This window comes from Hyaena hyaena, unplaced genomic scaffold (assembly GCF_003009895.1).
Source record: "Hyaena hyaena isolate Hyena2069 unplaced genomic scaffold, ASM300989v1 scaffold_897, whole genome shotgun sequence".
In the NCBI taxonomy this organism is placed as follows: domain Eukaryota; kingdom Metazoa; phylum Chordata; class Mammalia; order Carnivora; family Hyaenidae; genus Hyaena; species Hyaena hyaena.
Genome location: NW_024081531.1, coordinates 288,506 through 360,594, shown reverse-complemented (window position 1 = coordinate 360,594; position 72,089 = coordinate 288,506).

The following is a 72,089-nucleotide window of genomic DNA, read 5'->3' as shown; positions in this document are numbered from 1 at the left end:
AGATTCCTGAATGCTGAGAACTGAGGACTGATGGGTATGGGGGAGGGGAATGGGTTGATGGGCATGGAGGAGGGCACTTGTGGGGATGGGCACTGGGTGGTATATGGAAACCAACTTGACAATAAACTATTTTTTAAAAAAAGAACATGAAATGGTCTAAAATCTTTGGGTTATAGCAAAAGCTGTTCTACGAGGGGAGTTTATATCAATACAGGCCTACCTCAAAAATCTCAAGCAATCTAACTGTACACAGAAAGGAACTAGTAATTGAAGAAAAACAAAACCCAAAACCAGTAGAAGGAAGGAAATAACAAACACTAGAGCATAAATAAGTGAAACAGAAACTAAAAAAATAATAGAAAAGATTTATAAACCTTTAGACAGGCTCAACAAAACAAAACTAAAAGAGGATTCAAAGTCAGATATGAAAGAGCAGAAATAACTGTTAGCACAAAAATACAAACAGTTATAAGAGAATATTATGAAAATTATGTGGCAACAAATTGACAAAACAAAAAAAAGGGGGAAATTTCTAGAAACATATAACCGTGCAAATATGTATCAGGAAGAAATAGAAATGTACCAATAATGAAAGGAAATCATTAATTAGAAAACTCCCAAAAATAAAAATTCCAGGGACAGATGTCTTCAATGAGAATTTTGGTAAACATTTAAAGAGTTAATACCTATTCTTTTCAAACTTTTCCAAAAGCTAGGTTTTATGAGGCCTGCATTACCCTTATGCCAATATCTCTGATGAACATAGATGCAAAAATGTTCAACAAAATATTAGCAAACTGAATCCAACAATACATTTAAAAAACCATTCACCATGATCAAGTGGAATTTATTCCCAGGATGCAATTTGTGATTCAATATTCACAAATCAATGTGATACATCATATAAACAAGAGAAAGGATAAGAACCATATGATCATTTCAATAGATGATGCAGAAGAAGCATTTGACAAAATACAACATCCGTACATGATAAAAACCCTCAACAAATTACTTTTAGAAGGCACATACTGCAACATAATAAAGGCCATATATGACAAACCTACAAATGGCATCATACTCAACGGGGAAAAATTGAGAGCTTTCTCCCTAAGATCAGAAACAAAACAAAGATGTGCACTCTCACCACTTTTATGTAACATAGTTCTGAAAGTCCTAGCCATAGCAATCAGATAATAAAAAGGAATAAAAATCATCCAAATTAATAAGGAAGAAGTAACACTGTCACTATTTACAGATAACATGATGTTATATATAGAAAACCCCAAAGAATCTACCAGAAACTATTAGTACTGATAAATGAATTCCATAAATTTGCAGGATACAAAATGAATGTAGAGAAATCCATTGCATTTCTATACACTAATAATGAAAACAACAGAAAAAGAAATTAAGAAAGCAATCCCATTTATAAATGCACCAAAAATATTAATATACCTAGTAATAAGCTTAATTAAGGGTGGGGGTGATGGCAAAAGACCTGTATCCTGAAAACTACAAAACACTGATGAAAGAAATTGAAGATAACATGAAAAAATGGAAAAATATTCAATGTTCATTGTTTGGAAGATCAAATATTCTTAAAATGTCTATATTACCCAAAGCAATCTACAGATTTAATGCAATCCTTATCAAAATACCAACCCACCAATTTTTGCACAACTGGAACAAAAAATCCTAAAATTTGTATGGAACCACAAAAAATATCAAATAGCCAAAGCAATATTAAAAAAGAGAAAAAAGCAGGAGGTATCACAATTCCAGATTTCAAGTTATACTACAAAGCTGTAGTAATCAAAGCAGTATGGTACTGGCATCAAAACAGACACATAGATCAACAGAACAGAATAGAAAGTTCAGAAACAAACTCATGATTATATGGCCAATTAAAGTTTGACAGTCTTTCTGAAAAACTTTCTTACGCCATACACAAAAATAAATTCAAAATGGATTAAAGACCTAAATAAGATCAGAAACCGTAAAAATCCTATAAGAGAGCACAATCAGTAATTTCTCTGGTATCTACCATAATACCTTTTTTCTAGATATGTCTCCTAAGGCAAAGGAATAAAAGCAAACATAAACTGTTGGGACTATATCAAAATAAAAAGTTTCTGCACAATGAAAGAATCAAGAAAACTAAAAGGCAAACTATGAAATGGGAGAAGATATTTACAAATGATATATATAATAAAGGGTTACTATTCAAAATACATAAAGGTGTTATACAACTCAACACCCCAAAACAAAACAATCCAATTAAAAAATGGGCAGAAGACATGAACAGACATTTCTCCAAAGAAGACATCCAAGTGACCAACACATACATGAAAATAAACTCTACATCATTCATCACCAGGGAAATGTAAATCATAATTACAATGAGGCATCATCTCATATCTGTCAGAATCAACAAAATAAAAAACACAAGAAAAAATAGGTGCTGGTGAAGTTGTGGAGAAAAAGGAACCCTCTTGCACTGTTGGTTGGAGTACAAAGTGGTGTAGCCGTTATAGAAAACAGTATGGAGTTTCCTCAACAATTAAAAAGAGAACTACCTTATGATCTAGTAATTGCACTACTGGGTATTTACCTGAAGAATACAAAAACACTAACTCAAAAGGATATATGGACCCCTATGTTTATTGCAGTATTACTTACAATAGCCAAACTATGGAAGCAGTCTAGGTATCCATTGATAGACGAATGGATAAAGAAGATGTGATGTGATGTGATGTGATATGATGTGATGTGATGTGGTGTGTGTGTGTGTGTGTATACAATGGAATATTATTTAGCCATAAAAATAATGAAAGCTTGCCATGTGCAACAAGATAGATGGAGCTAGAGAATACAATGCTAAGCAAAATAAGAGAAACACAGTACGATATGATTTCACTCACTTGTAGAATTTAATGAACAAATGAAAAAAAATTGACACAAGCAAAAAAAATAGACTCTTAACTCTAGAGAATAAACTGATAGTTACCAGACAGGAGGTGGGTGGGGAGATGAGTGAGATAGATGGAGGAGATTAAAGAATACACTTACCATGATGAGCACTAAGTGATACACAGAATTGTTGAATCACTATATTGTACACCTGAAGCTAATATAACACTGTAGGTTAACTATACTGTAATAAAAATAAAAAACGAACATAAACAAATAATATTCTATCAACTTAGTTGAAAAAGCAGTCATAGGGTTTGAAAGGGTTGACTCCAATTTCAAAAGAAGTCCTCCTGTGGGTAAAATGCTACTAAACAGAGTCACATACTGCAGAGAAATTGTTTGGGAAAGGTGGTATTGATCAATGCAGTATACTTAATTATTGTCTCATTTTAAGAAATTGCCACAGCCACCCCAATCTTGAACAACCGCCACCCTGGTCAGCAGCCATCAACATCAATGCAAGACCCTCCACCAGCGGAAAGATTATGACTCAGTGATTAAGCTTTATTGAAAGCAGAGATTATGGTTAGCATTTTTTAGCAATAAAGTATTTTAATTAATGCATATACATTGTTTCTGTATAAAAATGTGTTTGTACATTTAATACACTACAGTATAATATAAACATAATTTTCATATGCACTGGGAAACCTAAAAATTAATGTGATTTGCTTTATTGCAATAGTCACTTTATTGCAGTGGTCTATAACTCAATTTGTAATATCACTTGAGGCATGCCTATATTTTCCTTTCATTTGGGATTATAATCTAATACTGTATATTCTTGGTCAAGTTCATTCCACTTTGCCCATTGAAAGCTCTTTCAGTTGACTTCTGTGTCCCTTTGACATATTCTAAATTGATTTGTGTTTTTAGTCTTTGAACACTTTCTTTCTTTTTTGGCATTACAAAGCACTCCAGACTCATCTTGTATATTGTCTGTCTCAGGCCTTAAAATCAACTATTTATCCAAGAAACTATGAGTCCTATTGGATCATAGGAATCCATTGGATGCTCATTGCTACTTGAGTTTTGTTGCTTCTAGATGCTCTCAGGTGACAGAGCAAGGAAATATATGTGTGTATGCTAACTTGTGAATACATACAGCTCTAGAAACATTTCTATATGTAATGGTATGTATTTATATTAAGCTAGATATTAGTTCAAACTGATGCATCCAGCTCTAATTTAATCCATCACCACATGGATAATTCTAGCCTCCCCCTTGCTTATCTGTAAAGTCCCACCCCTTCAGTGACAAACGTGGCTCCTCCATCATCTGCCCTCCATTTATTTAATCTTTCAATTCCAGTTTATGTGTATGATAATATGAAAATTGTTAATCCATAACTCCAGTCAGGCACAACTTGATCAACTAGAGTACAGTCGTTACATGTGGTTCTTTTTGGTTTTAGACTTACAGACTCAATTCATTTCCTAAGTTACTTAGGTTGGTGCCTTTTTGCAAAATTCTCTTAAGTGAGGTGGTTTTGTGCATTTATAGAAGAATTAGATTCTCTTGTCAAAGTCTGCTTTCCTTCCTGGGATCTCTGAATATCCTAAATGATTTTTTAAATTTACATATGTTAATGGTTCATTCTTTTATGCTGTAAAGTTCTTTGGGGTTTGACAGATGCAAAATGTCATGTATCCACAATTATAGTATCATACAGAACATTTTCGCTGCTCTAAAAAAATTCCCTATTTCACCTATTCAACTCTGCCACATCCTCCTGTAACCTTAGCGACCACTGATTTATCTCTATAGTTCTGTCTTTTCCAGAATGTCATTAATTGGAATCAGAGTATATGTTCTTTTCACGTGGTTTCTTCTTTTAGCAATATGCATTTAAGGTTCCTCCTTGTCTTTTTGTGGCTTAATAGCTCATGTCTTTTTATCATTCCAGTGTATGGATGTAGCATGGTTTGTTTATCCATTCACCAACTAAAGAATATGTCGGTTGCTTCCATTTACTGGTAATTATAAATAAACCTGCTTTAAGTATCAGTAACAAGGATTGTGATTATATTCAGCTTTGAAAGAATATGACAAACTATCTTTGCAAGTGGATAAACCATTTTGCATTCCCACCAGAAATGAATGAGAGTCCCCATTGTTCTAGGTCTTTATCAGCATTCATATCGACATTTAAAAAAAATGTTCGGGGTGGCCCAGTCGGTTAAGCTTCGTGTTGGGATCTGTGCAGACAGCTCAGAGCCTGGAGTCTGCTTCGGTTTCTGTCTCCCTCTTTCTCTTCCCTCCCCTGCTCTCATTCTCTCTCTGTCTCAAAAATAAATAAATGTTAATTTTTTAAAAATTTTACTCGTTTTAATAGATGTGTAGTGTTATTTCATTGTTGATTTAATCTCTTTATATTTTTATGTTCTTCCTCACATTAGGAAAAATTATTCCCTTACCATGTTATTTGTCCAAGCCCTTGCCATTTACTCCATAAAGTACCTCTCAAAACATTCACCTTGTCTACCAAAAATAAAGCCCTCTTCCTTTCTTAAATTTCTAACATTCTTTCTCATTACAATAATTTAATATTGGAGAGAGCAAAAAAAAAAAACCATATTACCTTCCACATAAAAGTCAGAATTTTAGGATTAAAATATTTTTCAATACTTTAGATGCTTACTGATAGCTATTGTATAAATGTCAGTGAATAGAAAGCAACAAAGCCACATTGAGATGGAGGTATTGGGAAGGCAGTTTGGCTCATTTACCAGTGATGTGATTCATTTTCACATACCAGTCTTAACCCGTAGGGAATTCAATCATCTCACATTCCATCATGCCATGGGCCACTGCGGTAACTTTTGAATTGTTGAAATCATGAATATTAACTCTGTGAATGCAGAGAGTCTACAGAACCTTTTCTGGACACCTTTTTTTTTTTTTTTAAATCAGTATGTTTTGCTCATGTCTTATTTTCCTCCTAGATTGTTAGAACTTCAGGATAAATTATGTTTCTAATTAGTCTCAAATTCAGTAAATATCAAATTAATAAATATGAACACTAGTTCTATAGAGTTTAAAAAGGAAAATATTACTTTCTTACAAAAGAATTTTCTTCAATTTAAGAGATTCCTTGACATTTCAAAAAGCCTGGAAGAGAAAAAGACAACAGACTACAAATTTAGGCACCTTGTAAAGAAAGCAGCCACTGCATTAACACCAAAGCCCTCAGGAGGGACAAGTGTTCCCCTTGTTCTATTAAGGCTGTGGCTGTAGAGTAGGTGATGGTGTCTAAGTGATCAGCTTGATCGTTGCCATGGCAATTTAGCTACACTTGCTGCAGTTAAGTCTTCCAGCTCTGTCCCTGTAGACTGGAAAAGCTCACCTGTTCTTTCTCTGTTTTTACCTGGCATGCTGCCTTGTAAACACCAGGCAGGCTTGGGAACTTTTGTCTATGCTCTGACTCTGAATCAAGTGCCAGAATATAGGTAAGCATAAAAGGATGGCTTGGGAAAAGGGAGACTGATAACCTCAAAAAATTTGGGGAGATTTTCTCTGCCATACAGCTAGGGATCCCACAGCTCCTTTCGTTGAAGGAGTAAGGCATTTGCAAAGGAACAGTTTTTAAGGAAATCCTCCAGTATCTCAAAATTGTAGCTTTATTTTGGGTTTCCAGAAGACAAGTCCAGAGCACATGTGACCCCAGTGGCCCAGGACAGTGTAAAGCAGTAGGTTGGTGCTCAGTAAAGAGGGGTCTTGAGTCAGTGAACTCAGTGTACCTGGAGGTCTTTGATGCTTTGCATATTCAGGACTAGTTCTGGGGATAAGAGTAAAAGTGAACAAACCTCAGGTGGCAGTTGAGGGGCTAGTAAGTCATCTGCCAGCTATCAGAGAGATAGCATTTCCTTTTCCTCCTTGACAGTATTTTTTAACATCTAATCTATGTTGGGCACTGGGGACAGAACAAAAATCAATACACTTCCTGTCCCTCATAATTTAAGTAGATCTTTAAATTCCCATTACTGGCTGTTTGTTTGGTTGCTTTATTATGTGTTACCTTTAGAAAGCATCTATTACAATTCAAATATTTCTTGGAAATAATTATTAACAGTATTATCAATAATTCTAGTAACAAAACCTCTATATACTTATAGTACTTTATGGTTTTCATAAAATTTACAGTCTCTTAAAGCAACCATGTGAAGTAGGTCAGGATGAACTTTGCAGTTAAGGAAACAAGGTTCAGAAAGTGTAGCTAACTTGTCCAAGTCAAAACACTAATATTTCAAGGTGTCATCTGAGGACCACCCGCAATAGACCCAAGATCTATTGGATCACAATCAGTGGGGACAGGCTCAGGAAATTTCACTTTTTGATAGTCCTCACTCTCCACTAACTAAACATTGCTATATACTTTAGTTGATTCAGGATTTTAACTCCGGTCATCTTTTACTCTTTCTATTACATTGTAGTGACAGCATGACCTGGGAAAATCACTGCTTTGTGGTAACCTGGGGATGGTTTGAGATTTTATGTATCTTTCTCAGCCCTCCTCTTGCTGAATGTTTCTGTGGAAAGAGAAAGGAAGCCTTCAGAAGGCTGATTTCAATTTTCTCTATACCCCTATACCCCTTAAAGGCTGAACCCTCAGAGCATAGAGCTGCCATGAAGTTCTTGGATCACCAAGAGCTTCTTGTATCTTTGCTGATGACAGCATTTTGTCCGTAGTGATTTCTATTTTGGCAGCTTATCAGGAGAGCTGCTGGTAGGTGGCAAGAATCTCACTCTTCAATTATGGCTTAGATGTCACCAGAGTATGCAAAGGAGGAGAAGGAAGAGACTCAGCTGCAGGCAGTTAAAATAAAGGAGCTTGAACAAGCAGATCAGCAACCCTCTTGAAGTCAGGGGCCTCCCACGGTTTCAAGCATGGTGCAGCCATGCAGTGGGTACACCTCTATTTTCAAGGTCCCTATTTCTTGATTTACATGTATTGCTCTTTATAAATTATTAAGTGTTCTACCAAGGTAAGGAATTGTCAATTTCAAAGATATTTCATGGGTATCCACTCTGCTATGGACTATGGCTGAACCACAGAGACAAGGTCCTAGCAGCACAGCACACAATTAGTAGGGACTACAGATTTAAAACAAGCAATTAAAAGAGCAATGGTTTCCATGGATAAGTTAACAAATGCATTCTGATGTCAGATAGCAAGAGAAGATAACGTCATCCAGGGCTTCTCAAAGTGTGGTCTAAAAGCTACCTAGTCAGTAACCCCTGGGAATGTTTATTAGTAATAATAATAAAAATGTCTGTATCTACCCCCAAGATAGTCTGGGGATGGGCTTTGTCAAGCTACATTTTTTTTTTAACAAACTCATTAGATTGTATTTTTGCACACTGAAGTTGAGAATCATTGGTGTGTGTATGTGTGTGGTGACAGTGGGAGAGGGGTGTCAAGAAAGGCCAATGTGAAGAAATGGTATGTGTGTAAGATGAAGGTCAAAGATTAAGGCTTAAGGTAAGCATACTCGCACAAGAACTTCTAAGGTAAAATAATAGCACATGTGAAATTCCAAGGAGGCAAACAGTTCTCTGTGGCTGGAGATAACGGAGAAATATGGGGAGAGGTAGATGCAAGGCCAGAACCTCAGATGAAAGGGCATGCCAGTATGGTTATGGATTCGCCATGAAGCGATTAGGGTCTTTAGAGAGGGATGTTGGGCTATGAGGAGAAAGCTGTGACAATAATTTGGTGAGAAATAATATTACTTTGTATTTGGTTGTTGGCAATAAGCAGTGGAGAAATGGATGCCACAGATACTAAGTGCCATCATGACTTACGTTAACTCATCCTTCACTTTTGAGAATAGCAGTGGGTTGAGCTACTAGTGCAATGATGCTCTTTCAAAAGGCCTCTGCCATCAGTGTCCTTTGTGGCAAAGGATATGTTTCGGTCTAGATAAGAAAAGGCTGACTGGGGTGAATTCAGAACACTTTTGGTTTGTTCCACACTTTGCCACTAAACCTCTTTGGCCCAATCAGAGACTCATGTTTCCCATATTTAAGTGATGCCCTTTTTATATATTCTTACTGCATTCTGTACTTTTCCTCCACGGCACTGATCACAACTTACATTCAAGTGAGAAACAGTTTCAATGATTTTTTAAATATCTGTCTCATTTCTTAAACTGTAAATCCTGATGGCTAGTAGTCAGTGGGTCTGGTTCATTGTTATTTCCAGCTATAAGACTAACAGTTACTGAGAATACATGAAAGAGCTAGGATTCCTGCCCTATAGGATTCACTCTTTGGAAAATGGGTAGATGAATATGATATATAGGAGGTAAAAGTAGCAGAATCCAGGGGCTGTTTAGATGTGAAAGAGGAGGATAAAGAGGAAGGAAAAGTCTAGAAGGGTTCCTGTGTTTCTATCTTGGGTACATATATAGTTACCACTGACTGAGGTAAAAAATAAAAATCTATAGGAGAAACAAAGGTCTTAAATGTAATACAAATTCAATTCAAAGAATCCAAACTATAATACAAGACATGCAGGTGGATATAGAGTTTGGTGGGCAGTGGGCTATAGAGTTTTAAAGCTTTGGTAAGAAGAAGTCTTAGTCAGATGTGTTGCATGTTCTTTGGAAAAGTAGTATCAACTTTTTTCTTAAATGACATATGAATGAACAAAATCCAATTTATACTAGCTGTGATGTATAGGTAAGTTCTCAGTGCTTTGACTTATTTAATCCTCATATGAATTCCACAGAGTAGATAGGATTCCCATTTCAAAGGTGAGGACGCTCATGCGTAGTAAGTTCAATCCCTTGCCAAGGTTACACAGGCAGTAAGTGGAGGGACTGCCTTCCAAATTCAGCAGTTAGGATTCACTCCCTTTGCTCTCATAACGATACTCTTCATTTGTCACACATAGCAGCCAGGCCATCCCCCATCAGATTCACATAACAACTGTGTACCATCTGTTTCCTTCCAGAGCATATGAATGTTTTAGCTAGAGATTCCACCTTATTAGTCTTTTATTCATCACTTTACAAAAGAAGAAACTGAGGCACAGAGTAGTAAAATAAGTTCCCTATGGTAACATAGTCAGGGGGTGGATGAGCTAGTATTTGAACTTAGCTACTTTTGGGACTAATACATTTAACTGCTAAATAATATACAACCCTGTGTTTTTGGATGCAACTTTTTTTGATTACTAGAGGTGGGAAAATGAAGGCTGAACACTGATCTGGGAAGGAGGTAAAGTAAAATCTTGTCTAAGAATTGCTATTTGTGGTTTCTAAAAAGTATCACTTGGCTCTTCAGATCTTTAGGGGGAAATACTTAGCTTAATTAACACAGCAAGCTCTAGGGTTTAACATTTTATTTTATTTTATTTTTTTATTTTTTTACAAATAGTTTATTGTCAAATTAGTTTCCACATAACACTCAGTGCTCATCCCCAAAGTGCCCTCCTTCATGCCCATTCCCCCCTCCCCCCCACATCCATCAGTCCTCAGTTTTTGTCAGCATTCAAGAGTCTCTCATGGTTTGCCTCTCTCCCTTTCCCCCACCATTTCCGCCCTTCTTCTCCCCCTTGTTCCTCCGTCAAGTTCCTCCTAATCCTCCTATACGTGCAAACATATGATATTTGTCCTTCTCTGCCTGACTTATTTCGCTCAGCATAACACCCTCAAGGTCCATCCATGTTGCTACACATGGCCAGATTTCATTGTTTCTCATTGCCATGTAGTATTCCATGGTATAGATAAACCACATCTTCTTGATCCATTCATCTGTTGATGGACACTTAGGCTCTTTCCATGTTTTAGCTATTGTGGAGAGTGCTGCTATGAACATTGGGGTACATGTGCTCCTATGCCTCAGCATTTCTGTATCCCTTGGGTAAATTCCTAGCAGTGCTATTGCTGGGTCATAAGGGAGTTCTATTGTTAGTTTCCTGAGGAACCTCCACACTGTTTTCCAGAGGGGCTGTACCAGTTTACATTCCCACCAACAGTGTAGGAGGGTGCCCGTTTCTCCACATCCTCGCCAGCATCTAGAGTTCTCTGATTTGCTCATTTTAGCCACTCTGACTGGCGTGAGGTGGTATCTCAGTGTGGTTTTGATTTGTATTTCCCTGATGAGGAGGGATGCTGAGCATCGTTTCATGTGTCTGTTGGCCATCTGGATGTCCTCTTTGGAGAAGTGTCTGTTCATGTCTTCTGCCCATTTCTTCACTGGGTTGTTTGTTTTTCGGGCGTGTAGTTTGGTGAGTTCCTTATAGATTCTGGATATTAACCCTTTATCTGATATGTCATTTGCAACTATCTTTTCCCATTCCGTTGGTTGCCTATTAATTTTCTGGGTTGTTTCCTTGGCTGTGCAGAAGCTTTTAATCTTGATGAGGTCCCAACAGTTTATTTTTGCTCTTGATTCCCTTGCTTTTGGGGATGTGTCAAGTAAGAAGTTGCTGCGGTGGAGGTCAAGGAGGTTGTTTCCTGCTTTCTCCTCTAGGGTGTTGATAGTTTCCTGTCTCACGTTCAGGTCCTTTATCCATTTTGAGTTGATTTTTGTGCATGGTGTGAGAAAATGATCTAGTTTCATTCTTCTGCATGTTGCTGTCCAGTTCTCCCAACACCATCTGTTAAAAAGGCTGTCTTTTTTCCATTGGATATTCTTTCCTGCTTTGTCAAAGATCAGTTGGCTGTATACTTTTGGGTCCACTTCTGAGTTCTCAATTCTGTTCCATTGGTCTATGTGTCTGTTTTTGTGCCAATACCATACTGTCTTGAGGATGACAGCTTTGTAGTAGAGGCTGAAGTCTGGGATGGTGATACCTCCCGTTTTGGTTTTATTTTTCAGTATTACTTTGGCTATTCGGGGTCTTTTGTGGTTCCATACAAATTTTTGGATAGTTTGTTCTAGTTTTGAGAAGTATGCTGGTGCAATTTTGATTGGAATTGCATTGAATGTGTAGAGTGCTTTAGGTAGTAATGACATCTTAACTATATTTATTCTTCCTATCCATGAGCATGGAATGTTTTTCCATTTCTTTGTGTCTTCTTCAATTTCCTTCATAAGTTTTCTATAGTTTTCATCATACAGATCTCTTGTATCCTTGGTTAGGTTTATTCCGAGGTATTTTATGGTTTTTTGTGCAATTGTGAATGGGATCAGTTTCTTGATTTCTCTTTCTGTTGCTTCATTATTGGTGTATAAAAATGCAACCGATTTCTGTACGTTGATTTTGTACCCTGCAACTTGGCTGAATTCTTGGATCAGTTCTAGTAGGCTTCTGGTGGAGTCTGTCGGGTTTTCTATGTAGAGTATCATGTCATCTGCGAAGAGTGAAAGTTTGACTTCCTCTTTGCCAATTCTGATGCCTTTGATTTCCTTTTGTTGTCTGATGGCTGATGCTAGGACTTCCAGCACTATGTTAAACAACAGTGGTGAGAGTGGACATCCCTGTCGTGTTCCTGATCTCAGGGGGAAAGCTCTCAGTTTTTCCCCGTTGAGGATGATGTTAGCTGAAGGCTTCTCATAGATGGCTTTGATGATGTTTAAGTAGGTTCCTTCTATCCCAACTTTCTCGAGAGTCTTTATTAAGAAGGGATGCTGTATTTTGTCAAATGCTTTTTCTGCATCTATTGACAGGATCATATGGTTTTTATCTTTTCTTTTATTGATATGATGTATCACATTGATTGATTTGCGAATGTTGAACCAGCCTTGTAACCCAGGAATGAATCCCACTTGATCTTGGTGGATGATTCTTTTGATATGCTGCTGGATTCGATTTGCAAGGATCTTGTGGAGAATTTTTGCATCCGTATTCATCAAGGATATTGGCCTATAGTTCTCTTTTTTTGCTGGATCTCTGTCTGGCTTGGGAATCAGAGTGTTGTAGGGTTTAACATTTTAAATAAGTTATTAGGGAGGAAACAAAGCTGAACCTCTTCAAAAGGCACCAAAGCCAACTTTAAAACATCAAATTGTTACTGGCATTGAACAGAGACTGCTTTAAATGCACAATCCTACTTGTTCCTCATAATCAGTCAATGAAGTTCCATTGGCATTAATTAGATATTGGCTAAAAACAAAACATGCTCCAAATGGAGTTACTTTTAATGAGCTCCATATCACCAAACTGAGATTTAGTGACTTATGGTTTTAGTTTTTCCAGAATCATTATGTTGAACCAGTCAATCAGCAATAGTTTGATCAGATTTAGGTGTTCTGCCTGATATATACCCCTCCCCCACCCCTTAAAGGAAACTAACCTTGCAATAACAAATTCACTCATTTTACTTAATGTGATTTCCTTATTTCTGCTCTCTTCTGCCGATAAATGTCTTCTATTTTGTACAGCTCATTGGAGCTCCTTTCTATCTGCTAGAGTGGATGCTGCCTGATTCATGAATCATTGAATATAAGATTTTTTAAATGTACTCAGTTGTATTTTGCTTTTTTAAATACCATCCTGCCTCCATCATTTCACAGAGGAGAGAACTGAACCTTAAGTAAACTAAATAAACTTCTCAAGGACACACAGCTAGTAAAGGACAGTACAGTTTTAAATCCAGGTTTGTTTCATGCTGAAGCCAAAACTCTCAAATACTGTATATTATTTCCCTTTCACTTACTGTGGAAATGATTCTGCTAAAATTGTGGTTTAATCAGGAAACAATTGGAAAGGCAATTTACTTTAGAAAACTGAAAAAGTAAGTGAATTAGGTATGTACCAGTGACAGCATCTTTTTCTTGCCTTAAAAACCAGGGTTATTCACAACTTTTAACTGTTCTATCCAAGTGTTCCAGTTTGCTCATGATGCTGGCAGAAAATACTACGGTATGTCTACTATATTGACTTCATGTTGGAGAGAAGGACAAAATTAATCATTTTACTTTCATTTAGACATTGGGATGAAAACAGGTGCTAGGAAATGAGTAATGCTGTGATTGGCAATAAGAAAGTTTATTGAAATTTATCTCTTAATATGGACTTACAAAAAGATCTTCCCTCCCATTCCTTCAATAAGTTTGTTTTTAATATTGGGTTCTTATATTTTAAAACGATCTTATATATCTTGTAGATTTTAGCATATGGTTGGTAGAATACCTAGTTGAACAATAAACAGAGTGAACACATTAATAAGGCCTGTAAAGAGTTAAGAGAGGTAGAGCCTATAGATGAAATGAGATTGCATATGCTGGTTGCCTGAAGTTTTTTGTTGCCTAAATTAAAGTGAGTCCTTCAGTTCCTCTGGTAGTTGTTCTTTGAAAATGCAAATGTGTCTGAAGCATCAAAGGGTGGTCATTCATAGCCTAGTATGAATTATCTTATGCAATTTGCTTCCTAACTGCCTAACTACTCCTGAACTTTAAGGCTGAATTAGGGGTGTCTGCAAGAATTACCTGATCCAGTTCCTCACAATAGAGCTAAGTTTTTAAGGCTAGGAGAGGGTAGTGGTTTGACCAGGAATTTAGAGCGGATTTCATAATTAGCTTTGGAGCCCACATAGGACAAATATCAGTACAGTGCTCTTTCCTTTAGTACCGTGCTGCTCCAGATGTTAAAGAAATGATGTTACAGGCACAGTATTATGTATACATATAGTGTTATAGTGACATATAGAGACAAATAGACAGGTCCTCCCCTTTCTAGTCCTGGGAACCTGGGAATGATTCTTATCTTCTCTAATCCCCCATTTGTTCTTCTGTGAAATGGAGATAAATATTATCTATCTCATTGTTATGTTATGAAAATTAAGTAGAATTTTGCATATAGTGTTCTTAGCAGAATTCCTGACATCTACTAACTAGTCAATACATGCTAACTCTTAAAAATGAACTACAATTAAATTATTCAACCTTAGAAATGGTTTGTTACAATCTAGGTAGATTAAGACCTTAGATGAAGATTTTGGTTAAAATGACTTTTCACTTTTTTTCTGGGTCTAAATCTTATATTAGATAAGGTTGGCAAATACCACTATAAAATGCCAAGGATATATACAGTGAACAATACTCCTCTTTGAAAATTCTCCTTCCTAACATCTCCATAAGTGCACCAGACAGGGAAAAAAAACTTGTATAATCCATAATTTTTTTGAGGTAGATGTTTGAGTTAATCTGGAAGGGCTGATCATTTTAATTAATCCTTGTGAATTTCTAGTTTACATGAAGCAGCTTTGGTCTCTAATTAAATCTCAAAATTGTCAGGTTATTAAGGTCTTAAACTAAAGATCAGAGAGAATTTTTGAAATGGAAAATTAAATTGGAATATCTTAAAACGTTGGAGGGACATTATGATCAGTGAAAAGGAGAATAGCAGCTGAGGACAGGATTTCTCCAGGAGATTTAGAACTCTATTATTTGTCAAAGCCTTGAGCATTAGGTAAGCAACAGATAAAATTTTACCAAGTTTTTTTAATACAACATTCAGTGAAGATTAAAATGAGATCAATTGCTTTTAGAGTCCTCAGTCATCAAACATGCAAAATAAGAAAAAATTCTAGTTGTTTCATTTGTGAAGATTGGACCCAGTTACTATTGAGAAACTTTAATCACATATAATTGGTTTTAATTAAGGAATTTATAATATTTCAGATTAAGATTACGTTACTTAGCAAAACCCTGAACATATGTTTAAGAAGTTAAAGTGGATTTCTGGCTTCCACTCAAGATGGCAACAGCTAGAAAATGTTGTTTTCATCTGAACAATAAGAAAAAATGAGGTAATTTATGAAGGCCTAATATTCATGATCCCATCAGGGAACTAAAATTGCAGGTTAACAAGCTAATTTGGAATCTAAGGAGATACAGGCACCTCCAAAGAATGTATGCACTGGCTTTCCTGGGGAAGAGTGCAGGAAGAAGACAGAACCATCATAAGAGCAGGGAGATTTGGGCTAAAATTTGAGCTAAGTGCTGAGGCTAAATGGACTATTGTTAGATTTAGAAGTCCCTAGAATGCAGGCACAAAGGTAATTCGTAGCCACTTACAGACTTTTATCCATGGACTTCCATAAGATGCTTAGGGGAAGAGCTTGAAGAAAGGCCCGCCCCATAGGGTGCAAGCCTCAAGGAAGAGAGTGGCCATCTCCTTTCTGATAAAACCCTGCCCGGAACTTTCTGTCCTGTAGGGAAAAAAGCCTTAACCACTGGGCAAAGAGCAGCAAAACACTCAGTAGGTCCATTATAGCTGAACGAAGAGGATGGTGGAGGGAAGCTCTACTTGGGGTGGGAGGCATAAAAGCTATCCAAGCCCAGACTTCTATAGGGGTAGGAGTAAGTTCACTGAAAAAGCACACCCTTAACATGTAGGGACTTAGTATGTGGCTAAGAACAAGAGAATCCCACCTCTGAATCCTGCCACCAAGCCATAATACGGTCAACTAACAAAAGTATACTTTGAAAGGGGCAAAAACCTGGAAAGATCTATTTTCTGAGGTGTAAATTCACAGAGAAAATCTAAAGCTGAGAGTTTAACAGGAATATTTAGAAAAGACTTATGATAATTTAACCCCTACCCCTACAAGTTAAGGCTAGAGGAATATGAAATAGATGATGTAACTATAGAGAGTAATTACAGCAACAACAAAACCCAAACCCATTTCAACTCCTAACAAGAGTGTCTGAATATCAGTCATCTAGCAAAAAAAGAAGCATATCTGTTTGGGGACATAAATACTATTTTCTTCAGCCTATTCTGTTCTACAGATGATTTCCAACAGACACACACAAAAGAAAAAAAATCCACTGTCAAGAAACAATCAATAAACTCCAGTTCAATAAATAAATAAATAACATCAAGTTCAAGTGAGAACCAAATGTTGAAACTATCAGGAAATATAAAATAAGTATAATTAACAACTTTAAGAATCTAGTGGAAAAGTTGGACAACAAACACAAACACAGGAAGATTTTTCAACAGTGAGATGGAAGCCATAGAAAAGAAAAAGAATTATTCCACTTCAAGAAGGCAATGTAGGAAGATCTTACACTCACCTCCTCCTAAGAACACACAGAATCTACAGCTACATATGGAACAATTTCCTATGAGAAAAAAAAATCTAAAAGCTATCTGAGCAACTCCTACACAAGGGGAAAATAAGAAAAAAGATCCTCATCAAAGTGGGAGGGAGAGGCTAAAACACAATCTTGCTGTCAACCCCACTCTTGACCTGGAGGTCCCCGAGAAGGAGAGAATTCAAAAATCCAGATCTTCTCCCTAGGAGGAAAGGATTTGAACTCACATGAAGCACTGCATCTGGGAGATGAGTTCCCCAAACACCTGGCTTTGAAGATCAATGGGGCTCATTATCCACAAGACCCAAGTGCTCTAACAAACACTGCCAATAGCTCTCAAAGGCTCACATGTGGACTCACTTTCCACAGGAGCCTGAGCAGAGGTGGCCAATGGAGAGGTGCCCAGACATCATATGAAAGAGGCTTATTTACCCATTTTAAAATATTGACTTGGGGGGCAGGCATGTAATTAAAAACACAGCTAAGGGCCCTCTATAAATCTTTCCAGAGACTTCAAGGGGCAGGTACTATCTTTGCATTCTACCTCTGCTGCCTCCAGAAAGCCAGTATTTTCTGAAGGGGAGCTTTTACACATGCCTGGTGCCCCCAGTTTTTTTGCAGTTGCTGCTGGGGAAATATCCCATGGCTGTCTGGCTCTGGTGGTCAACGGACTTGCATTGCTGTATCTCGGGATTGAAGCAATCAGTTCTCTGCCAGTTACCACCCCTCAGGGTACTAGACAGACAGCAGACTAAAACACACCCGTGGTATTCCCGTGAAAAAAGCCTATTTACAGCCTGAGGGGTAGTCTTCTGATCTGGCACACATCTAGGGACCTACTGAAATGTACTTCACAGATGAAGGTCAGTTGACATCATATTTGTACTCTCACTCTGGCTTGCTCTAGCTCACTAGTATTTCCCAAAAAGGAACTTATACCTTTGTCTGGTGCCTCCATTTTTGTGGCTGCCACCAAGGGACATTGCTAGATAGCCTGGCTCTGGTGACAAGTGGGATTATGCTCACAGGTCCCAGGGAAAAACAGTGCTTAAGTGGCTACCATCTCTCAGGCATATGAAGAGGCAACAGACATTAACTACCCAGTCTTTCTTACACAATGGAGGGCAGGTTTCAGAACAAATACATATCTAAAAGCCCACTGTAATTTTCTACACGAAGCTCAGAGGGTCATAACTGTCTTTGTCACAACTACCTTTGTACCTTCCCTCTGCTGCGCTCCAGAGTGAAGTATCTTCCAGAGAGAAGCTTGTGCACATATCTGGTGATCCAGGTTTTGTGGCTGTCACCCAGGGGATTCCCCTTATCATTTAGCTCTATTGGCCAGAAGGGCTTGTGTTCCCAGGTCCCATGAGACTGTAACCAAAGGAGAGACAGTTCTGGGCCAGCGACCACCCCTAGAAAACTTACTGAACCTCTCTCTTCATTTTTACATGAAAGAGGCTCATCTATTTGTCTTGAAGCTTAGGCCTAAAGGGAAGGCTTCTGGTTTGGCACACCACTATGGGCTTCCTGAGGTACCCTGTGGCCTGGTTTATTCCATTTTTGAACTCTCCCTCTGCCCCATTCCAGGTCACTGTTATCTCCAGGAAAGGGGATTGTACATAAGCCCGGCACCAGATTTTTGGCCCTCCCACCCAGCTGATGATTTTAGATTGGCTGTTATGGCCTGCATGATTTACAATAGTGGTCGCACAAGACTATATATACTGTAATATTTAAATACTGCTGCCCGTGGTTCTGACTTTCCAAGCAAGAAAAATCTCAAACAACCTAACTTTATACCTAAAGGAAGTAGAAGAACAAATAAAACACAAAGTTAGTAAAAGGAAGGAAATAACAAAGATCCAAATGGAAATAGAGACTAAAAAGACAGTAGAAAAGAACAATGACACTAAGTTCTTAAAGAACCAGCTCTTAAAAATTATAAACCTTTAGTGAGACTCATCAAGGAAAAGAGATAGGACTTAAAACCAGAAATGAAAGAGTAGACACTACAACTGCTACCACAAAGGATTGTAAGAGACTACTATGAATAATTACAGGTCAGTAAATTTCACAGTCTAGAAGAAACAAACAATGAAAATCAGAACAAACTGATAACTAGTAAGGAGACTGAACAAGTAATCAAAAACCTTCCAGCAGGGACACCTGGGTGGGTCAGTCATTTAAGTGTCTGACTCTTGATTTTGGCTCATTTCATGATCTCATTATTGATGGGATTGAGCTCTATGTCAGGCTCTATGCGGACAGTGTGGAGTCTGCTCAGTGTTCTCTCTCCTTCTCTCTCTCCCCTCTCCTCCTTGGTTTCTCTCTCTCTCTCTCTCAAATAAATAAACTTAAAAAACAAAACAACATTCCAGCAAACAAAAGTCCAGGACCAGACCATTCCACTGGTAAATTCTACCAAGCTTTCAAAGAAGTAATACCAATTCTCTCAAACTCTTCCAAAAAGTAGAAAAGGAGGAGAAACACTTCCAAAATTATTGTTATGAGGCCAGCATTACCCTGCTCACAAAACCAGATAAGGATGCTATTAGAAATTTATAGGCCTTTATCCCTTATGAACACAGAAACAAAAATGTTCAACAAAATATTAGCAAACCAAATTCAACTGTACATTAAAAAGACCATACTCTGTAATCAAGTAAGATTGCTTCCAGGAATGCAAGGATGGTTCAACATCTGCAAATCAACGTGATATTTTTAACAAAATCAGTAACACCTAAAACTATAAGATATTAATGAAAGGCATCGAAGAAGACACAAATAATGGAAAGATATTCTGTGGTCACAGCTTTGAAGAAAACTGTTATAATGTCCATACTACCCAAAGCAATCTACAGATTCAGTGCAATTCCTATCAAAATTCTAATGGCATTTTTCACAGATACAGAATAATCTTAAAATTTATATAGAACCACAAAAGACTCTGAATAGTCAAAGCATGCTTTAGAAGGACAAACAAAGCTTGAGACATCATATTCCCCTACTTCAAACTATATTACAGAGCTACAATAATCAAAGCAATATGATACTGGTATAAAAACAGACACATAGATCACTGAAACAGAACAGACATTCCAAAAATAAAGCCACACATATATGTTCAACTAATTTATGACAAAGGACCCAAGAATATCAGTGGGGAAAGAAAAGTCTCATTAATAAATGATGTTGAGAAAACTGGAGCACTATCTTACACAGTATGCAAAAATAAACTTGAAATAGATTAAAGACTTGAATGTAATACTTGAAACCATAAAACTCCTATAAGGAAACACACACAGTAAGCTCATCAAGGTTGGTCCTGGGGATTTTTTTTTGGGGGGGGGGATTTGAGACCAGAATAAATAAAAATGAAAATAAGCAAGTGGATATCAAACTGAAGCCTTCTTTATTTTTTTTAATTTTTTATTTATTTCTTAGAGAGAGAGAGACAGGATGAGCAGGGGAGAGTCAGAGAGAGAGGGAGACACAGAATCTGAAACAGGTTCCAGGCTCTGAGTTAGCTGTCAGCATAGAGCCCAATGTGGGGCTTGAACCCATGAACCGTGAGATCATGACCTGAGCCAAAGTCAGATGCTTAACCAACTGAGCCACAAAGGCACCCCTGAAAGCTTCTTTAGACACACACACACAAAACTTATTAACATAATGAAAAGAGTTATATACCAAATGAGAGAAAATATTTGCAAATCATATATCTGATAAAGGATTAGTATCCAAAATATATAAAGAATTCATACAACTCAATAGCAAAAAAACGAATCCATTTTATAAATGGGCAGAGGATCTGAATAGGTATTTTTTTTTAAGAAGACTACAGATGGCCAACAGGTATGTAAAAATGTGTTCAACACCAGTAATCATCAGGTAAATGCAAATCAAAACTACAAGCTATCACTTCATACCTGTTAGTATGGTTATTATTTTAAAAAATATATGGGGCACCTGGGTGGCTCAGTTGGTTAAGCATCTGATTGTGATTTCCATTCACTTCATGATCTCACAGTTCATGGGCTCAGCCCTGCATGGGGCTCTGTAATGACAGTGTAGAGCCTGCTTGAGATTCTCTATTTCTCTCTCTGCTCTGCCCCCATGCTCTCTCTCAAAAATAAACAAACATTTAAAAAAGAAAAGAAAGAAAAAAACCTGTTGGTGAGGATGTGAAGAAAAGGAAACCCTTGTGTACTTTTGGTGGGGATGTTAATTGGTGCTCCCACTATCGAAAATAGTATAGAGATGTCTCAAAAAAAAAATTCAAAGTAGAACTAACACATAATCCTGCAACTCTGCTTCTGGCTATTTATCTGAAGAAAACAAAAACATTAACTTGAAAAGATCTATGTATCCTTATGTTCACTGTAGTATTATTTACAATCACCAAGACATAGGAACAACCTAAGGGCCCCTCAATGGATGAATGTATTAAGAAAATGTGATATCACACACACACACACACACACACACACACACACACACACACACATTTATACAAGGGATATTATTCATCTATACAAAGAAAACAATCTGGACATTTACAACAACATAGATGGAAGTCAATGACATTATACTAAGTGAAATAAGTCAGAGAAAGACAACAAAGGGTATATAGCCACAGCCACTAGGTGAGGTAATCATTGTTTCTTATGATTTTCAAGGCAATATCCAAACACCCAAAGACCCCAACTTGACATCCCCAACTTTCAGCTCTTCTTGGCTTACATAAGACCCTGATACTAAAAAATGTCATTGCTTTTCTCTTGACAGTAAAATCAACCTTTTATATGGATCAAGAAATAGTTATTTCTTTCTTCTTCGCTCAAATTCCTATAGTATCACAGGAAATCCACTATACATTTCTATACTTACTGAAACATTTTTTTAATTCTAACCATTTTATAATTCCAGAAAGTTGGCATTGACATTAGCATTCCTATTTTAAGGAGGAGGAAGTCTCAAAGGTACACAGTCTATAGCACAGAGACTGTGAAAACCTGTCTGAAACACATGTTCTTACCTGCAACATTATATCATCCTAGTTCACCAGACAGTGAACCCTATAGCAATGTGTAGGATACCAGTACTAAGCCTGTTTTCTTGAAACAGTGGGTAATAATCAGAGTCTGATGGTGCTTGCAGGACTGGAATCAAGTTAAAATAACACCCCTTTAAACTTTTACTAAAACTTATTTTGAGAGCAATTAATCATCAACAGGTAGATACTGATCATCAACTTTATGCCTGACATTTGCCTTTACTGTTATAGTAATTATAAACACAACTCAGGAGTTTCTAGCTATATACCATGGCAGATTTTATTTCATCAATATTTTTCAAATTGTGGCTTATAGAGCATGTGTGTCAGAATGACATCGATGCTTAGTTAAAAATATGGATTCTAGGACCCAATGTGGACCACCTAAAATAGATTTGCTAATGAAGAGGCCCAGGAATCTGCATTTTAAAGAAGTTTCTAAGGATAATCTTTGCTTACACTAAAGTTTGAGAACCACCTTAATAAGTTCTGCTGATGAAATGATCTGCAATTTTGATAAATATTTTATTTGTTAAAAAAATGGTGGGGAGAGAAACAGTCTGGAAGACTAGCATTAATGTTCATGTTTTTACACCCACCAAAGGCTTCTCAACACATCTATTCAGGTTTTCTTTCATGTTATCATTAAGTAACTTTTCTTTCTTTCAGTTGAATGTCATAAATTTCACATCTCACTCCTGGTAGTACTAGCTCTGTGAGTGACATATTCTAGAAAGAAATGAGAAATGTTCATATATTTCTTTATGAATTCCCAAGTTTCTAGAGTTTGTTCCATACCACCATTCTACAGCAGAGTTCATCTTTTGGGTCTAGAGTGCTTCACTTAAAGCATAAGAATAAAAATGCCACCATGCCCTCCCCCCACCAATTTGAACACATCTGCCTTAGTTTTTATGCTATACTCTTTTTCCAAGTATTAACCTAAGAGGGCTTACTGATCCCAACTAACTGAAGCTGACAATTTGGTTTCCTCTGTGACTGAGGAATTACATCTCAGCAGGCAACTGGCGTGTGTTTTGCAAGAGAGGAAAATGTAAAATAATTAAGAACAGAGGAAGCTGCATGTATTCCTTATTTCTGTAATTAGCAGCGTTTTGTGCTCTGAATTCTAAATTTTTGAGAAGAAACATTCCTTATGCTCCAGTTAATAAAGGCACATTTCAGAGCTTTCCAGAGAAAGAAAAAAATAACCACTGGGCCTGCAGTTCAGAGCTTGCTGATCCACTGGTTTCTTTACCTGTCAGATTCAGATAGCACCTCAGAATCCACCTTGTTTTGTTTAGAGGTCACTTTTTAGCAAATTAGAGCCATCTCTCGGTTTGGTTACTGGTAACTTTGTAGACGTTCATAGTTACAGTGCCATGCAAATGTTGTCTTTATTATATGTTTAAAGCAGAAACTGACAGAGAGAAGTACATCTCTCTTGCTCTTCTCCAGTTAGAATCACATCTATCCTTAGGACTGGAAAGAGACTTACCACTAATAACACTGGGAAGCTTTTTATTAAATATTTTATTATTATATCATAAAAGATAACATCAGAGAATCTTGCTCCAGTTTTTCTACCCAGAATAAGCACTTCTTTTCTACTATACTTATTGAAACTTGAGCTCTTTTAACTCCAATGTGAATACCTCATCTTCTTATTTCCTGAACACTTTTTTTCACAGAGAGGGTGAAATATTCAGTAAGTAATTGTAAAATAACAAAGACCAAAGTCTAGATAGGCTCCTGTGAGCCCTCTTCTAGACTAAGCCTCAGCCTATGTCTATAGGAGCAGCAACTCTAAGCACAAATGACCCTACCCACCATCCCTCAAAAAAAAAAAAAAAAAAAAAAAAAAAAAAAAAAAAGGAACAAACACTAGCACAGTTTATAAACAACTCAAGGCCACGTCTGGAGGATGACTACCCCTCAGAAATGTCTGCCTCAGAAAGCTCAATGCTGCAAAAGGATTTATTGTTTTTCCATAAAACCCTGTCTATAGACACTTTTTCTTAAAGCATTTACTTCAGAAATCTTACCATTATAAATCCCATGTCTCCAAGATGTATTGTAACTTCTACAACAAGGAATGTCTTTCTCAAGGACTTGAGAGCTATTCCCTTGAAATGTAATCATCAGGAAAGATAGGGCCCCCATCTCCCAAGCTCTGTAGGAAGGTAGGAGCCCGACTTTGATAAGCACTAGTTAGCAGACACAGATGGCCCAATCCCATTGACCAGTCAGTTCATACCTGCTGTTGAGAATTTTCTATTTGCCTTACTGTGCTTGAGCCTTGTTCATTCCCCTTCCATACTACTTCATTTTGCCTTTAAAATGCCCAGTCACCTCTGTAGTTGGAATTGGAATTGAGCTGTTTACCTGAACTCTCTCTATGTTACTGCACTAGCAATGAATAAAATGTTTTGTCAATTTTAATAAGTGTGCTTTGAAAAATTTTTCTTCAACAAGAGTAGTGTGTGCTAAGGCAGGTAGTGGGGTACCATGTTAAACAAAACGGCTTCTATTCTTAGGGATCAGAAGGTTTGCTGGGGCTGAGAGTAAAAATAAATTATGAGATAAATTAGTGTAAAATTACAAGTATGGTCAATACTAGAAAGGAGAGGTATCTGGTACTACAAGAGCCTAGAGCAGGGAAAGTCAGAGATATTCCTCCAGGAAGTAAGAACCGGGCCATGCTTAAGGATCCAGTAGGAGTTAGGAATGCATAGAGGGGAAAGGAAGTGTGGTCCATGCAGAGGGAACAGCACAGAAAAACCTTGGGCAGGAAAGGTGCTCAGAAAGGATGCATACAAAGTCTGGAGTGGTGACTCAAGCAAAGGCACAAAGAGCCAGGGAGGAGTGGGGTACAAGACGATAGGGCCCAGCCACTCAGCCTTGCTTTTCTTCTTTGTACTGATATGACAAATTAGAACGTTAAAAAATAGACAAATTGTATCATGAACTTTAATGTACCTTTCACCTAGCTTCAACAATTATTGAGTTAAATCCTATCTTGTTTTTATCTAGTCCTCACCTCTTCCTGCCCTTTACCTGGCTTATTTTGAAGCAAATCCAAGATATTGTGTTCTTTCCTCTAAATAATCCAGGTTTTATTTCTCAAATATAAAGACTCCTTTAACATACTTAATCACAAAATTATTTTCATAAACAGTATTTTAATGTCAAATCTATCCAGTGTTCAAATTTCTCCAACTTATATATTTAAATAATAATGTTTATAGTTAACTAAAATGATTTATAATTAGATACAATTATATATAATTTATATTTATCTATATGCACACTGATGCGTGTGGATAGAAGTTGAATTAGCATCTAAATAAGGTCCATGCATTATAATTGGTTGATAGGTGTCAAGACTTTATCTTTATAGATTCCACAAATATCCTTTTTATTTTTACTTTTTTAAAATTAATTTGTTGGAGAAACTAGACATTTTGTTCTGTAGAATTTCCTATGACTTAAACTTTGCAGAATGAATGCTTGTGGTATTAATATGGTCCTCTGTCTCCTGTATTTTCTGTAAATTAGTAGATAGATTAGAGGCTAGATCAGATTATGAAGTGATTCCTTGGCAAGAATACCTCATGGCTGATATCAGTATTTCAGGAGATAGTCTCTCTGTGTTGATAGCAGTCATAAAAATCATCATCTAGATCCATTATGTCATTAGGATTTACCCAAAATGGCCAAATTAAATCATTCTATATTTAGTCCCTAGGGTATAGTCCGTAAAGGGAAAAAAGATACATGATCAATACTTCCCTTTAATTTTTTAAAAAAATATCATGCATGACTGCATTTATTTTAAAGATTATTTATTTTTGAGAGAGAAAGCACAAATGAGCGGGGGGGTTGCAGAGAGAGAGAGAGAGAGAGAGAGAGAGAGAGAGAATATACCCTACACAGGCTCTGCACTGTCAGCGGGGAGCCTGAAGCAGGGCTCAAACTCACGAACCATGAGATCATGACCTGAGCACAAGCCAGATAGTTAACCAACTGAGCCACGCAGGTGCCCCTCCCTTTACTTTATAAATTGTCAAAAATAATGATAAATGAGTGTTTCTAAAGTATCATTGTGAACTCATAGATATAAATATATTTGTGTCTTTACTCACTTAAGTTACAGACCTGTTTAATATTCAAATTTTTTCATCTTTGACCAGTGGAAGATTCTTCTAGTAGTAATCTGTGATAATTTCCTTGCTTTTAGGTATGACAAGATAATCCAGGTTCAGCATGTATGTTTACTGTGCCAGACGTGGAATTGGCTTTTCTGTAAGAAATCCTAGATTCTCTATGGAAAGTAATATTTGAAACCCCTTTACTTAATTTTTCCATCTTTCATTTGTATATCTTTTCTTTAACAATGAAAATCCTGTTTTTCATAGCACTAGCATGCTTATTCTTTGTAATAGCACACACCCAACAGTCTTAGAATAAAAATACCACCATGACCACCAAAAATAAAATTGGTTAAAACAATTTATACTCTTAAAATTGGTATTAAAACAATTTAAAACTCTTTATACAGGTCATCTTGTTCCTAGGGTGTATCCTGCTAGGAATAGTGTGTCAAATTATGTTGTATTTCATGCCACTTGGAATAGTTTACCTCCCCTAGTTATGCCTCCAGTGAGATACACAGGTTCACTTGTTTTATCTTGCTATAGATTTCTAGCATTGCTTTTTTACTGATTTTTTTATTATTATGCAATTATCTGTCTCCAGAGTTAAATCTATAAACACCCCCCACCTTAATCTCTTCTCATATAGTTAATGATTTCTACTTATTTGAAGATAATTTTTCCATTTTTAAAAATTAACAGCAAATATACATTTATATTTGTATCTCTCTCTTCCCTTGGATAAGTGGTAACATATTTTCCTCTACTTTGCCTTTTATACCCAGTATATCCTGAAGGGCATGTTATGGTACTTTATAGAGATATGCCTCATTCCTTCTTATAGTACTCCAAAGGGCAAGTGTATCATAGTTTATTCAGTCAGTCCCTTACTGGTGGACATACATGTGGTTTCCAGTGTTGTAGCTGCACAGTGCTATAATTCAGAGCCTGGTGCACCTAATTTTTTTCCATAATTTTGGCTAGAATAGATTCCTAGAGGTGGATGGCTGCGTGAAATAATACATGTGTAAGAAATGTTCCTAGGCACTGCCAATAAACTCTCCATAGAAGATTGTAAAAGTTTGCAATCCCACCAACAAATAGGAGAGTGACACTTTCCCCCATACAATTGCACTAATAGAGTATATTGTCAAAGTTTGAATCTTTGCCAATCTGAAAGGCATCTTGATGGATTAGAAAGAGGTAAAGTGCAAAGGATGGACCAATAGAAAGATGCAGGCATGAACCAGGTGGCAATGGGAATGAAACAAGTCATAATATATTTAGGAGATAAAAATGATAGGACTTTGTGTAGGATCAAGTTCAGAGACAGAAAGAGAGAATGACTTAAAAAAACAGTATAAGAAATATATTTGTTTACTTGCGGTTTCTCCCCACTCCTGATTTAAAGAACAATTTTTTATGTTTCCCTCTCTTTGCATGGAACACTTTTTTATCTTTCCTTTTTTTTTCTTTTGGGAAACTCTTTTGCATGAAATTTATTGAAACAGATGAAAATTTACTAAGGCAAATTGCACTAAAGTGACTTGAATGGGTCAAGATGAACATGTGGCATTTGCATTGTGTTTAATGTTTTGTCTCTATAAGGCAAATTGCCTAGCTTCTCACCTGGGGCGTCTTACTTTCTCTTCTCCATCTAATCCTAACTGAGCTCAACCAGAAACAAAAACATGCTCTTGAAGTCTAAATATTAGATTGCTGGAGAATTTAATTAAGGAAACCTGATTCTTTGGGTGGAAATAATGCAGTCTAGGTTGCATTTCTTGCAATTGTTTGCGACCTCATCTTTCTTTTCTTCCCATACTCACACTGTCAGTCTGTTCTAAGAAAATCAGTTTCTTATCACCAGCAGCATACGCTTTGTCTGGTGGCATTTATATGGCACTTCTCTGCTTTATACTAATTCAAACTGTCCTTGCACTTCAAAGTTCCTATATTTAATATTCAGCTATAGTCTTATAAACTTCCTCATGACTCTTAATACCCACATAAGCCTTCCTTATTTTTTTTCTTAAATTTGTAATATTTGTTTATTTTAGGGGGAGAGAGAGAATATGAGCAACACAAGCAGAGGAGGGGCAGAGAGAGAGGGAGACACAGAATCTGAAGCCGCCTCCAAGCTCCTGCTATCAGCACAGAGGCTGACACAAGGCTCTAATCCACAAACCATGAGATCATGACCTGAGCCAAAATCAGACACTTAACCTACTGAGCCACCCAGGTGCCCCAAAGGTCTTTCTTATTTTAAATACAAGGAGTGCACAAAGCAAAAGGGGTGTGTGAAAGAGTGGAGGAGAGAGACTGGAGTTCAGGAGACTAAAATAATGGATTTAATTAGAAAAAGAAAACTTGGGCTTTTTGGGTTTTGTTTTTTCTTTGACAATGAAACCAGTGAACTTTGTGATTTTGAGATAATCAGTTAACCTCTCTGAGCCTCAGTTTCCCCATGTGTGAATTACAGAGAATAATACCTTACCTGGTCCTTAATGGGAGTACATTTTAAAGAAAAATGTATGTATATATGGTAAAATAGTGCAAATAGTAAACAACTGTGAAAAAAATTAATCACATTTTTATATGCCTGTGTTAAACTTGGGTTTTTAGGATATAGAGTTAACATTCAGAAGTTCACACAGGTCATTATTCAGTCAATACTTCAGAACACGGTGTTTTCCAATGAATACAAGTTTAGAAGTTAAATTATGGTAAAATCCCATTTGATCTGAACTGTACTGAAAATTTCACATACACAGTAATATATATGCATACAGTGTGCACATGTGTGCATATGTATACTACATTAGTTGTATGGTAAAATTGTAGGAAACATTGCTATACTAGTTGATTCTAGAAATTAAAGTTTATAAACACAAAAACATGTACTCAGGGTAATTTTTTTAAAAATACTGATTACTAGTACTTGAAGAAAAGTGGATTTAATTAGGGAAAGTGCAGGAAGTAGATACCTTTTGCAGAGATTCTGAAGCAGATTTCTAAACACTTAAATACATTTAGCAATTTATAGCACACATTCATAATTATGCATTATTTGATTTCAGAACTTTGTTGATACAGGCAAATAGACACTAATCTTTTTCATGTTTTGATGAAAGATGAAAGGTAATAAAATGAGAAAGGAAAGTTGTCTCCTAACACATTAGCAACAAGTAGAAGGAAAAAAAAAGGTTTAAAAAAATAATTTCAGAGCTACCATTTATTGAAGGATGAGAATAAGCCAGAGCAATACTTTTTCTTATATTCTCTAAGTACTAATATTTCTGTTTACTTCTGTTTATGGCCGCTTTTCTATCAAAAACTAATATATATATATTTTTAAAAATGCGCAAATCATGAGTGCTCACCTTGATAAATTCTCATAATTAGAATTCACCCGATGTGTAACTAGCACCCAGATCAAAAACAAAATTACTCAGACAAACCTTTCTTGTTCAGTCTTTCCAGTCACAAAACCCCTGCCACAGAAAAGCACTCTTCTAATTTCTAAAACTGTAGGGTAATGAGGCTACTTATGGAACAGTTATATAAATGCAAGCATACACTATGTATTCTTACATTTCTGGCTTATTTTGCCATTTTGTGTATTATAGTCATCCATGATTTTGTATGTAGCTGCAATATGTTCATTCCTTTTAAATATTTATTTATTTGAGGGAGAGAGCGAGAGCATCCGTGCTTGGGTGAAAAGAGGAGGGAGAGAGAGAGAGAGAGACAGAGACCGAGACAGAGAGAGACAGAAAGAACCTCAAGCAGGCTCTGTGCTGTCAGCACAGAGCCGGATGCAAAGGCTTGAACCAAGAATGCTGAGATCATGACCTGAGCCGAAATCAAGAGTTGGGCACTTAACTGACTGGGCCACCCAGATGTCCCTGTAATATGTTGATTCTTATTGCTGGACAAACGTAGCTACTTTGATGAAGTATCTGCTCAAGCCTTTTTGACTTTTTAAATTTTAATATATGCCTTTTACTTATTGATTTATGGAGTCCTTAGTTGTATAAGTATATACATCAGTTCTTTACATATCTTAGTTATATACCTTTAATATATAACTACACATACATAACACGCACATATATAAAACACATATACAACTATATATAGGCAATTATTTTTTCCTACTCCATAGCTTATATTTTTACTTTGTTCTAGGTATCTATTACCAGTAAGAAAGTACTTCTGTTATGTTTTTACATTAAACAATACTTGATTACATTAAAAAGAATAAACTTTTCCTTTTACTATTATACTTTTATCTCTGCCTTGTGCAGTTTTTCCTTTTTAAGGAATTCTGCCTACACTAAGGTCATGAAACTATTTGGCTACATTTCCCTTAGAAGCTTCCTTTCTTTTCTTCCTTTCTTCCTTCTTTTATATACCTTTTCTCATTTAGATAGACAATTAAATGGAATTGATTTCTGTGCATGCTGAGAAGTGGGAGCTAAGTTTCATACTTTTCTATATTGGAATGTATGTTAATTTTATATTGCTCCTTAGTACATTACCACAAACTCAGTGGCTCAAAACAACACAGAGTTATTATCTTTTAAATAATTGGGTCAGAAGTCTGACCTGAGTCCCACCCAGCTGATACCAGTATGTTGTAGGACTTCATCTCCTTCTGGATACTCTCGAGGAGAATCCATCCCTTAGCCTTTTCTCATCTGCACTCCTTGGTTCATAGCCTCTCCCTTCACCTTCAAAGCCAGCAACAGAGGATCAAGTTTTCTGTATTACATCACTCCCCTGTGGTTGTGTCTCCCTCTGACTCTGATTTCTTCTTCCTCCCTCTTCTGCTTTTAAGGATCATTGCAATTACCCTGAGTCCACCTGTTTTAAGATCAGCTGGTTAGCAAGTACATTTCATCTGCAACCTTAATTTTGCCATAACATATTCACAAATTCCAGAAGATTAGCACATGAACATCTTTAGGGAAGCATTGTCTTGCGTATCATTTTATCTGATTTAGAGTCCTTTTCACTGCACTGAAGTGTCAATTTTGTCATAAAATAAATTCACCATTTTTACTTTTTTTCAGCTTCAATGGTCTTTTTGTACATTCTTAATAACATATTGGGTTATTTACTGTTCTCCATAATAAATTTATTTACTAGTTAGGTCTTCCAATTTTATTCCTCTTCAAGGAGGTCTTGGTTCCTTGCCTTTCCATATAAAATTTTCAAATCAGCTTATTGATTTTGACAAATTGATACTGTTCAAATTGCAGTGAAATGATAAATTCAGTGGGGGAGCACTGACATTTTTGTATATTGATTTTTCTATGGCACATGTACATTATCTTCCCAAAACTGGGGAGGAAGGTATCTTTAATTTCCTTCAATAACCCTTTTGGTTCTCTGTGTAGAGGTCACTCATAAGTTTCCTTGGAGTTTTTCCCCATGCATTTGATATTTTTAAGCAATTTTAAATTGTATCCTTTTTAAAATGTTGAAACTTTTATATTTACCCTGTATCTAGTGACATAGTTAACTTACTGGTCATTTTATCTGCAAATTCATCTGGATTTTATATGTACACCATTAAGTTTTCTGAACAGTTTAATTTCTTCCAGTCCAATATTTTACCTTTTCCCCCTCCTTATTTCATTGCCAAAAATTTCCATCAAAATGCTGTAAAGTGGTGTTAATAGGTTTTATGGTCTCATTCTTGACACCAAAGAGAAAGCTTTCAATAATTAGCCATGAAGTAGATTAATTCTGCATGTACTTTTATATGCACTCTTAAGCTGATGGGAAATATTTTCTATATGTTGATGTGTGTGTGTGTGTGTGTGTGTGTGTGTGTGTGTAAACACACTGAGTGTTTAATCAAATATTTTCTTCTAATATAATGATGTATATATCTTATTCTTTCAAAGATGTGATTTTCACTGATTGGTTTTCAAAAGTTAAATCTTTCATTCTTGGCACATACCTATTCTATTATCAGCTATAGTATCTTTTAACTATATAGCTGGATTCCAATTTCTGGTATTTTATTTAGGAAATGTTATGCCTATGTTCACAGACAAGGTTGTCTATAATATTCCATTTTTGTAATGTTCTCTTCTAGTAGAGAAAATATCAAGGTTGCTCTGGTCTTTTAAAATAAATAAGAAGCATTTCCTTTTCTTTGAATAAGTATATATTGATTGGCCTTACTTCTCTGTATTATTTAGATGTATTCACCAGTGAGTCCATTTGAGATAAATTTTCCTTTTTAATAATAGTTTCAATATTTAATAGCATTAGAATGGTCTAATTAAATCATACTGTTAACAGTTTTGATAAATTGTGTTTTATTGGGAATTTGTCTATTTAATTTGAATTTTCTAATTAGTGTCCATAAAATACTATGTTTTAATATTCTGTGGGATTATAATTAATATTCTATTATTTATTTCTGATTTTGGTAATGCATACTTTTCTTTTATCCTTGATCCATATTGCGAGGTTTTTATTATTTTTTTATTTTTTCCATTAACCAACTTCTGGTTTATATAGTTTTCCCCCTACATTTATTTTCTACTTAACTACTTTCACTCTCAGTCTTGTTATTTCTTTGCTTCTACACTTTTTGGGGGGTATTGACTTGGTGCTCTTTTTTTGTCCAATTTATTATAAAGGATACTTTGCTGATTTTTCAGCCCTTCTTTCTCATTTTGAAGCAATGTAAACCTACCATTTAAAATTCTGCAATTCAGTGTTTTTTATTCATTATGTTGTGTAATCATTCCCACTATCTAATTCCAGAACACTTCTATAACAGATCTAATAGCAATCACTATTCCTACCTCCACGTGATTGCCTGACAACCACGAATCAACTTTCTGTCTATGGATTTGCCTTTTCTGGATATTTCAAACAGATGCAATCACACAATATGTAGCCTTTTGTGTCTGGCTTATATCACTTTAGCAATAATGTTTTCTTTCTTTTTCTTAATGTTTAATTTTGAGAGAGAGAAAGAGAGAAACAAAGTGTGAGCTGGGTAGGGGCAGAGAGAGAGGGAGACACAGAATCCGAAGCTGACTCCAGGCTCTGAGTTGTCAGCACAGAGCTGAACGTGGGGCTCAAACCCACAGACCATGAGATCGTGACCTGAGCTGAAGTTGCACACTTAACCAACTGAGCCACCTAGCAATAATGTTTTCAAAGCTCTTCCATGTTGTGCCATGCAACATGAATTAATTCTCTTTTATACCTAGATAATATTCTATTATATACCAAATTTGTTGATCAGCTGATGGGAATTTACGTGATTTCTACCTTTTGTCTGTTATGAATAGTGCTGCTATGAACATTTATACATTGTGTGACTACATTTTCACTTGCCTTGGGTTTGTACCTAGGAGTGGAATTTCTGGGTCATGTGGTAGTTCTACATACAACTCTTTGAGGAACTGCCAAAGTGTTTACAACAGTCATGGCAACACCATTTTATATTCCCATTAGCTATGTATGTATGAGAGTTCCAATTTTTCCCACATCCTCAGCAACATTATCATCATCTGTCTTGTTGGTTATAGCCATCTTACTAGGTGTGAAGTGATATTGCATTGTGGTTTTGATTTGCATTTCCCTGATGACTAATAATGGTGAACATACTTTGTGTGTGAATTGACCATTTATATATCTTCACTGGAGAAATGGCTTTTCAAATTCTTTGCCCACTTTTTAACAGGCTATTGTTAGAGAGAAAGAGAGAAACAAAGTGTGAGCTGGGTAGGGGCAGAGAGAGAGGGAGACAATTTTATTATTGACCTGGAAGAGTTCTTTACATGAGCTACCTAAATGTGAGACAGGAAACCATCAAAATCATACAGGAGAACACAGGCGGCAGCAACCTCTTTGACCTCCACTGTAGTAACTTCTTACTAGACACATCTCTGGAGGCAAGGGAAACAAACAAACAAAAAAGAACTTTTGAGACTTCATTAAGATATAAAGCTTCTAGTACAGCAAAGGAAACAATCAGCAAAACTAAAAGGCAACCAATGGTATGGGAGATGACATTTGTGAACAACGTATAAGATAGAGTTAATATCCAAAATCTATAAGGAACTTATCAAACTCAACACCCCCAAAATAAATAATCCAGTTAAGAAATGGGCAGAAGGCGTCAACAGACATTTTTCCAAAGAAGACATCCAGATGGCTGACAGACACACGAAGAGGATGCTCAACATCACTCATCATCAGGGAAATACGAATCAAAACCACAGTGAGATATTACCTCACACCTTTCAGAATGGCTAAAATTAACAACACAGGAAACAACAGATGATGGAGAGGATGCAGAGAAAGGAGAGCACTCTTGCATACTTGGTGGGAATGCAAATTGGTGCAGCCACTGTCAAAAGCAGTATGGAGCATCCCTAAAAAGTTAAAAATAGAACTACCCTATGACCCAGCAATTGCACTATTAGGTATTTACCCAAAGGATGCACAAATACTGATTTGAAGCAGCACATGCACTTCAATATTTAGAGCAGCAGTATTAACAAACAGCCAAATTATGGAAATAGCTTAAATACCCATCAACTGATGAATGGATAAAGAAGATGTGGTACACACACACACACACACACATGCACACACACACTGGAATATTACTTAGTCATCAAAAATAATGAAATCTAATCTATGAAATCTTGTCATTTTGCAACAGCGGGGCTTGAACTCATAAACTGTGAGATCATGACCTGAGCCAAAGTTGGATGCTCAAATCACTGAGCCACTCAGGCACCCCTACAATAAAATAGTTTTGATTAAAATTCTGGTTTCATTCCTCAATAGTAGTTTGAGTTTAGATAATTTCATCAACTTCTTTAAACTTAAGTTTCCTTCTCTGATAATTATATCGTCAGTTGGGGTTGCTTTGAGATTTTATTTTGAGATAAAATATTTAGCACTCTACCACAGCAGACACTGTATCTATATGTCTATATCTAGCACTTAAAATTATTTGAATTAAAATTTAATTAAAAATGATGAAATTTGCTATTTTTATATATAAGAAAATATTTTCAGTGCTATTGGTAATATGAGACACACAGTAATTTAAGTTTCCATCCATATAAGATAATTAAGTTTTAAGTTAAATTAAGTTGAATTAAAAATTTAGATATAATAAAAATGAAAAATCTAGATAAAATTTTAAAAAAATGGTACAGTTCCAAAGAGAGCAACCAACTGGGAGAAGAAACAAGATCCAAGTGTATGCTACCTAAAAGAGACTCATTTTAGCTTTAAGGACACACATAGGCCAGTGAAGGGCTGGAGAAAGATATTCCATGCAAATGGAAATTAAAAGACAGCAAGGATAGCTGTACTTATATCAGACAAAACCAGCTTTAAATCAAAAACTGTAACAAGAAACAAAGAAGCTAATGACGTATATAATGATAAAGGGGTCACTATAAACAATATAAAATGACTGTAAATATATAGGATCTAAATATATTAAGCAAATACTACAGAGCTGAAGGGAGTAATAGATAACATTACAGTAATAGTAGGGGACTTCAATACCTCACTTTTAACAATGAATGCAACACTTACAAAGAAAATCAATAAGGGACCATTGGTCTTTTATTATACTTTAGATCAAATGGACCCAATAGACACATACAGAATATTCCATCCAATAGAAGCTGAATGCACATTCTTCTCAAGTGCACACGAAACATTCTTCAGGATAGAACAAATGTTAGGTAACAAAACAAATCTAAATAAATTTTAAAAGGTTGAAATAATGTTACCTTTGTGACCACAATGGTATGAAACTAAAAAGCATCAACAAGAAAAAAACTGTAAAATTCAAAAGTATGTGGAAATTAAACAACACACACCAGAATAACCATGTGTCAAAGACAAAACCAAAAGGCAAACAAAAAATATCTTGCAACAAGTGAAAATGGAAACACAACAGAAGAAAACTTATGAAATCCAGCAAAAGTAGTGCTATGAGGGAGTTTATATTGATAAATGCTTCTATTAAAAAAAGAATAACCTCAGACAACCTAAATATACCTCAAGGAACAAGAAAAAGAACAAAGTGTGCCCAAAGTGAGGATAAGAAAGGAAGTAACAAAAATCAGAGCACAAATAAATTAGACAATAGAAATAAAATTATAAGTAAAAGTTGAGACATTACAACTGATACCACAGAAAGCATGAAAACACTATGAAGAATTTTATATGAACAAATTGTACAGCCTAGAAGAAATGGATAAAGTAGAAAAATATACCCAAAGAAGTCTAAATCAGGAAGAAATAGATAATTGGAACAAACCCAATAACAAGGAGATTGAATCTGTGATCAAAAACCTCCCAATAAATTTACCCAAGGGATACAGGAGTGCTGATGCTTAGGGGCACATGTACCCCAATGTTCATAGCAGCACTCTCAACAAGAGCCAGATTATGCATGGTAAGAGCCTAAATGTCCATCAACTGAAGAATAGATCAAGAAGATGTTGTTTATCTATACAATGGAATACTACATGGCAATGAGAAAGAATGAAATCTGTCCATTTTTAGCAATTTTGATGGAACTTTAGGGTGTTATGCTTAGTTAAATAAGTCAGGCAGAGAAGGACAGATACCATATGTTTTCACTTATAAGTGGAACAGGAGAAACTTAACAGAGGACCATGGGGGAGGAGAAGGGGAAAAATAGTTGGGGAGAGGGAGGGAGGCAAACCATGAGAGACTCTTGAATGCCGAGAACAAACTGAGGGCCGATGCAGGTGGGGGAGAGGGGAAGGGGGTTGATGGGCATGGAGGAGGGCACTTGTTGGGATGAGCACTGGGTGTTATATAGAAACTAACTTGACAAAAAATTATGAAAGAAAAAAAAAAACCTCCCAATAAAGAACACAAGACCATATGGTTTCACAGGGGAAATACACCAAAAAATTGAATAAGTAATGCCAATTTTTCTCAAACCCTTCAGAAAACTGAAGTGGAAGGAGTACTCCCAAACCCATTTTACAAGGCCAGCATTACCCTGATACCAAAGCCAGACAATACCTCAAAAAATACAGCTTTAGACGAATAACACTGGTGAATATAGTTGCAGAAATTCTTAAAAAAATGCTAGTAAACCAAATTCAACAACACATTAAAAGTATTATAGACCATAATCAAATGGGATTTATCCACAGGAAAAATGGGTAATTCAACATAACCAAATCAATAACTGTGATACATACACAGCATTAATAGCATTAAAGACAAAAAGTTTCTTATTATTTCGATAGATGCAACAAAAAAAAAAAGCATTTGACAAAAGCCAACATCCATTCACAGTAAAAACTCTAAATGAAGTGGGTTTAAAGGGAGCATACCTTAACATAATAAAGTTCATATATGACAAACCCATAGCTAGCATTATACTCAATCATGAAAGGTTTAAATCTATACCTCTAAGATTAGAATCAAGACAGGACTGTCAAATCCCACTGCTTCTATTCAACAGAGTATTGGAAATCCTAGCCAGATCAATTAGGCAAGTAATAGAGGGGACCTCCAAATTGGAAACAAACAAAACTGTTACTATTTTTAGGTGACATGATAGTATATAAAGAAAATCCTAAAGATTTCATGGGGGTAGAGGGGTAGCTGTTAGAACTAATTCAGTAAAACATTAGTATAAAAAAATCAGTATACAGAAATCTGTTGCATTTGTTTACACTAATAATGAACCAACCAAAGAGAGAAATGAATAATCCCATTTACAACTCTATCAAAAACATAAAATAGAAGTAAATTTAACTAAGGAAGTGAAAGATCTGTATGCTGAAAACTTTAAGATATTAATGAAAGACATTGAAGATGACACAATAAATGAGAAAATATTCCATATATTCATGGGTTGGAAGCATTAACATTGTTATAATATAAATACTATCCAAGGACATCTACAGACTAAATGCAATTCCTATCGATATTTCAATGGCATTTTTCACAGAAAGAGAAAAAAGTTATCCCAAAGTATATATGGAATCACAAAATACTCTTATACAAAGAGATCCTGAGAAAGAATAAACTTGAGGAATCACTCTCTGATTTCAAACTATATTACAAGGCTATGGTAATGAAAACAGTATGTAACTAACAAATATAGACACACAGACCAATGGAACAGAATCAAGGGCTCACAGATAAGACAACCTGATATTAGATAAAGAATCAAGAATATTGAACAGGGAATAGTCTGTATTAGATGGTATTAGGAAAACTGAATAAATGCATGCAAAATAATGGAATTCAACTCTTATATAAAAATTAACTCAAATGAATTAAAGACTTAAACATAAAAAACATAGAAGAAAACACTTTTTCCCTAGCTTCTTGACACTGGTCTTGACAATGACTTTTTTAAAATATGATTTTTTTAAATGGTAATTACAGGAGGTGAAGGATGTGTTATCTAACATTGTGGTAAACATTTTTCAATACATACATGTATCACATCATTGTATTGTATACCTTAAATGTACACATGTGATGTGTCAATTTTATCTCAACAAAGTTAGGAAAATAAGTAGGAGAAAAGAAATACACCATTGTACATACATTCACAGGACTCACTGTGTAAATGAAAATCTGCTGATGCTTAAGTGAGATAAGACTAGGAATATATAAATGTCATCCTCGCCAGAGCTGTTTTGGTGATAACATGGGATAAACATCTCACAGAAGAGGTTTCAAAAAACAGTCGTGGAATAGACACAGTAAATTTTGTTCTAAGGTGATCAGAGAAGTGGTGTAATGTCTATAGGGGATATGAAATCTATAGGAGAATTTTTTGTTTTGTTTATTAAATATTCCTATGTTTAAAAATCAAAATAATATTAAAGGTATATATTGTGAAGTATTTCTGTTTGACTTTCTCTTGCTATTATTTATAAATACTCATAAATTTGTTTTGTATTCTTCAATTTCTTTTCAAATATGAAATTTCAGTTCTTACCCCCTTTTCATACTCATAAGTAATGTAGAGCTTTTTTAAAATTTAGCAGTATGTAAAGAAAATATTGTGATATCAGTATTTGAAAGCCTTTCTCATTTCTTACAACTACATAGTGTCCCATGTACCATACCCTTCTCCTTGTGGCGTGTACTTACTTCCAGTAAACTCTAGTACCCAAGACTAACTTTCTGTTATTTTTTAGATTCTCTATCCTCTTTCTATGATCTCATCTTTTTTTATGTTTTATTTATTTCTGAAAGAGAGAGAGACACAGCATGAGCATGGGAGGGTCAGAGAGAGAGGAAGACACAGAATCCAAAGCAGTCTCCAGGCTCTGAGCTGTCAGCACAGAGCCCAACAGAGGGCTCGAAACCACAAACCGTGAGATCATGACCTGAGCCGAAGTCGGACACTTAACCGATTGAGCCACCCAAGCGCCCCTATGATCTCTTCTTATATTCTTGTCTTTACATATCATCTATATATGCCAGTGGCTTTTAAATATGTATCTTAGGTCTGGATGTATGTGCCGAACTTCAGATTACTACATCCCATCTGTCTACTCACTATCTTTACTTACATAACTAACATATACTTTGATTTTGATAATTTAAAAACAAAATTCCTAATCCCCATCACACTTGTGCCCAAACTGCTCCTCCTACAGAATTACCTATTGTGATTATTAATTTTATGAGTCAACTTGACAGAGCCAAGGGATTCCCAGATAGCTGATAGAAAATGATTTCTAGGTATGTCTGTGTAGGTGTTTCTGAAATAAATTAGCACTCAAATCAGTAGATTGAGTAAAGATCTGCCCTCACAATGTGATCAGGCATCATCCAATCCATAAGGGCTGGAAAAGAACAAAAAGGTGAAGGAAGAGCAAATTCCCTCTTTTGACCTGGACATCCAATTTTCTTGCCCTTGGACACACAGCTCCTGGTTCTTGGGCCTTTGGATTTTGAAAATTATACCGGTAGCTCCCTGGTACTCAGGCTTTGGGATTTGGACAGAATTATACTACTTGCTTTCCAGGTTCTTTACCTTGAAGATGGCAGGTTATGGGACTTCTCAGCCTTCATAAGTCAATTTCTGTGATCTCTCTCTCTGTCGCTATCTATGTATCTAGATAGATACATAGATAGATAGATAGATAGATAGATAGATAGATAGATAGATAGATGATAGATAGATAGATGATTGGAAGGAAGTGACAGATGGAAAGGAAGTCAGTGAGGAAAGGAGTGAAGAGTGGAAAGGAAGGAAGAAAGAAAGGGAGAAAGAAAATTTTCTGTTTCTTTGGAGAACCCGTCTCATTTAACTACAACTCCATCTTTTCCATTGCTCAGGTCACAAACCTTGCTTGGTATTACTCTAATTGCTCCTTTTTACCCATACTCTAAATCCAATTCCTCAGCTAATCATGTCATCTCTACCTTAAAATACATTAAGGATTTTAAAAAAATCATCTCCTTCCTTTCTCTCTGATGATCTATACTTAAAACATTTAACATGTGATTCTTTTGTAGTACAAGGCTAATCAGCTTGATTAATTTGGGCTTCTCTGCTCAAAACTCTCCAAGCATCCCAAATCACTCAAAATAAATGCTGACTTCATTAGAGTGGTGGGGACAGCCCTACACAATCGGAACCCCTTGCTCTTGGATCCCTCTCCAAGAACTCTCAGCTTTAGTCCTACCTGCCCACTACTGCCCCTCAAGTCATTCATGTGGAATTCTTTTTGTTTTGTGTAGATCTCACCTTTTCAGTTATGCTCAGTTTAAAAGGGCCATTTAAGCATTTATTCCCTGCTTTGATTTTTAACAGTGTTATCACCTGTAGAACCCATTATGTATGTTACTTATTTACTTACATCTCTATACAGGCAAGTGTTTTGTTTTTTTTTTGTTTTTTTTTGTTTTTTTTGTTTTTTTTTTGTCTGTGTTTGTTCATTGTTATATTTCCACTGCCTAGAACATAGTGGGGACTCAATAAGTACTTGGTGACTAAGTGATTGGTAGACACCTTAAGCCTTTATAAATTTTGGTGATTTTTCTTGTGTTAGTTAGTTCATATAAAGAAGAAATGAACCATTTCAACGTAAAATCGCTGGTGAGCAGAGAGTGGTCCATTTTTTTTTTTTTTTTTTTTTTACCTCATCTGCAATGATAGAGGAGGAAGCAAATATATCTGAGAGTTAGACACAAAGCTACCATGCACAAGAAAGCTCTTTGAGTAATGGGAACAGCCTTCAAGGGCTCTCCACCTGATGTTTTCTCTACTCTCCACAGAAGACAAAGTGTTTCACAACACTTCTCCTACCTGAGCTGATGCAGACTATGTTAGTGTTATTCATGAGATGTAGGAACATTTTGTTCCTAAATGCACATTACAGTGTATATTTATGGATCTCTGAGAACCTACGAACAACGAGGTTGAGAAAAATACATCACACTTTATTTTAATCCATGTGGCCATATGTTAAACATAGAAAACAAATTTAATGTTATTTTAAATTAAAAAATAAAGACTAAAAGCCAAGCAAAGAAACAGGGAGGAAATTTTTTTTGTTTTAACCACATCTCCAATTTGCTTAGAACAATAAAAACATATTGGACTGATACTTCTGGTCTAGGTAACACTTTCTAGAAGCAAAGAAACAGGGAGGAAATTTTTTTTTGTTTTAACCACATCTCCAATTTGTTTAGAACAATAAAAACATATTGGACTGATACTTCTGGTCTAGGTAACACTTTCTGTTTTAACTTGCTCATTCTACTCCAAACATATGGCAATAATGCATGAAGTATTTATGAACAAAGATATAGCAGAGCTCCTAAAACAAGATAAGAAGAAATGGATGAGAAACAGAAACCAAGAGAAGGAGAGTTATGAGCTGCTCTTGACCTGCCACAGATAGTGGTGTCTGGATTTCAGCTCTGTGTAAAAATAACAGGGACTCAATTGTCTCCATGCAACAAAGGACACAAGAAATTAATCTTATAAAAAGATATGGAATCAACTTTAAAACATATATCAGTGTATATTTATGATGCTAATAAAAATGTATGTATGTCTATGTGTGTGTGTGTATATATATATACACACACACACATAGACATACATATGTAATTTTATTAATTTATTAAAATAAGTCAGTAACCTTAGAGTGAAAGAAGTGAAACAAGATGAGGTAGGTATTTAAGGGAAGCAAAATTTGCTACCCCAAAGTGTGTCTCTTTGGCATGTAAATGACTTTAGACTATTTTTAAGAAAGAAAATACTGAAGAAGTTTTTTTTTATCTCCTGTATAATTGCCTAAAGGAATTTAGACAGAAGATCTGTTCCAGAAAGGGAGTCATCACCATAGAAAAATATGGTATAATATGAAGTCTGTATGGTAGACAGGGAGGGACCTAGCAAGGCCTGTTTGATCAAAGTTCTTTCTGTGCCCTATTGTTTCTGGGTGGCCCAACAGACATTTCTGTTTCCTGCCTTCCTGCCTTCCTGCCTTCCTGCCTTCCTGCCTTCCTTCCCTCCTTCCTTCCTTCCTTCTTTCCTTCCTATCTATCATCTATCTATCTTCTATCATCTATCACCATTTACTCTTTCTGTTCCTCTTGAATTACCCTCCTTTCTTTTGAACCCCCAGACTTCTACCCTCTTCTCCTTAATCCAGAATGACTTATATATCTCATTTTGTCTGTCTTTTCAGTCTCTCATATTTATTTGGACTCTCTCTACATATATAATTAAATTTTATTTTCTCCTGTTACTATGTCTTATGTCAATTTAATTTTTACACCACCCAGAAGAATCCTAAAGGATGGAGGAAAATGTTTCCTCCCTAAAAGTATGAAATAGAAGCAATCAGAAATCTATGCTATGGTGAATTTGTGATGAAAATAATCCCCTTTCTCTGTGGATACGATTCAGAGTAGGATGAAGGCATAGATTCTCTGGGTCAGGAAGTAAAGCAGGTAGTGGGAACAGGGAACACAACTCCTTGAGGTTAGTGGCTTGAAGGAAGTCTCACAGCTTATAGTCAGAGCCTGGTGAAAGTTACCTCTAATCCTAAAAGGGAGCCACCTCCCCCATCACATTCCAATAAAGGCTGTCAGTCTTTAACTAGTCTTTAATTTCATCACAGCCCAGGGAAGCAGCAAACAAAGATGAAGACTCATTCTCAGAAGCTGTGCCATTCTATCCACTAGCATTGCTCAGATCTGACACAACCCTAATGTTATATGAGAGACAGTGATTCCAAACTACAATTGTGAATCTAAGAGGTGTGGTGACCTCTTGCAAGATGCAAGCTTAAACATCTCCAAGTTGCAGTTCAGAATGGAGCTGGCCAACCTAAACTCTGCATGGAAAGAAATAAAAACATAAACATTTGTTTTGTTATGCCACTGAGGTTTTAGAACTCATTTTTCTGTCTCATCAAGTGGTGTTAATAATCTAACTAATTAGTTTTGTTTGGTAAAATAAAAATAACAGATGCAGTGTGTAGTTAAAGTATACCAAAGGTCCTTTCTTGATCTGGAAAAGGATAGAAATTCTGAATAGCTACAGAATTTTTACATAACAAACTATTAAATTTTCAATCAAAGCAACAAAATACAGAGGAGAGGAAAAGAAACACAGAAAAAAGATGGTAACCATGATAGAAATAAGTCCAGTTATATCAATAATAATAATAATAGATGTAATCATATTGAACTCACTTATTAAAAGACAAATATTATCAGGTTAGGTTAAAAAAAAAAAAGTGGTAACCAAAGTGGTAACCTGCATAAAAGAAACACTGCTAAAGCACACCTGAAATGACATTGAAATGAAAATAGGCTAGGTAGCAATATTTTTTTAAGTTTTTATCTAAATTCCAGTTAGTTAACATACAGTGTAATATTAGTTTCAGATGTACACTATAGTGATTCAACAATTCCATACATCACCCAGTGCTTAGAGAATCTGTTTCTTGGTTTGCCTCTTTTTATCCACTTTGCTTGTTTGTTTCTTAAATTCCACATGTGAGTGAAATCATATGACATATTACTTTCTCTGGCTGACTTATTTCACTTAGCATAATACACTAGCTCCCTCTACATTATTGCAAATGGCAATATTTAATTCTTTTTTATGGCTGAATAATATCCCATTGTATATATATACACTACATCTTCTTTATCCATTCATTAATCAGTGGACACTTGGGCTGTTTCCATAGTTTGGCCATTGTACATAATGCCACTATAAACACTGGAGTGCATGTATCCCTGTGAATTAGTGTTTTTGTATCCTTTGGGTAAATAACAAGTAGAAAAATTACTGGACTGTAGGGTAATTATATTTGCAACTTTTTGAGAAATTTCCACCTGTTTTCCACAGTGACTGCAACCAGTTTGCATTCCCTCTAACAGTGCAAGAGGATTCTCATTTCTCCACATCCTCATCAGCACTTGTTGTTTCTTGTGTTGTTGATTTTAGCCATTCTGACAGGTGTAAGGTAATATCTCATCATAGTTTTGATTTATATTTCCCTGATGATGAATGATGTTGAGCATCTTTTTATGTGTCTGTTGGCCATATGGATGCATTCTTTGGAAAATTATCTATTCATGCCTTTTCTCATTTTTAAACTGGATTGTTTAAATTTTATAAATTTATATATTTTGGATACTAACCCTTTATCAGATATGTCATTTGCAAATATCTTCTCCCATTCTTTTGGTTGCCTTTTAATTTTGTTGATTATTTCCTTATCTATTCAGAAGCTTTTTTATTTTGATGAAGTCTCAATAATTTATTTTTGCTTGTGTTTTCTTTGTCTCAGGAGACATATCTAGTAAGAAGTTGCTATGGCTTGTGTAGCAACATGGATGGAACTTGAGGGTGTTATGCTGAGCAAAATAAGTCAGGCAGAGAAGGACAGATACCATATGTTTGCATGTATGGGAGGATTAGGAGGAACTTAATGGAGGACCGGGGTGGGGAGAAGAAGGGGGAAAATAGATGGGGAGAAGGAGGGAGGCAAACCATGAGAGACTCTTGAATGCTGAGAACAAACTGAGGGCTGATGGGGGTGGGGGGGAGGGGAAGGGGGTGATGGGCATGGGGGAGGGCACTTGTGGGGATGAGCACTGGGTGTTATATGGAGACCAACTTGACAATAAACTATTAAAAAAAAAGAAGTTGCTATGGCTGATGTCAAAGAGGTTACTTCCTGTGTTCTCCTATAGGATTTTGATGGTTTCAAATAGCCAAAACAAACTTGAAAAAGCAAAGCAAAGCTGGAGGCATCAAAATTCTGGACTTCAAATTATATTACAAAGCTGTAGTGATCAAAACAGTATGGTACTGGCACAAAAATAGATAACTAGATCAATAGAACAGAAGACTCATAAACAAACCTACAGCTATATGGTCAATTAAACTTTGAAAAAGCAGGAAAGGACATCAAAGGGGGAAAAGACAGTTTTTCATTAAATGGTGTTGGGAAAACTGGACAGCAATAAGCAATATTAAAAAGGAAACAACTTAAACTACACAACAAATCTCTTTAACAGGAATAAAGAGGAATATAACATTGTAATAAAAGGATAATTCACCAAACAGGTATAAAACCCATGAACTTTGTTGTTTATGCCATACTGGGTATTAAAGCACGTGAAGTAAAAACTGAAAAGAGTGAAGACGAATTGGCAAATCTACAATCACTTTGGGAGGTTTTAAAACATCTCTATGAAAAAGCAATGGATAAAACAGACTAGAAAAAATTACTAGGGCTATAAGATATTGGCAAACAAAAAATAGACATCTGTCTGTAAATCTACATATTTATCTCTATATCTGATGAGGTAATAGTTAAGATATTGTTAGGATTACAAGAATTCATTTTTTAATTTTTTTATATTTTTATTTATTTCAGAGAGAGAGAGAGAGAGAGTCAGTGTGAGCAGGGGAGGGTCAGAGAGAGATGGAGACACAGAACTTGAACAGGCTCCAGGCTCTGAGCTGGCTGTCAGCATAGAGCCTGACGTGGGTCTTGAACCCATGAACTGATCATGACCTGAGCCGAAGTCAGATGCTTAACTGACTGAGCCACCCAGGCATGTCAAGAATTCATTTTTTAAAAGAAATTCTATTTAATGTTCTATTTCATCTTACTAGATGAATTTGAATTCTGAGAATTTTCTGAGTGGCACCAAATGAGAACTACCATACATTATTCACCTTTGTATTTGTATTACTAGTTTGTTAGTTGGTAGCAGTGATAACACAATGTATCATCTGAAATGTTTTCACTGTTTTTAGCGTTTCTTTTTTCATTAAAGTTCAGTTATACAATGAATAGCATGGTTGCTTTGCTAGTTCTAAGTGAGCATATTTAAAAATTAAGAGAATGATAAATGGCAGATTATGAAAGACAGTCATATAATGGAGTAATTTACTTGAAGACACTGTTCTATAGCTTTTTGATAATTACATTCAATTTTTAAACAAATTGTGTTTATTGAGGTGTGCATAAATGGTTGTTTGGTATTTAGGTATTCATGAGCCATTGAACACAAGTCACGAAAATTAGGCTTCAGATTTCAAAGAAATCATATCATGTAATCTTCCTTGACCTACATGCAAATTATTTAGGAACCATACATGCAAAGGAAGCCCTTATCTCTCAAAAAGCAAACAAACAAATTTGAGACATACTATAAATTAGTGAAGTGAAACATACTATAAATTACAAATTTGTATAATTGAAATAGAGTACCAAATGAAAATGTGTCATACAGTTAAAACATCACTTAAAAACATATACCTTTAAATTCATTGTTATTAAAACAAGAATGAAAATACATGCTTTTGGATCTGTTGAAGCTTAAAAGAAAACCTGAAGAACACAGAATAAAGGTTATATTTAAGATAGCTGAAAATGTTAAGAGAAAATAAAGGAACAAAAGAGAGGGTCAACAAGACTAGAAATTAATTATTCTAAAGTAGTCTAATAAAATATAAAAACCTTTAATGGGAATGATTTGCAAATGGGACAGAGAAAGGAAGGGAAAGGGACAAATAAAATCAGAAAGGAAAAAAGGAAAAGTTTAACTGGTAGGTGGGTTGGAGCTGTGCATAGCAGAGAGCTGATTAGGTGCCAATGCCATGTTCACTGATGCCATAGTGACAGCTTGAAATCTATCATGGTACTAACATCAATTTTAGAGATGTTGTTTACCACTAGCTAGAGTAGATTCTTAAAACTCATTAATAACTTTATCAATAATTTTGAAAAAATTATTAAGGAAATTGAAAAACTATGTTGTTTTCTAGAAAACTAGATAACCAAAACCTATATGAACAAGTAAGCATTGAGAAACTGAGTATGTACAGTAATGTCCCTCCACAGAAGATCACAAACCTGCACAGATGTTCTGTCAACTTTTACTAACATTTCAGAAAATACAATAAAGTAAGCCACCCAAATGATTTATGTGGCTTATATAAACTGGATGCCAAACAAGAAAAGAACAGTATAGTAAAAGAACATTAATGATCACTATCCTCTAGGAACACAGATCACAAAAGCTAAAGAATTATAGCAAATTGAATTTAACAGAATTTTAAAACTATATATATAAAATTAATAAGTAGGGATTACCTCAGGAATGGAAAGATTGTTTAAAATTAGAAAGTCTACGAAGACACATACCACTTTAACAGATAGAGAGCAAGGCATGTGATCATTTCAATAGATGCAGAATAAGCATTCAATAGAGTCCAACACATTTTATGAAGAAAATTAACATTTAAATATAGATAGTAATTTTTTTAACCTGACAAAGGATATCTATGAAAAAACTAGGGCATACATTTAATAACTATTCTTTGGAAACATCCCATAAAAATTAATAAAAAGACAAGGATGGCCTCTATTTCTACTTCTCGACATTGTACTAAATCATTCAGCCAAAGAAAACAAAGAAAATAGAGAATTGGAACAGAAATCATACAGGATGAGCTCTCTGAAAACTGAGATTAATATATAAACATCACAGAGTGGTCTATTAGACCCTGTGTGACCTGACCCTACTTACCTCTCCAAGTTCCTTCCCTAACCGTCTCCATCCTGCTCTGCCTTCTGGCTACATTTACTAATTATTAGGTTTTTATTTAAGGTCTTTAAACTGTTTTTTCCCCTTGTTTCCTAGAATATTTCTCCCCAGCTCTATTCATGACTGTCTCCTTAAGGCTTTAGTCCCAGCTTAAATACATCTCTTATAGCCCTGTTTATTTCCCTCTTTGCTCTTGTCATATTCGTAATTAATGGCTTAGTGGTATATTCATTTATTGATTGCCTCTCCTACTAAGTTGTCAGCTTGGTAAAGATATAAGAAGTTTTTTTTTTTCTTGTTTATTGCCATGTCTTAAGAACTCAGCACAGTGCATGGCACAAAATATACTGCCCTATCAATATTTGCCAAGGGAATGAATGAATAAATCAACAAATACCTTTATATCCATACTGTATGGTCCTCATAGTATACATCATTTTCTTTCTTGGGTATTTTTGAGACACATTATCAAATTTTTCTACTTGCCACTTTTATAGAAATGCAGATTAATCTTGCTTGGGACAGCTCATTTGTTTTTCAGACTGAGTATGGTGTCATTATTTGGACATAATTTCTCTTCATTACAATGAAAGTCATAATACTGTTACAGCACATTGAAAGGATGAAGTTAAACCTAGGGCACCTGGGCTGCATCTAGGATACTCAGAGATCATCATTTCTTGTCAATTGAGAAACATCTTAGAAGCCAACTTCCTGCTAGCTCCATGTACTGACTATATCCTAGTGAAAGCAAAGGGGAGGAAACATAAATACCATATGTATGGACATATAGTATATATGATTTAGACTTGGTTCCTGTATGTTCTGTATTAGTTAATTATACTAGGACGTGTCTTATCACTTATCTGTATATCTGTGACTAACATATAATATACCTTACCTAGAAAACTAATACACAATATATATGTATACTATAATTTAATTATATAAAATATAAACACTACTGTATATTATGTATAATATATAACTAATATTACGTGTAATATGAGGAAGAATTGTTACACATATTATACATTAATTACATTATAATTTAATATTACATATAATTATTACATGTAATACATGTATTACTCCCTTTTCAAGCAAAATAGTTTGTGAATAATTATTAAAATAATGGTTCCTTAGGGACGCTTGGGTGGCCCAGGTGGTTAAGCATCATATTTCAGCTCAGGTCATGATCTAACGATTGGAGCCCTGAGTTGAGCTCTGTACTGACAGCTCAGAGCCTGGAGCCTGCTTCAGATTCTGTGTCTCCCTCTGTCTCTGCCCCTCCCCCACTCGTGCTCTGTTGGTCTCTCTCAAAGTAAATAAACATTAAAAAAATTTTTTTAGATAATGTTTCCTTAAAATTAAGAAGATAAAGTAACCAAGCTAAAATTAAATGTTCATTAAATGAACTGGCCACTAGGATCTGTAGAACTCAGATATCCTCAAAAGTATGGCCCTCTCCAGTGACTCTTTAATAAAAATGGCAAATCATTAATACTTGTAAATCAGTCATGACATTTAGCACTAATAAATTAAGAGCCACTTTGTAAAGACAGTCCAACTCCTGGCTAATGAACTGATAGCTGACTTAACCAGGCCAATTGAAGATGGCCTCATCAAATAGTAACAGAATCTGCGGATTTTTCTGTCATCATTAATATGAACCTTCATTCCTACGTGCAGTCTGAGTTTCCCCTGTGATTTGGCTACTATGGCCTGATTGGATGCTTTTTCCAATGTGTACCTCACATACATACACACACACACACACACACACACACACACCAGTTTCACATATATGTACCTAGGTAGTCCCCTGGTTTGGTTTTACAGTCATCAGTGTAATAACCTGAGCACAGATATGTGTGGTACCAGGTGTTACCAGGATGAGGTCCTGTCTTTGTCCTCTACTCTGTGAAAGGGCCTTTGCAAATCCAGACACTCTGACTTTTCAAACTAGATCATCTTTCCTCTGCAGCACACAGACCCAAACAGAGCATACCTTTTTACCTCCAGGTAAGCAGTCCCTTGTCTTTGGGTGCCAGGGTCAGGTTGTGTCACGAACTACTTTTAACTTCCGTGTTAAAATGAGAGCAGACAAAGCATCATGTTAAGAGGGGAGTAGTACCAAGTGGATGATAAAATTTCTTGCATTCATGAAATTCTAAGATTCTGAAAAGTCCACTAGTGTTATGCAGAGACAGGCTCACTGGCCACATGGTTATATTATATCCTTCCACAAGTCACGTAAATGATTAGGATTCATCTGACCCCTCAAAGATAAAATACATAATTGGCAAAAAGTGAATTTTTTTTCTGACCTGAGCAAAATGGGGAAAAACACTTATGTTTCAGAACCTATAGAAAGAAAGAAAATACATTGGTGCAGGATATCAATAAACACAATCGAGCATGGTGAATTTAATGTTTGGCCTCTGGATCCAAAACAGAACCACTTGAGATTAAGATCATTGCTTTGTTGCTAAGTCACTTCTGGCAAGCCATTTAATTTCTGAGCCTTAATTCTTGTTTTTCCTTTTGTAAAATGGGAATAAAAGACCTAGGTTATAGCATTCATTGCAGAATGAAATAAGGTAAAGCATATAGTCAACTCAGTATAGTGCCAAATATTTCATAAGTGCTTACTTAAGGGTAGCATTCATTATAATATATTCATTTCTAATTATTTACATCTCTCATCTTTATGTTTACTCAGATTCTCTGGGTTTAATAACCTGACTGTGTTAAGGCTCTTCATCTCACATGATGACATGTGAGCTAACGAAACAAGCTCTGATTCACTTCCTTTCCATGCAACATTGAACCTTTGTTTCCTCTTATGTGAAAGTAGCAAACTGGAAAACAATTCCTAATACTATGCAATGCATGTGTAAAAAACCAGAGTGAGGAAAAAATACTCAATCAGATCATCTTTAAACTGAACATTCTGGGTTACTGGTTTTGGGTGTTTAACTCAGAAGGTAATTGACATTCCTGTAGCATTTCCAAGTAAATCCAAGGTATGACAGTTTTTACATTTCCTCTGTGCTCTATCCAGTTATTCACTCAACCATTTGATTATATAGTACAATCAAGTAATTTTGACACTATAAGGGAGCTTAGAAATGATATATTACAATGCCATTTTGAAGAAATAGGTTGAAGGAGGTTAAGTGCCCTGTTTTTAATTCCATAGTGAGTACAAAATAAACAAAGCAGAACAAAGCATCTGGCAAGCCAGTGTGGAACATAGAATGAGTACAAACATCTACTTAGTCTCCAGAATCTTAAAGGTTAGTAGAAAAATGAGATAACAAATATAGAAAAAACATATAGAAAAAAACAAGATAACAAATGCAAGATAGAACACTGTTGAAGGCTATAACAATTTTAATAGGATAAGATATTACTTCCAGCTAGAAGAAATACTTGAAGGAAAATCTCATACCTATGCATCCCAGAATCTATTCTCCTTTCTTCTGTTAGTGAAATCCCTCTTCTTTTCAGGAGTCAATCTCCACCACTCTCAGTCCCTACAGCGTAGGTGGAACCAAACCCAGTCCCAAGAACAGGGTTCGCATATACCTTGCCCAATTGATTGGAATAAGTACCACATTTCCTAGCCATGTCCACTACCTCAGAGATGGATTTATGATCCTGTGGTAGCCATGAGAGCCCTACCCAGGACTTAAATTATATATACTGTAACATATAGTATATGTTATATATGTTATATAAAATTTATATATATATACATGTGTGTATATATACACATGTACATATGTGTGTATTATATACACACATGTATATATATATAATATGTAAATAGGTTTTCTCATTTTAGTAGAGTTTTTAAGTTAGCAGAGTATATTCTTGGAGCTATTGGAAGCCATTATAGCTACTTCAAAAGGAGATCTTAATTAAAAATCAATTCAGTACAAAAGAAATCAGAGTCAAGAGGTAGAAACATACAGATTCCTGATGGCATAATTTGAGCAGCCAGATACAGCTATATCTGAAGTGAATGCAATATCTGCTCTTTTCAATACTATAACTATGTAAGTTTACCCAGTTTAGGTGGCTTTGCAACTCAGAGCAGAGGTATTTTAATTTGGACTTTGATGGATTGCAAATATCCAACTTACGTGTGCATGAGAAAGAATTAGAAGGTGAAACTATCGGTAGAGGGTAGATTTATCTGGGAGACACAAAGCATACTGTGTAGATGCAATTAGAATGAGTAAAGAAATACCATAGGAGACTGAGTTTGGAGATGTGAGATAGGATTAGATTGGGGAAAGCCTTCAGTCCTATAGCAGAGGGTCTGAACTTGAAGGACACACAGGAGACAGTGAAGAAGCATCATCTAGCAATAAGCAGAGCTGTGTTTTAGAAAGAGTGAGCAGGACACTGTATCCAGGGTGAATTTATAGGGAAACAATTTTCTCCCTTTGGTAGAGAAGGCCACATGATAGACATGTTATTAACGTTCTTGTAAAGAAAGTGTCTCTTCTTTTTCAGAAGCAGCACCATACTTCCATTTCCTGCTTGACATAAATTTGTATTCTGTGAGTCGATTCGTTCCGCTGATGTTTTCAATTGCTTAAATGTCACTCTTGCTTCCTGGGAAATTCTGGGGGTGTCATTTCACATTCAGACACATACATTCACTTCCAGTGATTATTTATAACATCCAATCTCTGTGCCTTGAAATTGTCTTCAACTCAAAATTCCTCAAGCCCATCACCATTAGCTATGATGAGAATGGGAAAAATTTTACCCATCACAAGCATGGCTGCAGACAATTGGTTTTTAATAATACCTTACACATTCTTATGAATTCTTTTTAATTTTTTATGGTACCTTACCAGTGTTTCTCTCTTGTGATTATCCAAATGTCCTGTCAAATAACCAGGAAAGTTCTTATCCTACTTAAGCTAGTTAGGTAACTATATCACAAAGATGCTAAGCTAGTTGCTTACAGTGAAGACATTCCACTTACAGAGCCAGGGTTTTAACTCTGAACTTGAGACTGTACGCTTGACGTCTGTCTAGGATTCCAAACTAATTTCCCTAAAAAATTATGGAGTTTAAAGAAGATTGTACCATCTCTCTAAAGAATAAATTCACTTAGGGATACTTACATGTTTTGGGATGAAATAAAATGACAGATTTTGTGACAGCAACCTCTTGTCCTAGTATTTTGCCAGTGATTTTTGAGGGTTAAGATTAACATAACCAAGTGCTTATGTTAAATACATAAGGCAGCCCTTACTTAGGGCTCACTGGTGGTCACTGGTGGTTTGACTTTGACAATGACCTAAGAAAGTACAATCATTCTTTCTGTAATAGGAAAATCTTGCTTCTTTTTAACAGATGCCTCAGAGCATGCCTTTTAAAACAGTGGCTCAAATATCAACAGGCATCAATGTCACCCAGAGTGCTTATGAAAAATGCAGATTCCTCAGGTCTACCTTCATAAATTCTGACTCACTGTGTGTGGGTACATCCATATAATCTGTATGTAGTGCATAAATCACACTTTGAGAACACAAAGACCCTTTGGCTATGTTACCCAAGCAGATTCTGAGGTCTGTCATGTAGCAAGATACACAAAAGAACCCTATGAAGAGCTCTTTAGATACAGATGTAAATAATACTCTGCTGAGAAGTAAACAATGAAAAATAGGTCAGATTAGAAGTATGGAAAGTCACCTTAGAGTCCTCACTGAAAACAAGATGTGACGGTACTATCGATAAACTTAAAGGAGTAATGATCAACCAGAAGAGATCAGCCATAGACACAAAGGAAAATTGTGTCCCACTGGCAAAGAATGGCAGCAACCTTCCAGGAAATTAATTCTTTGGTTCATTCATGGGAGTGCTCAGTGTCCATGGCAGGTTTATTCCTAATATGGAGATTAGCTATACAAGGCTCTGCTAAACCATACCATCTCACATTTGAAATCAAATAAGTAACTCTTCTTTTTTCTGATTCATGCCTTCCAATAAAACTTTTTATTGTGTTTGTGTTTCCTATGTAACATTTTGAGTAGAAAGAAGACAATTCTAGATAAAGTAATACAGATATTCTAGTTCATAAGGCATTTAAAAAAATTACAATGAGAAACACCATAGGCATTCTGAGGTCCACCAGTTTCTATGATCTTGATTAATGGTAACAGTACTTCTGAAAGCTGGGTCTAAACTGTTTACTAATAAAAATAAGTTTTCTAAACTTGCATGGATGGATCCTCTTCTGGTTGTCCAGCTGGCCTTCCTTTAGAACAATGTTTGTCAACCTTTTCTTCATTATCACTCCCCTAAGGAGGCTTTCAGAGTTTTTTTTTTCCTTAATTGCTGTTCCATGAAATATTAATATCACAGATATATTGTGTGTATATAATACATATAGATTTATACTTACACTGTATGTATATTTGTACTTTATACATAAAGAGTAAAATCTTTTGCTTCTCCTTCTAAGAACCATTATTTGCCCCCTTGGTGCCAACGTTGCCTCTATTGAGAAAAATTCCAAATTTGCTCTGTTTTTAATTAAACTTGAACATTATGCAACATATTTTTCAAAAATTCCAGCATGCCTTCATTTATTTGCACAATTATTTTAGGGGATACTCTTACAATGATGCTCTAAAAATAACCATGAAATTCTATTCATTTTATTTGTACAGAATAAATGTTTTCTCTACTTAAAAATGTGAACTTGCATATACTGGCTTGTTATTTTGCCAAATCAACTGATCTGATTTAAGCTTGGCCTTTGTCTCTCTTGCTTAAAGTCAATGGCCAAGTGAGAAGGACTTGTAAGTCTTATTGCTTGTTCTCACAGTTACTAAATCTACACAGAAGTCTTTCTGAACTTCCTGACTTTACTCTGATATTGCTCATTATTATTAAATCTCCCCTTGTCCATTTTTCCAGTACAAGAGTCTGTTGGTTTCATCTTTATCCTAAAATACAGTATTGAGTGTTCCTTTCTCTGTATTTTTGTTTCTGCTTCTCTTCTTGCCTGGAATGTTATCCTTTCTACCCATTCATATTCAACATGCATTTCTTTCATAAGCATTCCCAGCCTCTTTCTTCCATGACCTCTTTCTGTTCTCCTCCAGCAGCATCTCCTATCTCTAGAACTCATTTGGTATGTATTCATGCACTCTCTTGGGCCTAGAATAGATCCACAAACACATGCTCCAAAATGAGGATGGAGGCCCTTTCTACTGCTTTATCTATGGCAGACATCAATAGTCAGTCACCTCAATCTGAATAAACAAAACAGAAGCTCAAGAGAGACACTTCTAATGATGCCAAGTTAATATACAGATACAGGCATGTAGGCTGTGCTCAGAAATAACTATTTGTTTGGTAAACAAATAGATAAATGTCTCTGTTTAATGTGGATGCCACCAGGAATGCCACAGCCCACATCCCAGAGCCCAGTGGAAACCTAATGAAAAGGTCAGAGAGAAAATGAAGACAATAGGTGGGAGATAAATATTAATCACATCTGGGTGACATTTGGCTGAGCTCTTATTGTCTGTGGATTTGTATTTTCTTTTAAAAATAGATGAGCAAAATATTCCAGAACCAAATCCTTAAGTTTTCCTATATCTGAATTATTAGAATAATTATTTCTCATGGCTCCTTTAGACATGGAAATAGATTTCGATGAGTCCCCATAACACTTTTATATATATGGAAAGATGAATGAGCTTTCAGCTGAATCTAAAGAAGAAATTTCTCATTGGAAATTCTGCTCAAGGTCAAAACTTAATTCCTTTGGACCTTTAGGTGTTGACGAATACACTTGGCAGCTTAAAATGGAATCATTAGAAGGAATTCAAACTTCAGAGGATGGCATGGGAGAATGGATTACCATGATGTTTTTTTCCAGCCACAAAAGACCATCATTCAAATTATTCATTTCAGGGTTGCCTGGATAATTTACTAAGTATTCCATGCTCAAACAGTACAGCCATCCTCTAAAGGGTGACATTCCTTTACCTTCATGAGGAATTCAAGGTAAACTCAAACCTCACTACTTCCTGTGCTCAGTGACAATAAAACAAAGAATTCATCATGTTGGAGAAAAATAGCTTTTTAAAATTACTATTATTACTGCTGCTACAAAAAGTGTTTGCTAATTTCCACCCTTGTCATACTCACAAAATTACCAAGATGCTTTTCCCAGGTGTGGGGTAGTTGTGTTGATTACAAGCTATTTGAACATTGCATTTCTTCCCAGACACTTTCTGCTGTAGGCAAACTGAGCTGTTTTCATATCAATACAGCCAACGCTTCAACAATATTTTAATTACCAACTCCAATGGGTACTAGACTGTTTATTTTCCCCCACATCAAAATCCTCTGAATTACCACCCTAATTCAGGTCGAGCCAAACAAAAATCATTAAACCCAAGTTAAAATGTGTCCTAAAATTCCTTTATTATAATACTCACCATCATAATCCTATGCATTTTCTTATTGGAGAAAGTTCCATAAAAATAGCTAATATCTAATGACCACATACTAGATACTAGTTATAGTGCTTTCTATTTGTTTCTTAATCTTAGCCACATAATTGATGAAATAGGTATTATTCCCATTAATTAAATGAAAAGAGACTGAGGCTCTGAAACATGAAATAAATGGCCCAAGAAGATACAGTTTATAGGCAGTATAGCTAGGATTTCACCCTATGCCCTCTGGTTCTAGAGCCTGAACTCTTCATAATAATATGTGTTCAACCAATTAGTCTCAAAATGTGGCTCTTGGATCAACAGTAGCAGGAACACCTGGCAACTTTTTAGAAATGCAAATTCTCAGACCTCACCCCAGACTTACTGATTGAGAAACACTGCCTTCCAGGTGACTGATGTACTTGAGAATCCCTGTTCCAAGCAAATAATAGGATTCTCTTCTGTTTCAATTATTGTGCTAACCATAATAAGAACTTTCAACAAATGGGAAAGCTTGGTTTCTGCCTGAAAGAGTTTGATTTGATAAAGAAAAATGAAGTTGAAAATCTGTAAGAATGAATAGTATAGAGAAATGCGCATACTGATACTGAGTTTAATAGATATTTGTTTGTTAATTGAACTAGATTCAAATTCTAAGCTGATTTTCCATAACCTCCTTTGTTCCTTTCTGCATATATATTCAAGTTTGGGTAATATTTTATAATGTTTAACAAAAATACTTCACTCTCAGATAAATTTGCATCTATATTTCTCAGTCTTTCATCATGTATTTCTAATGTTTAGATGGCATGAAGAAGTGCCCTGCATTTGATTTTGATTTTCATAAGATTGTCCAGGAGAGGAAAACACTGCTTAAAATGTGCTAATAACAAGGAGCTGAGCTCTGCCTGCCATGTACAGCCCACACAGGCTTTGATGCCCAGTGTCAGAGACCAAGATGGGTAAGAGCATGTCCACAGGTCATATTAAGCTTCATTCTGCAGTCTGTCTAAAGTTCTGAATGTGATTTTGGCTCTGTTTCTCAAATGCTCTGGCATTATTGTCAGCATTATAAACTCATCTTAAAATATGACTTTTTAAAATATTTTTCTTTCTTTTTTTTTTTTTTTTAAGTTTTTATTTCTAGGAGAGAGAGAGACAGTGTGAGCAGGGGAGGGCCAGAGAGAGAGAGGGAGATACAGACTCTGAAATAGGCTCCAGGCTCTGAGCTGGCAGTCAGCACAGAGCACGACGCGGGGCTCGAACCCACGAACCGCGAGATCATGACCCAAGCGAAAGTCGGACGCTTAACCGACTAAGCCACCCAGGCGCCCCAAAATATGACTTTTTTAAAGTACGGTTAGCACCTTGTAGGCTATCAACTATATGTCATTTAATTTGATTAGTGACTCTCAACAAGGGTAACATCAACCCCAGGGTGGTAATTTTAGTTGTCATAACAGCTGATTGGTGATACTAGTACTTACTGAGTGAAGTCAGAAATGTTAGAACTCCTACAATGCATCAGATCCCTACTAATAATTTTCCTTCCTACCAACCCCAAACTCTTGAACATTCTGTCAGGTCCTTAGGAAGTACAAAAACAGTTTTATATTCATTTGACCCTAGAACCTAACTCCACTTTACATGTTGAAAGGGAGGGGAATAGTCCACACCAAAATGTGCCACTTTGGAGTGTGGATTATTTTAAGCTGAAGACAATCAAAATCCAGCAGATTCAAGAAAAGCTTTTACCTCTCCCTTAACTACCTAAAAGAATTTAGATAGACCTTCCGCCCAGAAAGAAAGCTACTACCAGGTAATTTAAAATCCAATCTGAATGACAGAGCAAATATCTATTTAGCAAACACCTGTTTTTCTTATTTCCTGTTAATTACCCTTCTTCCCTTTGAAGCCCCAGGCCCCCATCCCATTCCTTAGCTCAGGATGACCTATAAGCATCAACTGCCTGACTTGTACTTAAGTCTCATATTTTTTCCCTAACACATGAAATTAAAAATTTGTTTTTCTGTTTTAATCTGTTTTATCTCAATTATTAGGCCAGCCAAAACTAGAAGGTTAAAAGGAAAATTTTTCTGCCCCTACAGTATGAAAAACAATCATGTTTTTTTAACATGGCTTCCTGAATTTTCTAGGAATATAATATATTCCTGGAATAAATACAAATATAGAATATAGAATATATATAAAATATTAAAAATATATTTATATATAAAATATATTGTATATAATTTAAAAAATATTTTTATTCAGAATTTTACCAAGAATCATTCATTCCAGTAAACCATGTGATTAACAGTATTGCTGTTTATATTGTTTTGCTTGCTAATATGACATCCTTTTATCTGTCTGCATTTGTATCTGTGATAGTCACTGGGATTCTAAATGTGTGCATTTAGTCCCAATATCAAAACAGCAACTATAAGAAAAAGTTGATTTTACGGAGTTAGATATTGTCTTGTTTCTCTCAAATCCAAACACATTCATTACAAATAAATACGTATTCTTGTTCTAGTATAATTGTGTCCAGGTACCAAATAGCATCAGTTTATTATAAATTGTTACTCTTATATTCTTATGCAAATATGGATAAATATTTGGCAGTGTTTGCTATTTTTTTACCTTTTTTCTCTATGAGTCTTCTTACATTATCAATGCCACAGGCCAGGGATCTGTTATGGCCTTGATGCCTAGGACAGAGCCCATCTTTAGTGGGATCACTCACTCCACCAACATTTGCTGAGGGCCAATTTTGGTCAGACACAACAGGGAATATGACTATAGATGAGACAAGTGACCAACAAGTGAACAGATAAAGATATCTACAGAAGGCAATGAAGTATCAGGAGGAAAACATAAGTGTGAGAAAAGTAACCCACGAGAGAAGCCATTTAGATAGCCTGCAGGCCTCTCTGAGAAGGTAACTTTTATAGTAAGGCCTACTCTTGAGAAAGAAACAGCAAGAACATTCTAGGTGGAGAGAAGAGCAAATACAAAGACCTGAGGCAAGCTAGGGCTCAGTCTGATCTCAGGACATAATAGTTGATGTATGGCTAGAGTGTTGTGGCACCCCGAAATATGACTCTTTGGCTATTTTATGCTGATCATTTTTAAGCAATAGCAAGCATAGGAGAAGCTCTGAAACCTAAGCAGAAGTTACCCTTTTTTTTTTTTTTTAATGTTTATCTTTGAGAGACTGCAGGTGGGGAGGGGCACACAGAGGGAGACAGAAGATTTGAAACAGGCTCTGTGCAGACAGCAGCAAGCCCTATGTGGGGCTTGAACTCAAGAACCACAAGATAATGACCTGAGCTGAACATGGACTCTCAACCAACTGACCCAGCCAGGTGCCCCAGAAATTACCCTTTTGTAAGAGATCTTTATGTTTATAAGAGAAATCACCATTTTTAAGAGTGTCTCTTTTGATGCACCAGGAAAAGGGAGATGATGAAATTCATCAATGGAGAGAACAGAGACTATATAAAGCCTTATCTTTGTTCACTGTGCTTTGCCTAAACACCTCCCAGGACTGGCCCCCCAATTCCCACACTTTGCCTTTAGCCGGACATGGCACTTAAGGTGGTAGCTGAGGGCATTTCGACGGAGTTGTTCAGTTTTCCTAGGTATCTCCTGTGTATATGGGAGGTAGACATGTTATTAAACTAATTTGTTTTTCTTTAATTCATGTGTCTTTTATTAAAAGGGGTCTCAGCCAAAACCCAGAAGGGGAGAGAAGAAATGATCCTTTTCTTCCTACAGCAGTGATACTGGGGGAGGTGAGTGAGGGGAGGTACTTGACAGAGGCAGAGTCCAGCCTGTTTGGCCTCATACATCTTGGTAACACATTGGGATTTTATTCCAATAACAATGTAAGGGTATTGGAGTGTTTTGAGAAGAGAAATGATCTAGCTTCCTTTTTTAAAAAGATGACTCTGGCTGCAGTGAGGACAATGGACCATTGGTATTCAATAGATAATTTTGTTTAATAAATAAATGCCCAACTACATCCATCCATCCATGCATGAATGAATACATCTATGGTTCAATGACACAGGAAAAGCCTAGGGCTCACACTATGCCCCCTTTTTCCTCAGTTGTGTTGGGGTGCTGGGTAACTTCCCATTAGTCCCTTCCTGAGCCCAGGTTCCTCCCAAGAGAACAATAAGCACTGAAGATCTCTTTTAGCTCTGAAATAATTCAGTAATTCCTGCCAGCCCCGCCCTACTGCCAAGGCTCTCAGGCAGCTAGCAGCTGAGAAGAAAAGCTGCTAAATGCCTCTGCTCTGTTTATCATCCTCTGTTTGGCATTTTGTCTGCAGCTGGGGCCCTCTCTATAAGACCACTCAGCATCCATAAGCTGACTAATTTCCATGTTGATTGCAAAGCTGGAAATGTATATACTTGTCATCCTTATTCTTGGCCAAATGCCGACAGCAGCTCTAACGATGGGGTGCTGACACCACTTGCTAGTTATTGTCTGATCTGCAATTGACACGAGTGGGTTTAGGAAGATGCACAATTTGATAATCAGACCCCATCTGCAAAGCAATCACGAGTTACATTATGGAGAAAATACAAGTAAAAGCTGGGGATGTCTTATTTTCAACTTCCCTTACCCTAGCAAAGATTGTGTAGAGATGTTGATGTGTGAAACTACTTTATATATATTTTTTAATATAATGAGCATCTCTTAGCGCTCTGAATTTATATAAGTACAGCAAGTGACAGGCTATAAAACAAAATGCTTTCATGTATATAATCTAGTTTTGCAAAAGCATTGTATTTGAGTTATAAAGTAATATGTGTTTGATGAAGATATATGAACCACAAGAAGCACATAAAATTGAAAGAAAATGTTCTGAAGTACATGCCCAGCTCACTTCCATATGATGCTGAAGCTAAAGGAAGACTCTGTAGAATCAGACTATATGGATCCAGATCTTGTTTCTACTTCTTACATGATTTTCTGTTATAACCTTAGCCATGTTATTTCACTTCTCTGTAGCTCAGTTTTCTCATCTGTAAAGTAGAAATAATAGTAGTGCCTTTGTAACAGAGCTGTAAGAGAGATTAATCTATAAATGTAAAATTCAGAATAGTGATTGGCATATATAAAGAGCTCCACAAATAATAGCTATTCTTATTATCCATGTTATCACTCCTCTCCAAAACCAGCCACACCCCGGTGGGTGCCATAGAACTGTCAATGTAACTATTTATCTATTCCCAAACCATCATGTCTATTTTCTTTTATTAAAATTGGGACCACAAGCTATACAAAAGTCTTCAAATTTCTTTTTTTACCATTAAAAATGTTTCATGGAAATTCTTATTAATATCTAGATCTGCATCATTAATAGTTGCATGGTATTTGATTTATGGATGAGCTAGCATTTATTTAACTATGCTTCAACTGATGAATATTTACTTTGCCTCTGACTTTTTGTTGCTACAGTGTTGCAGTCAACTTTATTGTCAACCTATCTTTGCACAGTCCCAAGAGTTTGTCTACAGATTTTTGAGATGTACAAGGTCATCTTATTTCTATCTTTTCAAAAACTCCTAAGGAGAAACAGGGTGAGTGAGTGCTATTTTTACAAAGGAGGTCAAATCCAGGAGTTCAGCAATTTCCCTGATTCCTCACAGATAGTACTGACAGTGCATAGTGAAAAATGAGACAAACATTCAGGTATTCCAATTCCAAACCCAGTACTCTTCCCATTGGATGACATAAAGGTAGATTAAGATTGGCTTGGTGTGTCTGCTTACTTCTGTAGACTGCAGAGTCTTTCATATTGAAAGATGTAATAGATTTATTGACTTCAGATGCAAATGTCTGATGGTTCTATAAACCAACCACACAGAGCCAGCTAACCCTGTTATTCATCCATGTCCATAGAAAGATTCCCTATCCTTAAACATGGATAATATTCATTTACTGAGGATTGAGTATGGTAAAGACACTGTATAGAAGATTAAAAGGAAACAAAGTTGAATCAGACACTATGGACATACCTTGCCCTAAGTCAGCCCATTGTCTAGCAAATAATAAATGTTTATAAATAATTAAAGTACAATATAGATTAATTACTCAAGGAATAATAACAACCTTTGCTAGATTAAAAAAAAAGGCAAAAACCCCAGAAGATTTGCTATTTAAAAGCCATGCCCTTCCTGTTTTTAGCTTTACTATTCCATCCAATTCCCTCCACTGTATCCCTAAAGTAAATTAGGTGTGGCAGTAATTCTATAACCTCAGGCATCCTTTGAGCCCCTAAATCCAATCACAGAACAATCACTTACTCATGAATGGACAGCAACCTGAAACTCAGCTACCAATTCTTACTCTTTGACAGTCATTTATTAATAAAGGTTATATATAAAGCATAAGAAACTGTTGAGATTAAGTGTGTAGATGAGACAGCCTATCCCTCAGGTTGGTTTTTTTCCATATTTATTTATTTTTGATAGAGAGAGGTAGTACAGACAGAGGATCTGAAGCAGGCTCTGTGCTAACAGCAGAGAGCTGGATGTGGGGCTCAAACTCATGAACTATGAGATCACAACCTGAGCCAAAGTCAGATGCTTAACCAACTGAGCCACCCAGGTGTCTCTCAGGTTGGATTTTTAAAATTAACTTCATATAATCTTCTGGGACTACTAATCCATGTGAGTTACATGAAAACTTTCTATTTAGTTATTGTTATATTTTTTGAAAAACAAAACAAAACAAAACAAAACAAAAGTAATTCTGATGTCTGTCTCACAGGCCAACGTCAAGCTATAACAAGGTGTTTTCACAGCATTTATTAGTCATTATTCTGGGGCTTTCACAGTGTACTTTGAATCTACCATAATGGTACAAATGGAATTCTATTTCTTTTTGTTGTTTGTGGTTATTTAAAATTGACAATCAAGCAAAGGGACAGATGGAGTGCTCCTTAGCACTTTGATACCTAGAATAAACTGGATCTCTGTTTTTTCTGCAGGCATCAAACTAAGTACTAAAAGCTTCAGCTATCTTTGCTATAAATCAACGTTAAGTATTAAAGTGCTGAACTACCTTACTCATAGTAGTTTCAGATAGGAACTTGATTACTTGTGCTCTTTGAAATTTGGATTTTCCAAAAGACTGATGCTGTTAACATTCATTCAATTTTCCAGACAGAACTTAGCCAGCTCAGAGGGCAGCTGCTTTATAATTCTACCTCCTGCTTGATCAGTAATTAAACTATAGAAGAAGAGGAGGTGAGGAATTAATTCCAATACCTCAGTTAATAAAACTCTAGAATATCAAAATAAAATACTTCCTGAAGCCTTGAAAGCAGCTATGGGTGTAGAAAGAAAAAAAGAAAAAACACCAATTTGATTGGTTCAGTGTAAATGAATCAGAAACATATGTCTTGGATTTCTCAATATGGGAACATGGCTGGTAAAATTCATTTAAGCCATGCATAACCCATAGCATTTGAGAAAGAGCTTGACAGACTGAAAATATATCTGTGCTGTCCTATAAGCAATGCAAATAACTCTTAAATTAAGCACAGTATTTTTTTCCAATGGGCCAGGAAACCTAACTGCATAATAACAGCTTGCATTTCCATAACTGTTTCTCCCCCTCAACAATCCTGAAATGCTGTGAGCAATGAATCAATTTTCCCTATCCTTACTAATAGCAGGATGGTTCTGTGAGGCAGAACACACATAAACACACACACACACACACACACACACACACACACACACCCCAGACACAGAGAGAGAGAATAGATAATTTATATAGAGAGAGGATACATGACAGTGAAGTTTAAATTTCGATACCAAACAATATTTTAATGTAAGTATACCCATGCAATCATATTTATCCAAAAAATTTCAAATATGTTTTTAGTATGTGCCATACAATATTTGGGATATGCTTATACTAAAGAGTATTTGTTGTTTGTTTGTAATTCAAATTTAAATTTTAACCAGTTGCAAAATAGATAATAATATTGTATTCCATTTTGAACATTGCTAAGTGAGTAGACCTTAAAAATTCTCATTATAAGAAAAAAATGTTAAGTATATTTTGTAACAGATGTTACCTAGACTTATTGTGGGGATAATTTTGCAATGTAAACAAATACTGAAACATTATGTTGTACTACTGAAATTAATGTAATGTTAAATGTCAATTGTACCTCAATCTTAAAAAAAATGTAACTGGTTATTCTGTATTTTTTGCTAAATCTGACAGCCCTAGTTCTATTGCTCTCCCAAACTATATAGATGAGACAAGCAATATAGTTTGTGGATTAGAGAAATCCTTCTTTCTTCAAAGGAAAAAACATCTATCATAAGAGAAGCTGGAGATAGCAGAAACTCCTTTTCATTTGTTGGGCCCAGAAAGCAAAGGCACACCCATGCACTTGTGTGAAGGACACAGTCATGGTTTTATAACTCATGCTCTCCTGAAATCCTCTCCTCCTTTCGGTACTATTATGGGACAGCTAAGTTTGCTTAGAGGTAATATGGTGCATATGTTTCATTTTGTGGACTTACTGGGAAAGCAGAAAACAGGTCACTTCCTACCTGAAGGGGAGAGGGAAGGGCAAACATTGAGCAGAAGCAGCAGCCTGATGTGTGTATGGCTATGACAGGGGGTGTGGTTCTAGAGAGGGTTGCAGACTAAACATCAATAGTCCTCGTGAGTCCCTTACCCTACATTTTGTTATTCTCAGTTCCTACACAGTGACTGACAGTGTGGGTACTCAATAAATATTTGTGGAACAAATGAATGAATGGACTTTCCCATCTATAAAATCAAAGAATGGAGCCAAGTCAATAGAACTATAAGGTTTCCCATCAGACCTAAATTTCTGAAGATCTCAGGTTCCCTCAATAGAAGAAGTTATCAGAGGCAGGCAGGCATCCAGGCACACCTCTCCCATTTCAGTCAGAGCACTTGTCTATTTTCTGTATTGATGTTCAAATACGTTTCATTTAAAAAGGGTTCACTGCAAAGATTAAATAGGTATAAAAATGCATTTAAGATTTAGAAGAAAACCTCAGTTCTAAGTCCTTTGACTCCACCCACAGCTTAGTTTCCAAAACAAAACGATCCATACTTTGCTCAAAGCCAGCAGGAGATGACTGAGAGATAGTCTAAAGAATAGGAGAATAAAAGGGAACTTGAAAAAGGACTTCTCAGTCTGGCTCCAGTTTCCTCAAACGGTTCTTCTCAGGAACAGTACACCTTGCCTGGAGTGATAATTACTGGTCAAATTACAATACAAAAATGAATAAGAAAAAAAATCATGTGCAATCTCTCCAGTAGTTTGTCATATTGAAAATATGGCATAATTGATTCTGCAAATGCACCAAGGGAATACAAAACCGCAATCAAGTTTTCTGCAGTGTTTATACCTATAGTGATGGAAGTCTAATTGCACAATTTATCATTATAAAATAAACTGTAGAGATTACAGGTACACATGATAATCAGCAGGAATGTGTTACTAGCTTTTGTGTAAATCACTGTGAGCATTTTCTGTCCAGGGCCACAAATAAATCCTGAACAACCTCTATTTTGACCATATACAACCACATTACAATTGTTAAGTGTTTCAATGACTCATGTAATCTATTATGTGAGATATTTCTGTCCCTGCCTACCCCTCCAGGAAATCTCTACTTGTCCCTAGCTCATCTACCCCAGGTGAGGATGTTAAGGGGCGTTACCCTGAAAGTGCCCTTGACTCATGGTCTGCTCTTAGCAATAGGCTTCAGTGGCTTTCTAATGGCACAGATGAAATCCAAACTGCCCAAGGTCATTATCTCCAGCCTCTTCTCTTTAGTCCTTACCATGCACCCATTATATCACAGCTACATCAGATTATTTGCCAGTCACTGAAAACTGGATTATCTTTTTCTTCTCCGGACCTTTGCTCATTTCTTCAAATACCCAGGTTTTCTATACATATTAAAAAATGCCTGTCTATATAAACCTTTTGACATCAGGCATGTTTCTAAGTTCATGTCTATCATTAAAAGTAGGACATCAGACCCCTGCTTTTGGGAGGATAGAACAGATGTAATTTCCCTATTTCTCTTGCTAAGTACAAATAAAAACCCTGGACATTATGTATAAAACAAACATAAGAAAAATTTGAATTGTGAGGAGAAGATGGCATGCTAGTAGGAAATTGCACCCTGAACAATGAAATCTCTTGGTCTCTTGTTGCCTCATATATCCTGACTAGGTGCAGGATATGCCATTAACTTGGAAATGCCAGTGGGCATAATAATAACAAAGACACAAGAGAAGTCTGCTAAAGGTAAAGGGGGCACCTGATACAACAGAAAACTTTTAGATAATAATTGCTCTACTGCGATCAAATACCACAGAAAAAATATGGCCTCATCTACACTCACACCAGCAAAAACTAAGTGAGAAGCCTCTACTTCCATCCTCATGGGGCTTCAATAAGGAGCCCAACCTTACCCAACTCTGCCAGGATGATATCTGAGAAGGCCAAATGAGGATCTGGGACTTTCATCTATATTGAGCAGTAACAACTCTCCACTCTCTGACAAGTCAACGCAAACTACATGGGGAGCCTGGGCCACCTCCCCTGGGTGGTATAACAGGAGGCCTAATGGTGAGTCAGGACTTCCCTATTACTCAATGGTAAAAAGATTACTCCTCCATGCTGTAAGTGGAGCCACTGAGGAGCATAAGGAGGATTCTTACTTCTCCCAGACTGTGAGATAATAATGAATGTCTAGTAGGAACCAGAAGTCCCCCAACTGCCCAGCAGTAATGAGGAGCTCACCCTTCACTAAGATGTAAATGAAAGTATATGTGAAGGCAAGTGGGAAACAGGGCTTCTACTAGCACCTGGCATTAATGAAGTAGAATGCTCCCTCATGTATCCAACCAGACTGTTGTCAGAAGAACCAGCTAAAACAAAAGGTGTAAATAAGATCCTAAGATCTACAACATAATACCCCAAATATCCAAGTTTCAATTAAAAATCACTCATCATACCAAGAAGAAGGAAGACTTCAAATTGAATCCAAGAGACAAGTACTAGATCCCAACACTGAGATGACAGAGAGATTAAACTTAGCTGACAAGGGTGTTATTTTATTTATTCATAAAAGGTTTGAGCAGGACCTCTTGCAGTGGGAGTATGCCTGCCATTCCCTTTTTATTACGGTGAAGTCTTGCCTGACAGAGGTTTTAATCATAATGCTTTACCAAGTAATTAAGAACACACTTGAAACAAATGAAAAAATAGAGTCACAACAAAGACATTTTATAAAGAATATCCTAATGTAAAGAGTAGAACTTCACATACACCAACTAAAAGAAAGCCATTGAATGAGCTCAAAAGAAAATATAGGGGAAGGAAGAAAGAATCAGTGAGTTGGAAGAAGGAACAATAGAAATTACCCAATCTGAAAATCAGACAAAAAATAGACAAAATAAATAAAGCCTCAGGGACTTTTATGTCTATAACAAAAGATCTAACATTCATGCCATCAGAATCCTAAAAAGAACTGCAATTAGTGTTTTCTCTGACTACAATGGAATCAAACTATAATCAATAGCAAAATAGAATAGTGACATCTCTGAACATGTCAAAACTAAACAATGTACTTCTAAATGAACAATGAATCAAAAAGGAAGTCCCAAGAGAAAGAAACAAAAATCACTGAAGTGAATGAAAATAAAAATATAAAATATTTTATCAAAGATATACATATGTCTAATAAGCATATGAAAATACGTTCCATTTCTATACACTATAATGAAGCAGTAGAAAGAGAAATCAAGGAATTGATCCCATTTACAATTGCACTAAAAAAAAAAACATAAAATACCAAGGAATAAATCTTTTTTTTTAAATTTTTTTTTAATGTTTTATTTATTTCTAGGAGAGAGAGAGACAGTGTGAGCAGGGGAGGGTCAGAGAGAGAGGGAGTCACAGACTGAAACAGGCTCCAGGCTCTGAGCTGGCAGTCAGCACAGAGCCCGACGCGGGGCTCGAACCCACAAACCGCGAGATCATGACCTAAGCGAAAGTCGGACGCTTAACCGACTAAGCCACCCAGGCGCCCCTCCCAAGGAATAAATCTAACCAAAGAGGTAAAAGATCTATATACTGAAAACTATAGAAAGCTTATGAAATAAATTTAATAACACAAAGAAATAGTAAAACATTTCATACTCATGGGTTGGAAGAACAAATATTGTTAAAATGTCCGTACTACCCAAAGAAATCTAAACATTCAATGCAATCCCTGTGAAAATAACACCAGAATTCTTCACAAAGCTAGAACAAACTATACTAAAATCTGTATGGAACTAGAAAAGACCATGAATAGCCAAAGCCATGTTGAAACAGAAATCCAAAGCCAGAGACATCACAATTCTGGACTTCAATTACAAAGCTGTAATCATCAAGACAGTATGGTACTGGCACCAAAAAAAAAAAAAAAAAAAAGACATATAGATCAATGAAACAAAATAGAGAATCCAGAAATGGACCTACAAATGAATGGCCAACTAATCTTCCACAAAGCAGCAAAGAATATCCATTGGAAAGAAGACAGTCTCTTCAGCAAATGATGTTGGTAAATCTGGACAGTGACATGCGGAAGAATGAACCTGGGCCACTTTTCTAATACCATACACAAAATGGATGAAGACCTAATCATAACACAGGAAGCTATCAAAATCTAGTGGAGAAAACAGGCAACCTCTTTGACCTCAGCCACAGCAACTATTTACTAGACATGTCTCCAGAGGCAAGGGAAACAAATAGCAAAAGTGAACTACTGGGACCTCATCAAGATTAAAAGCTTCTGTAGAGTGAAGGAAATAATCAAGAAAACTAAAAGGCAACCGATGGAATGGGAGAAGCTGTTTTCAAATGACATATTGGATACGGTATTAGTATCCAAGATCTATAAAGAACTTGGCAAACTCAACACTCAAAAAACAAACAATCCAGTGAAGAAATGGGCAAATAGGCACTTTTCCAAAGAAGACATATATATGCCTAACAGGCACATAAAAAGATGCTCAACATCACACATCATCAGGGAAATGAAAAATCAAAACCAGAATGATATACCACATCACATTGGTCAAACTGGCTAACATGAACAACTCAGGAAACAAATGATGTTGGCAAGGATTCAGAGAAAAGGGAACCCTTTTGCACTTTTGGTGGAAATGCAAACTGGGGCAGCCACTCTGAAAAACAGTATGCTGCTTCCTCAAAAAGTTAAAAATAGAACTATCCTATGACCCAGCAACTGAATTTCTAGGTATTTATCCAAAGGATACAAAATGTTCACTCGAAGGGAGCACATGCACACCAATGTTTATATCAGCACTATCGACAATAGCCAAAGTATAGAAAGAGCCCAAATGTTCACTGACTAATGAATGAAGATGTGGTGTTACACACACACACACACACACACACACACACACACACACACACTGGAATATTACTCGGTGATCAAAAATAATAAAATAGTGCCTTTGCAACAATGTGGATGGAATTATAATGTATTATGCTAAGCAAATAAGTCAGTCAGAGAAAGACAAATATCATTATTTCACTCATGGAATTCAAGAAACAAAAGAGATTAACATATAGGAATGGAAGGAAAAATATGGTAAAAAAAGAGAGAGAGAGGTAAATCATAAGAGACTCTTAAATACAGAGAACAAACTAAGGGTTGCTAGAGGGCAGGTAAGTGGGGTGATGGGCTAAATCTGGAATGGATACTAAGGAGGCAACTGTTGGGATGAGCATTAGGTTTTGTATGTAAGTGATGAATCACTAAATTCTACTCCTGAAGCCATTATTACACTATATGTTAACTGACTTAGATTTGAATAAAATTATAAATAAAAAGAAAAGTGCCCCACATCATATGTCATCAGGAAAATACAAATTAAAATAACAATAAGATATTATGCACACCTATTAGAATGGCCAACATCCAAAACACTGAGTAAATAAACTGCTAGAGAGGATGAGGAGCAGGAAGAATTCTCATTCATGAGAGTGGGAATGCAAAACAGTATAACCACTTTGGAAGACAGTTTGGTGGCTTCTTACAAAACTAAACATACTTTTACCATACAATAAGTTACTCATACTCTTTGGTATTTACCCAAAGGAGTTGAAAATTTATCTCCAAATACCTGTACAGAGATTTTTATAGCAGGTTTATATTCATCATTGCCAGAAGTTAGAAGCAACCAAGATGTCCTTATATAGGTGAATAAATAAACTCTGGTACATCCAGACAATGAAATAGTATTCAACACTAAAAAGAAATGAACTATCAAACCATGAAAAAAATGGAGGAAGTTTAAATGCATATTACTGAGGTAAAGAAGCCAATACTAAAATGCTATATACTGTGTAATTCCACCTATAGGGCATTCTGAGAAAGGAAATATCATGGAGATGGTAAAAAAGATCAGTTGTTGCCAGTGACTGGGGGGGAAGAAACGGATGAATAGGCACAACATGTAGGATTTTTAGGGCAGTGGAATTATACTACAATAGTGGGTACCTATCATATATTTGTCAAAACCCATAGAATGTAAAATGACACAATGAACTGTAATACAAACTATGGACTTTAGGTGATTGTAACATGTCAGAGTAGGTTCATCAATTCTAACAAATGCACCACTTTGATAGGGGATATTGATAATGAGAGAGGCTATATCAGAAGTCTCTGTACCCTCCCATACTTTTGCTGTGAACCTAAAAATGGTCTTAAAAAAAGTTAAGTCTTAAATAAATACATTCACAACATATCAAAATCCACAGGACACAACTAAACCAGTGCAGCAAAGGAAACTTGTAGCACTAAATTTACATTAGAAAAGTGGGAAACTTTCACATCAGTAGTTAAAGTCTCTACCTCAGAAACCTAGAAAAAAGAAGCACAAAATAAAGCCTAAATAAGCAAAAAGAAGGCAATAATAAATATTACGGCAGAAATCAATGAAAAAGAAACTAAAAAATAGAGGAAAATCAATGATATAAAGATCTAGCTCTTTGTAAAGATCAGCAAAATTGACAAAACTCTCTCTATGACTGATAAACCCAAAAAGGGAAAAGACACAAATTCCTATTATCAGTCATGACACAGAAGATATTATAGGCCATGAAGATATAAAAAAGATATACTATGAACACTCTAGACATAAATTTGAAAACTTAGATGAAC